The sequence below is a fragment of the Pelophylax lessonae genome (genome assembly GCF_965119305.1).
Source record: "Pelophylax lessonae genome assembly, chromosome: 1".
Taxonomy (NCBI): domain Eukaryota; kingdom Metazoa; phylum Chordata; class Amphibia; order Anura; family Ranidae; genus Pelophylax; species Pelophylax lessonae.
Genome location: NC_138768.1, coordinates 892917143 through 892989231, shown reverse-complemented (window position 1 = coordinate 892989231; position 72089 = coordinate 892917143). Strand labels below are relative to the sequence as shown.

Here is a 72089-nt window from a genome sequence, read left to right as displayed (position 1 = left end):
GTGTTCACATGTCCTCCTAGGGTGATTGACAACTCCATTTACTAACCCTTATCTTTTTGTTCGTTTGACATTGCAGTGGGACCAGACTAGGATTACCACTAAGGCCATGATCGACACAGGATCTTGCGGAAATTATATCGATATACGTTTTGCTACTTTAAATAAAGTACCTATTATTTCAAAACCTAAGCCTGTCTCTGTGAGTCTTATTAACGGTATTCCATTATCTTCTGGCCCAATCACTAATCAGACACAAGCACTCCTAGTCACCACTAACGAGTCTCATACAGAGACCACTACCTTCGACCTATTGTCTTCGCCCCACTTTCCCATTGTTTTGGGACTTCCCTGGTTACACACACATCAACCAACCATAGATTGGAAGGAACGGACCCTGGCCTTCCTCTCTTACTATTGCGAGGGTACGTGTAACCTCCCGTCTTATGGAAAGATCCTGTCTGTGGTGTCAGATGAGATTGCACCACTATGCTATCAGGTTCTGTCCGAAGTTTTTCTTGAGAAAAATGCTCAAATGCTGCCTCCCCATAGGGATTATGATTGCACTATTGATCTACTCCCAAATAGTAAATTACCTTTTGGTCATGTTTATCCTCTTTCGCAGGATGAACTTTCCCATCTCAAGGAATACTTGGATGAGAATTTGACAAAAGGTTTTATTAGACCTTCCACTTCTTCCACAGCTGCAGGACTTTTTTTTGTCCGCAATAAAGACTCAAGTCTCAGGCCTATTATCGACTATAGGCAATTGAACGCCATTACAGTAAAAGATCGTTATCCTTTGCCGCTTATCCCTGAACTCATTGAACAAGTGCGTGGAGCTACCTACTTTTCAAAATTGGACCTGAAAGGGGCATACAATCTAATCCGAATCCGTGATGGAGATGAGTGGAAGACAGCATTCAGAACCAGATACGGATTGTTCGAATATCTTGTAATGCCGTTTGGGCTATGTAACGCTCCCGCAGCCTTCCAACGATTCATAAACGATATCTTTAGAGACTTATGCCCTGTACACACTATCAGATTATCTGAAGACTTTTGTCTTCAGATTTACCTTTTCTATGTAGTGCAAGGGCCTGCCAGATTGCATACAAATTGAAAGTGTTTAGGTTTGACCTCATATTATATGGTTTTGGTAAGTCTGCAGACAAAAGTCTTCAGATAATCTGATAGTGTGTACAGGGCATTACTTGATGTCTGTGTTGTGGTATATCTGGACGATATACTTATTTATTCACGATCCTTGTCTGAACATATAAAACATGTAAGACTTGTGTTATCCAGATTACTCACACACAATCTATACGTGAAACTAAAAAAATGCTTATTTCATAAAGAAGAAGTATTATTCCTAGGATACATCATATCCAAAACAGGAATCAAGATGGATATGAGTAAGATATCCTGTATTCAGGATTGGCCTACACCAACCACCCGCAAAGCACTACAGCGATTCCTTGGATTTTCAAACTTCTATAGGAAGTTCATCAAGAACTTCTCTGCCATTGTGAGACCCCTCACACAGCTCACAAGTATTAAGAAACCATTTAAATGGTCAGATGCTTTTCGCTTGTTAAAAACAAGCTTTACCTCTGCTCCCATACTACACCATCCAGACCCATCCCTCCAATACATTCTGGAAGTAGATGCGTCAAATATGGCAGTAGGAGCAATACTCTCCCCAACGACCAACGAATACTTCACCACTCCATCCAGTCGCCTTCTTCTCTAAATCTCTAAGCAGCCCAGAGGTGAATTACCCAGTGGGTGAAAAGGAACTGCTTGCTATAAAACTGGCTCTGGAGAATTGGCGACATCTACTTGAAGGCACCCGATTACCAATACTCAAATATACAGATCACAAAAATCTTCAATATCTTCAGACTAACAAAACCCTCTCCCACCGGCAGGTACGATGGTCACTATTCTTCCTAAGGTTTAACTTCCTAGTGACCTACACACCTGCAGACAAGAATAAAAAAGCGGATGCGCTATCACGATTAACTGAAGATAATTGCTCCGAAATCCCTTCCGTTCCTATAATACCCTACAAGCGTATTATTGGGGTTGTCCGTTCCTTGAAGGAAGAGATTCTGCACAGTATAGGTTTGGATTCACCTCCACCACAACTAACTGCTGATGCAGAAGGCTTCCTCTACTACAACGACAAACTCTACATACCCCCTACTATGCGCACCAAGATCTTGGAATTGTCACATGATGTGCCTATGGCAGGACATATGGGTATGACAAAGACCCTTAATTTGCTTACCAGGCAGTTTTGGTGGCCTGATATGAAGACATCTATACAAAAATTTGTCTCTTCATGCAACGTCTGTGCCAGGTCCAAAATTTACACTACAAAACCATCCGGTCTACTATGCAGTCTTCCAATACCCCAGACTCCATGGGAAGTTGTGTCCTTGGACTTTATAGTAGAACTACCACCTTCCAAAGGATTTAATACCATTTTAGTGTCAGTGGACCATCTGACAAAGATGGCACATTTCGTTGCTATTCGCTTCCCTTCGTCCAAACAAACAGCGGAACTACTGATGAAACATGTCTTTAAGTTACATGGTATTCCAAAAACTCTTGTCTGACCGTGGATCACAATTCATCTCCACGTTTTGGCAAGAACTATGCCACATACTACGAATTGAGCGAAAGCTCACTTCTCCCTACCATCCTCAGACCAACGGACAGACTGAAAGAGTCAACCAGTGCATCGAGCAATATTTACGTTGCTATACATCATACCTACAGGATGATTGGGTGGATCTCCTCCCTCTGGCAGAATTTGCCTACAACAACGCAACCCACAGTACGACCAAACAGAGTCCGTTCTACTTGAACTATGGGTTTCATCCCTCTATTCTTCCACCACGCATCCTTCCATCAAGTAACCCAGTAGCCTCAGACTATCTTACCCAAATAAAAGACTCTCTGGGTTTACTTAATACTACCATCTCACACGCTCATAGTCAACAAAAAAAGTACTATGACCTTCGTAGAAGACCTTCTCCTCAGTATGCTATTGGGGACCTCGTTTGGCTATCAACAAAAAACGTAAGATTAAAGATCCCTAGCAAAAAGCTTGGGCCTCTATTCTTGGGACCCTTCCCAATCAGGAAACTTATTGGAAAAGCTGCAGTACAGCTCACATTACCAACAGACCTCAAGATACATCCCATCTTCCATGTGTCGCTACTGAAGCCCCATGTTCCTGACCAAGGAATAAGGCCTACCATCCCACCTCCACCTCCTGTACAAGTTGAAGGCGGAGAAGAATATGAGATAAAGGAGATTCTGGATTCTCGTATCCACAGAAGAAGACTCCAATATCTAGTACAATGGAAGAACTATGGGCCCCAAGACGACACCTGGCTGGATACCTCTGATATACATGCCCCTAGGCTGATTCGCAATTTTCACGCGAAATACCCGGAAAAAACAGTTCTAGAGGCCTTCCGGAGCAGGTATTAAGGGGGGGGGGGTACTGTAATGTTCTGGTACCTCTGGTACCCTTATTCCACTTTCCATTCCATGTATGCGTCCCACCATTCTCTTCTGGTAGGTGCGCATACACCTTTAAGACCGATGCTGTCATCACTGAGCGCCGCAGAGCGGCTATTTCAACCGCTGGCGTTCTCACTCACATGTTCGTTCAACCTGCCTTGAAGCTCATATGCTTACAAGCGTACCTCGCTGTCGGAACCTTCGCTGCTGATCCCTGTATCCCGCTACCGGATCACTCACTCATACCGAACCTCTCTACTACTGCTTGCTATTAGTGATAAGTACCCCGCAGGGGAATCCTCCATAACCTTCCTACTAAGCTTACACTATCTAGCTCTGCATATTAAGGACTGTAACTATCATCTGCACTGTTGTTTTAGATTGCTAGCTCTTGAGCCTACTAACATCTATCCTTGCACTGGGTTAGTCTCTCCTGTATGTCATCTGCTGTCCTACCACCTACTACCATACATGATTGCTAACCTATCTGCATCCTACCTGTTACCATCTATACTCTCATGAACATTTCTCTCAAGTGCTGTTCACCTATTTGTCACTGTTCATACCTGTCTCTTCAGCTCATCACCACTATACTGCTATATACATCTATCACTCCAGGAACATCTTATTGAGTGTGTATATTTGTATGCTGAATCAGACAGACCACAGTGATGAGTCTTGGGAGTTGGAATTGGTATTTCAACGTATCTCTACATGACTACTGAGTGGAGCTGCAAATCCATCTTGTTTCAGAAAACGCAGGAGCGTTACAGTGCTACAGCTTGCTTAAAGAAGCCATGTCCATGGGACACCTCGCCAAGATCCTTTGGGCCAACGGGCCAGGATCACTAAATGTTGTTAAAGACACCTTGCAAAGAGCTTTGGGCCAGTGGGCCAGAACTGTTGAAGTACAGAAGAGGACACTTTGCAAAGATACTTTGCTCAAATGACACTTGGTGAGGATCCTCTCGGGCCAGTGGGCCAAATTGAAAGGAAATTGTGTAAGTTGCTACCTTGTAAAAAGGAGGTAGAGGCTCATTGTCTCTTCAGAGAGGGGGATGCCAGAGTGAAGGATCCCTTGAAGAGCTTTGCGGAAACCCACAAGTTAGGCAAGTTTGCTCAGGCTCCAGCAAAATAACTTGCCGCCAGGAGAAGATTGTGATGGTACGCACCATCACTGGGAATGAAAGGCAGGCACTATATGTGGGGCCCTTGGAGTAATGTTACTTTGGATTCAAGTCTATGTCTCCCCAAGACAGTAAGATTTATAGCAGATGCTAATATCATCAGCTCAACCACCTGTCTTCCACACATGGTTGAATATGCTGATTTACTCACCTGGTATCTACTGGGGGTTCTGTGTTTACACTTATGATAATGTGTATTGTACTTCAAAGTCGGAGACGGACAGTCTGTCACTGGTGGTCTCTTCCTATTGTCTGTGTACTGAGGTGTGATGTGGATTGTGTTAAGCCTGTCTGTCCCATTGTTATTTGGTAATGAACTTACATATTGTTTCTGTCCAGATGGCTAGATAATTAGTTCAGGTTATTTCTATTTCTGTACACAATTTTATCTGCATATGATAATGTAATCAGGCACCTGACCTGGTGGGGTAATCTGATCAGGAGGGGGATGTCCTCATGTCTGTATATAAACTGACTGTTCAATAAAGGAGAAGGTTCCAAAACTTGTACAAGCTAAGTTGTCGGCAAGCTTTGTATGGGGGCAGCTAGGATATCTGATATCTATGTTCAAGAATGGAAGAAGCCGTATACTAACGGAAGTCCACAAACACAGTGTGGGTCGCGGTTCCGTTACAAAGATGTGTTCCCTCGGTGTTACAGAAGGAGAGGACACTGTGAACACCAGTCGGGTGGACTCCACATTTCTTCGTTCTGAACCTGTGGGTCTGACTGCAATAGGAAGAGAGTCGGTGCCCTGGTGTCTGAGATGCACTGTGCCTATTATTTCGTCAAAAAAAGATTTTCAGTAGAAATCAATTGTGAGGTGTTAGATAGTCAGCTTGGCAGGATCTGTTTGTTGTCTATTACAGGTACACAACAGAACGTTGAGTCAAGCGTGCCTTTAGGGGGCCTGGAGTGATGAAGATCTCTACGGGAATGTCACAGTTAGAGATAATGCTGGTGAGAAGGTGGCCTCTGAAGAGAGGGCAGTCTCACCGTGAGTAGGTAGACAATGTGCATTTGTCTGTGACTACCCCTTGGTTACCTTTGCAGGCTTGCATGGGACTTCCGGGTCTGGATAGGCCCTCCACTGTTCTCTGTGTATATATACTGTACAATGTTGATATTGTATTTAGTTAGATAGGGTAATGTCATAACCTGTCAAGCAGATTTTTGTTTGGCGGGGGGTGCATTGGTCTAAATGTATCTTGTATACATAAATGTGTGAATATTTGTACAGCAGAGTCATATATTTTTCCACGTCATTTATTGTATTCACTGGCCACATATGGGGTATTCCCCATGGACCTGTACATTTGTTACTTCCCTTTTCCCCCTTTTTCAAGTTTGTGGGATACTCTGTGAAATTTATGTACAAGAATTTCTGTAGGAGCGGCTGCCCAGAGCCAGTGAGGACATGGCTCATTTTGGCGGGGGGTGAGTGTAGCACCCTCCTAGGCAGGTGCTAGTGAGAGAAGTATAGTTTTGAGCTCTGTCTGCTTACCAGAAGAGCTGCAGGTAAATCTATATTGTCCTCTGCCTATCAGAGAGCAGGATCTGTTAGTGAGGTCTTCTCACTGTACTCAGGTGCAACTCGTTCTGTCTAAAGAGTGTTTCACGCTGGTCCAATAGGGAGGCATATTGGACAGTTGGAGGAAACCTGACAAATGGGTGCATAGGCTTTTGATAGAGTCCTGATGATTGGCAGAGGGCAGGTCGCCTTGGTGCATGCTGGGATACTGTATAAAAACCAGGAGCACATGTCCCGGAGGGAGGGGGTCGTCCTGAGGGCTGGAAGAGCAGCAGAGAGGAGCTGAACCCAGAAGTCCAGGGAAGCTGACTGAGAGGGTAGACCGGTGACCGGTCCTTTCCCCTCTGCTGCAGGGAGATCACAGACAATACTGGTGACCGGTCCTTTCCCCTCTGCTGCAGGGAGATCACAGACAATACTGGTGACTGGTCCTTTCCCCTCTGCTGCAGGGAGATCACAGACAATACAGGAGACCGGTCCTTTCCCCTCTGCTGCAGGGAGATCACAGACAATACTGGTGACTGGTCCTTTCCCCTCTGCTGCAGGGAGATCACAGACAATACTGGTGACCGGTCCTTTCCTCTCTGCTGCAGGGAGATCACAGACAATACTGGTGACCGGTCCTTTCCTCTCTGCTGCAGGGAGATCACAGACAATACTGGAGACTGTTCCTTTCCCCTCTGCTGCAGGGAGATCACAGACAATACTGGTGACCGGTCCTTTCCTCTCTGCTGCAGGGAGATCACAGACAATACTGGTGACCGGTCCTTTCCTCTCTGCTGCAGGGAGATCACAGACAATACTGGTGACCGGTCCTTTCCCCTCTGCTGCAGGGAGATCACAGATAATACTGGTGACCGGTCCTTTCCCCTCTGCTGCAGGGAGATCACAGACAATACTGGTGACCAGTCCTTTGTCCTCTGCTGCAGGGAGATCACAGACAATACTGGTGGCCGGTCCTTTCCTCTCTGCTGCAGGGAGATCACAGACAATACTGGTGACCGGTCCTTTCCCCTCTGCTGCAGGGAGATCACAGACAATACTGCTGACTGATCCTTTCCCCTCTGCTGCAGGGAGATCACAGACAATACTGGTGACCGGTCCTTTCCTCTCTGCTACAGGGAGATCACAGACAATACTGGTGACTGATCCTTTCCCCTCTGCTGCAGGGAGATCACAGACAATACTGGTGACCGGTCCTTTCCCTCTGCTGCAGGGAGATCACAGACAATACTGGTGACTGGTCCTTTCCCCTCTGCTGCAGTCAGATCACAGACAATACTGGTGACCGGTCCTTTCCCCTCTGCTGCAGGGAGATCACAGACAATACTGGTGACCGGTCCTTTCCTCTCTGCTGCAGGGAGATCACAGACAATACTGGTGACCGGTCCTTTCCCCTCTGCTGCAGGGAGATCACAGACAATACTGGTGACCGGTCCTTTCCTCTCTGCTGCAGGGAGATCACAGACAATACTGGTGACCGGTCCTTTCCTCTCTGCTGCAGGGAGATCACAGACAATACTGGAGACTGTTCCTTTCCCCTCTGCTGCAGGGAGATCACAGACAATACTGGTGACCGGTCCTTTCCTCTCTGCTGCAGGGAGATCACAGACAATACTGGTGACCGGTCCTTTCCTCTCTGCTGCAGGGAGATCACAGACAATACTGGTGACCGGTCCTTTCCCCTCTGCTGCAGGGAGATCACAGATAATACTGGTGACCGGTCCTTTCCCCTCTGCTGCAGGGAGATCACAGACAATACTGGTGACCAGTCCTTTGTCCTCTGCTGCAGGGAGATCACAGACAATACTGGTGGCCGGTCCTTTCCTCTCTGCTGCAGGGAGATCACAGACAATACTGGTGACCGGTCCTTTCCCCTCTGCTGCAGGGAGATCACAGACAATACTGCTGACTGGTCCTTTCCCCTCTGCTGCAGGGAGATCACAGACAATACTGGTGACCGGTCCTTTCCTCTCTGCTGCAGGGAGATCACAGACAATACTGGTGACTGATCCTTTCCCCTCTGCTGCAGGGAGATCACAGACAATACTGGTGACCGGTCCTTTCCTCTCTGCTACAGGGAGATCACAGACAATACTGGTGACCGGTCCTTTCCCTCTGCTGCAGGGAGATCACAGACAATACTGGTGACTGGTCCTTTCCCCTCTGCTGCAGTCAGATCACAGACAATACTGGTGACCGGTCCTTTCCCCTCTGCTGCAGGGAGATCACAGACAATACTGGTGACCGGTCCTTTCCCTCTGCTGCAGGGAGATAACAGACAATACTGGTGACCAGTCCTTTCCCCTCTGCTGCAGGGAGACCACAGACAATACTGGTGACCGGTCCTTTCCCCTCTGCTGCAGGGAGATCACAGACAATAATGGTGACCGGTCCTTTCCCCTCTGCTGCAGGGAGATCACAGACAATACTGGTGACTGGTCCTTTCCCCTCTGCTGCAGGGAGATCACAGACAATACTGGTGACCGGTCCTTTCCCCTCTGCTGCAGGGAGATCACAGATAATACTGGTGACTGGACCTTTCCTCTCTGCTGCAGGGAGATCACAGACAATACTGGTGACCGGTCCTTTCCCCTCTGCTGCAGGGAGATCACAGACAATACTGGTGACCGGTCCTTTCCCCTCTGCTGCAGGGAGATCACAGACAATACTGGTGACTGGACCTTTCCTCTCTGCTGCAGGGAGATCACAGACAATACTGGTGACTGATCCTTTCCCCTCTGCTGCAGGGAGATCACAGATAATACTGGTGACTGGACCTTTCCTCTCTGCTGCAGGGAGATCACAGACAATACTGGTGACTGATCCTTTCCCCTCTGCTGCAGGGAGATCACAGACAATACTGGTGACCGGTCCTTTCCTCTCTGCTGCAGGGAGATCACAGACAATACTGGTGACTGATCCTTTCCCCTCTGCTGCAGGGAGATCACAGACAATACTGGTGACTGGTCCTTTCCCCTCTGCTGCAGGGAGATCACAGACAATACTGGTGACTGATCCTTTCCCCTCTGCTGCAGGGAGATCACAGACAATACTGGTGACTGGTCCTGTCCCCTCTGCTGCAGGGAGATCACAGACAATACTGGTGACTGATCCTTTCCCCTCTGCTGCAGGGAGATCACAGACAATACTGGTGACCGGTCCTTTCCTCTCTGCTGCAGGGAGATCACAGACAATACAGGTGACTGGTCCTTTCCTCTCTGCTGCAGGGAGATCACAGACAATACTGGTGACCGGTCCTTTCCTCTCTGCTGCAGGGAGATCACAGACAATACTGGTGACTGATCCTTTCCCCTCTGCTGCAGGGAGATCACAGACAATACTGGTGACTGGTCCTTTCCCCTCTGCTGCAGGGAGATCACAGACAATACTGGTGACTGGTCCTTTCCCCTCTGCTGCAGGGAGATCACAGACAATACTGGTGACTGGTCCTTTGTCCTCTGCTGCAGGGAGATCACAGACAATACTGGTGACTGATCCTTTCCCCTCTGCTGCAGGGAGATCACAGACAATACAGGTGACTGGTCCTTTCCCCTCTGCTGCAGGGAGATCACAGACAATACTGGTGACCGGTCCTTTCCCCTCTGCTGCAGGGAGATCACAGACAATACTGGTGACCGGTCCTTTCCCCTCTGCTGCAGGGAGATCACAGACAATACTGGTGACCGGTCCTTTCCCCTCTGCTGCAGGGAGATCACAGACAATACTGGTGACTGATCCTTTCCCCTCTGCTGCAGGGAGATCACAGACAATACTGGAGACCGCTCCTATGTATATATATATATCTCTGACCACAGCGCTGTACAGAGAACTCTGAGCCAATCAGATCACTCCACTGCACAGATTTCAGGCTCCACCCTGCCCATCCCTCTGTGGGAGGAGACATAACACTATATAAGTCACCTGGGTTTCAGCCCTGCCCCCTGGGTGGAGTCAGCTGTGCAGGCAGCAGGTGGAGGAGATCAGCTGGGGAACTCACACTCCGGTAATGGGATGGGGGAGGGGAAGTTGGGGGAGATTTCTATGGATCCGCCATTTTTGTTTGGTCTATGTGATGACATCATTGTGAAGTATGTTGGTGGGGGGTTTATTATGGGGGGGTCAGATGGTCCTCTTTTGTGTTGGGATTCCTCATCTATGGACAATCCCTGATTTCTGGTTTGGAGTAAATTGAACGATTCTCCAATGTAGGTCCATGGATGGGTATGGAGGGGGGGGGGATCTTTCCTCTTCCCTTGGATGGGTATGGAGGGGGGATCTCTCCTCTTCCCATGGATGGGTATGGAGGGGGGGATCTCTCCTCTTCCCATGGATGGGTATGGGGGGGGGGATCTCTCCTCTTCCCATGGATGGGTATGGAGGGGGGATCTCTCCTCTTCCCATGGATGGGTATGGAGGGGGGATCTTTCCTCTTCCCATGGATGGGTATGGAGGGGGGATCTCTCCTCTTCCCATGGATGGGTATGGAGGGGGGATCTCTCCTCTTCCCATGGATGGGTATGGAGGGGGGGATCTCTCCTCTTCCCATGGATGGGTATGGAGGGGGGAATCTCTCCTCTTCCCATGGATGGGTATGGAGGGGGGGATCTCTCCTCTTCCCATGGATGGGTATGGAGGGGGGGATCTCTCCTCTTCCCATGGATGGGTATGGAGGGGGGATCTCTCCTCTTCCCATGGATGGGTATGGAGGGGGGGATCTCTCCTCTTCCCATGGATGGGTATGGAGGGGGGGGATCTCTCCTCTTCCCATGGATGGGTATGGAGGGGGGGGATCTCTCCTCTTCCCATGGATGGGTATGGAGGGGGGATTCCCCCCTCTTCCCATGGATTGGTATGGAGGGGGGATTCCCCCCCTCTTCCCATGGATTGGTATGGAGGGGGGATTCCCCCCCCTCTTCCCATGGATTGGTATGGAGGGGGGATTCCCCCCCCTCTTCCCATGGATTGGTATGGAGGGGGGATTCCCCCCCCTCTTCCCATGGATTGGTATGGAGGGGGGATTCCCCCCCCTCTTCCCATGGATTGGTATGGAGGGGGGATTCCCCCCCCTCTTCCCATGGATTGGTATGGAGGGGGGATTCCCCCCCCTCTTCCCATGGATTGGTATGGAGGGGGGATTCCCCCCCCTCTTCCCATGGATGGGTATGGAGGGGGGATTCCCCCCCTCTTCCCATGGATGGGTATGGAGGGGGTATCCCCCCCCCCTCTTCCCATGGATGGGTATGGAGGGGGTATCCCCCCCCCCTCTTCCCATGGATGGGTATGGAGGGGGTATCCCCCCCCCCTCTTCCCATGGATGGGTATGGAGGGGGTATCCCCCCCCTCTTCCCATGGATGGGTATGGAGGGGGTATCCCCCCCCCCTCTTCCCATGGATGGGTATGGAGGGGGTATCCCCCCCCCCTCTTCCCATGGATGGGTATGGAGGGGGTATCCCCCCCCCCTCTTCCCATGGATGGGTATGGAGGGGGTATCCCCCCCCCCTCTTCCCATGGATGGGTATGGAGGGGGTATCCCCCCCCCCTCTTCCCATGGATGGGTATGGAGGGGGGATCTCTCCTCTTCCCATGGATGGGTATGGAGGGGGGGATCTCTCCTCTTCCCATGGATGGGTATGGAGGGGGGAATCTCTCCTCTTCCCATGGATGGGTATGGAGGGGGGAATCTCTCCTCTTCCCATGGATGGGTATGGAGGGGGGGATCTCTCCTCTTCCCATGGATGGGTATGGAGGGGGGGATCTCTCCTCTTCCCATGGATGGGTATGGAGGGGGGGATCTCTCCTCTTCCCATGGATGGGTATGGAGGGGGGGGATCTCTCCTCTTCCCATGGATGGGTATGGAGGGGGGGGATCTCTCCTCTTCCCATGGATGGGTATGGAGGGGGGGGGATCTCTCCTCTTCCCATGGATGGGTATGGAGGGGGGATTCCCCCCTCTTCCCATGGATTGGTATGGAGGGGGGATTCCCCCCCTCTTCCCATGGATTGGTATGGAGGGGGGATTCCCCCCCCTCTTCCCATGGATTGGTATGGAGGGGGGATTCCCCCCCCTCTTCCCATGGATTGGTATGGAGGGGGGATTCCCCCCCCTCTTCCCATGGATTGGTATGGAGGGGGGATTCCCCCCCCCTCTTCCCATGGATTGGTATGGAGGGGGGATTCCCCCCCCTCTTCCCATGGATTGGTATGGAGGGGGGATTCCCCCCCCTCTTCCCATGGATTGGTATGGAGGGGGGATTCCCCCCCTCTTCCCATGGATGGGTATGGAGGGGGTATCCCCCCCCTCTTCCCATGGATGGGTATGGAGGGGGTATCCCCCCCCCTCTTCCCATGGATGGGTATGGAGGGGGTATCCCCCCCCTCTTCCCATGGATGGGTATGGAGGGGGTATCCCCCCCCTCTTCCCATGGATGGGTATGGAGGGGGTATCCCCCCCCCCTCTTCCCATGGATGGGTATGGAGGGGGTATCCCCCCCCCTCTTCCCATGGATGGGTATGGAGGGGGTATCCCCCCCCCTCTTCCCATGGATGGGTATGGAGGGGGTATCCCCCCCCTCTTCCCATGGATGGGTATGGAGGGGGTATCCCCCCCCCCTCTTCCCATGGATGGGTATGGAGGGGGTATCCCCCCCCCTCTTCCCATGGATGGGTATGGAGGGGGTATCCCCCCCCCTCTTCCCATGGATGGGTATGGAGGGGGGATCTCTCCTCTTCCCATGGATGGGTATGGAGGGGGGGATCCCCCCCTCTTCCCATGGATGGGTATGGAGGGGGGGATCTCCCCTCTTCCCATGGATGGGTATGGAGGCGGGGATCTCTCCTCTTCCCATGGATGGGTATGGAGGGGGGGATTCCCTCCTCTTCCCATGGATGGGTATGGAGGGGGGGATTCCCTCCTCTTCCCATGGATGGGTATGGAGGGGGGGATTCCCTCCTCTTCCCATGGATGGGTATGGAGGGGGGATCCCCTCCTCTTCCCATGGATGGGTATGGAGGGGGGATCCCCCCTTCTTCCCATGGATGGGTATGGAGGGGGGGATCTCTCCTCTTCCCATGGATGGGTATGGAGGGGGGGATCTCTCCTCTTCCCATGGATGGGTATGGGGGGGTATCTCTCCTGGCCACACATGGTGGTAGAAGTGGCAGTTACTGATTTCTATTCCCTGGTGATTTATTGGCTGCAATCTTTACTGGGGATGATTGGGGGCTGCCATTTCTGCTGACCCCATCTGAAAATGCCATTTGCCTGGCTGTCATGTTGAACCAAAGGTTTGACTACTTTGAGTCCATGAACTGAGCAGCAGCTGTAATATTTCTGATCTGTGGGGGGGGGGGGGTGATTACTTAGGGGTTTAGGTGGTGCTGAAGGATGAACATGATGGCCAGGAAGCTGGTATGTTCAGATGGAGATGAGTGGTGGCTCCCACAACCTCATTATTATTGGTCTTTGAGGGTTGTGTGGGTTCACTAGCCAATAGTGAGGATGGGGAGAGGGGGGGGGCATCATATGTACATCCACCTGATCTGCTTCTGAAAATGCTTCTTGCCTGGCTGTCATTCTGATCCAGTGGTTTCAGTGACAGATTTGGGTGAAGTATTCGGTATTGGTCGGAGGATTTCCAGGGGTCGGTCATGGGGGTCCTCGTAGTTCAGGTTGCCAGGTGTTATGGTGAAAGCTGCTGGCAGGGCAATTATTGGAGTGACCGGTCCACTGTAATGTCTTGGTGACACCAGAGATGAATCTTCTGTAGGAGCCGTCTTCTCTATCTGGAATTGGGGTGGGGGGAATTATTGTGTCCCTGTCTGACACCACTGGGGGAGGGGTTGGACTCCTTTATCTGATATTGAGGGTCTGGTGCACTGGATTAGGTGCCCCCCCTCTGATATAGTGGAGGTTGCGTGCCCCCCCTCTGATATAGTGGAGGTTGCGTGCCCCCCCTCTGATATAGTGGAGGTTGCGTGCCCCCCCTCTGATATAGTGGGGGTTGGGTGCCCCCCCTCTGATATAATGGGGGGTTGGGTGTCCCTAATATTGGGTGCCATCATTTGCTTTAGAGAGTTTGGGTGTCTTAGTCTGATATGTGGGGGTAGGTGTCCTTGTTATTGGGCAGTCCTCATTTTGATATGGGGTGGTTGGGTAGTTCTTATTTTAATATGGGGGGGGGGGGGGTTGGGTGTTCTCGTTTTATTTGGGGGGGGGGTTGTGTGTCCTCATCTGATATGGGTGGTTGGTTGTCCTCATCTGATATGGGTGGTGGGTGGTTGGGTGTCCTCATCTGATATGAGGGGGGGTGGTTGGGTGTCCTCATCTGATATGAGGGGGGGGTGGTTGGGTGTCCTCATCTGATATGAGGGGGGGGTGGTTGGGTGTCCTCATCTGATATGAGGGGGGGGGTGGTTGGGTGTCCTCATCTGATATGAGGGGGGGGGTGGTTGGGTGTCCTCATCTGATATGAGGGGGGGGTGGTTGGGTGTCCTCATCTGATATGAGGGGGGGGTGGTTGGGTGTCCTCATCTGATATGAGGGGGGGGTGGTTGGGTGTCCTCATCTGATATGAGGGGGGGGGGTGGTTGGGTGTCCTCATCTGATATGAGGGGGGGGGGTGGTTGGGTGTCCTCATCTGATATGAGGGGGGGTGGTTGGGTGTCCTCATCTGATATGGGGGGGGGGGTGGTTGGGTGTCCTCATCTGATATGGGGGGGGGTGGTTGGGTGTCCTCATCTGATATATGGGGTGGGTGGTTGGGTGTCCTCATCTGATATGGTGGGTGGTTGGTTGGGTGTCCTCATCTGATATGGTGGGTGGTTGGTTGGGTGTCCTCATCTGATATGGTGGGTGGTTGGTTGGGTGTCCTGATCTGATATGAGGGGGGGTGGTTGGGTGTCCTGATCTGATATGGGGGGTGGGTGGTTGGGTGTCCTCATCTGATATGTGGGGTGGGTGGTTGGGTGTCCTCATCTGATATGTGGGGTGGGTGGTTGGTGTCCTCATCTGATACGGAGGGGGGGTGCAGTTGGGTGTTCTCATCTCATATGGGGGGTGGGTGGTTGGGTGTCCTCATCTGATACGGAGGGGGGGTGCAGTTTGATGTCCTCATCTGATATGGTGGGTGGTTGGGTGTCCTCATCTGATATGAGGGGGGGGGGGGTGGTTGGGTGTCCTCATCTGATATGAGGGGGGTGGTGGTTGGGTGTCCTCATCTGATATGGGGGGTGGGCAGTTGGGTGTCCTCATCTGATATAAGGGGGTGGGCAGTTGGGTGTCCTCATCTGATATGGGTGGTGGGCGGTTGGGTGTCCTCATCTGATATGGGGGGTGGGTGGTTGGGTGTCCTCATCTGATATGGGGGGTGGGCAGTTGGGTGTCCTCATCTGATATGGGGGGTGGGCAGTTGGGTGTCCTCATCTGATATGGGTGGTGGGCGGTTGGGTGTCCTCATCTGATATGAGGGGTGGGTGGTTGGGTGTCCTCATCTGATATGGGTGGTGGGCGGTTGGGTGTCCTCATCTGATATGGGGGGTGGGCGGTTGGGTGTCCTCATCTGATATGGGGGGTGGGCAGTTGGGTGTCCTCATCTGATATAAGGGGGTGGGCAGTTGGGTGTCCTCATCTGATATGGGTGGTGGGCGGTTGGGTGTCCTCATCTGATATGGGGGGTGGGTGGTTGGGTGTCCTCATCTGATATGGGGGGTGGGCAGTTGGGTGTCCTCATCTGATATGGGGGGTGGGCAGTTGGGTGTCCTCATCTGATATGGGTGGTGGGCGGTTGGGTGTCCTCATCTGATATGAGGGGGGGTGGTTGGGTGTCCTGATCTGATATGGGGGGTGGTTGGGTGTCCTCATCTGATATGGGGGGTGGGCGGTTGGGTGTCCTCATCTGATATGGGTGGTTGGGTGTCCTCATCTGATATGGGCGGTTGGGTGTCCTCATCTGATATGGGTGGTGGGCGGTTGGGTGTCCTCATCTGATATGAGGGGGGGTGGTTGGGTGTCCTGATCTGATATGGGGGGTGGGTGGTTGGGTGTCCTGATCTGATATGGGGGGTGGGTGGTTGGGTGTCCTCATCTGATATGGGGGGTGGGTGGTTGGGTGTCCTCATCTGATATGGGGGGTGGGCGGTTGGGTGTCCTCATCTGATATGGGGGGTGGGCGGTTGGGTGTCCTCATCTGATATGGGTGGTGGGCGGTTGGGTGTCCTCATCTGATATGAGGGGGGGTGGTTGGGTGTCCTCATCTGATATGGGGGGGGGGGGTGGTTGGGTGTCCTCTGATATGGGTGGTGGGCGGTTGGGTGTCCTCATCTGATATGAGGGGGGGTGGTTGCGTGTCCTCATCTGATATGGGGGGGGGGTGGTTGGGTGTCCTCTGATATGGGTGGTTGGCGGTTGGGTGTCCTCATTGTTATGGGGGGTGGGTGGTTGGGGTGTCATCTGTTATGGGGGGTGGGTGGTTGGGGTGTCATCTGTTATGGGGGTGGGTGGTTGGGGTGTCATCTGTTATGGGGGGTGGGTGGTTGGGGTGTCATCTGTTATGGGGGGTGGGCGGTTGGATGTCCTCATCTGATATGGGTGGTTGGTGGTTGGGTGTCCTCATTGTTATGGGGGGTGGGTGGTTGGGGTGTCATCTGTTATGGGGGTGGGTGGTTGGGGTGTCATCTGTTATGGGGGGTGGGCGGTTGGGTGTCCTCATCTGTTATGGGGGGTGGGCGGTTGGGTGTCATCTGTTATGGGGGGTGGGCGGTTGGGTGTCCTCTGTTATGGGGGGTGGGCGGTTGGGTGTCCTCATCTGTTATGGGGGGTGGGCGGTTGGGTGTCCTCATCGGTTATGGGGGGTGGGTGGTTGGGTGTCCTCATCGGTTATGGGGGGTGGGTGGTTGGGGTGTCATCTGTTATGGGGGTGGGCGGTTGGGTGTCCTCATCTGTTATGGGGGGTGGGTGGTTGGGGTGTCATCTGTTATGGGGGGTGGGTGGTTGGGGTGTCATCGGTTATGGGGGGTGGGCGGTTGGGTGTCCTCGGTTATGGGGGGTGGGCGGTTGGGTGTCCTCGGTTTGGGGGGGTGGGCGGTTGGGTGTCCTCATCTGTTATGGGGGGTGGGTGGTTGGGGTGTCATCTGATACGGGGGGGGTGGCGGTTGGGGTGTCATCTGATATTGGGAGGTTTGGTGTCCTAGCTCTGATATTAGAGGATGGAGGGGGTCAGTTTGGTATTGGGGTGTGATGGGGGGTGGTTTGGTGTGGAGGATCTTCTGATATCGGATGTCCTCATCTGATTTTTAGTGTTAAATGTTTATTCATGTTATTGCTGTATACGGCTGACAATGACGGATCTCCTGGCGGGATCAGTGACAGAACAGTGATAAAACCGATACAGGGGACTCAGAAAACCTTCTGCTCTTGTAATGACAATCAGGTCTTAATTTGCTCTCAGTTGCCTCCGTAGTTTAAAGTGTCTCTAACCAAAACTTTTTTTAGTTTTGAATGGAGTAGGGAAGGCCTAGAACCTCTGTTGGGTTTCATTTTGCCTGTGTCCCCACGGAGCAGATTCCTCTTCACTTCCTGTCACCGATACACAACAGGATGTTAAAGGAAATATTCCCTTCCTAGACAGTTGTCACCAGAACAGTTGTCTCTATTAGAAGATTTAATCAAAAGGATGAACAGTGGGTGAATCTCCCAATGGGGGGGACACAAACTGCAGTCAGAGGGTCTAACCCTTCACCACTCCATACAGAACGAGGAATGTTTGGGGTTTAGATGCACTTTACTGAAAATCTGCTTATTGATATAGGAGCCGAGAGTATGGGAGTGTGCTGTCTCTGCATGAGCTCAGGAAAGGCCAGCGAGGGTAAGTGTGGAGCGCCAATCTCTAATATTACATCATCCCTGTCCAAATCATAGAAGATATCCCTACTGGTGTCCCCCCCCCTCAGTATCCCTACTGGTTCCCCCCCCCCCCTCAGTATCCCTACTGGTGTCCCCCCCCCCCTCAGTATCCCTACTGGTGTCCCCCCCCCTCAGTATCCCTACTGGTGTCGTCCCCCCCCTCAGTATCCCTACTGGTGTCCCCCCCCCCCTCAGTATCCCTACTGGTGTCCCCCCCCCCTCAGTATCCCTACTGGTGTCCCCCCCCCCCTCAGTATCCCTACTGGTGTCCCCCCCCCTCCCTCAGTATCCCTACTGGTGTCCCCCCCCTCCCTCAGTATCCCTACTGGTGTCCCCCCCCTCCCTCAGTATCCCTACTGGTGTCCCCCCCCCTCCCTCAGTATCCCTACTGGTGTCCCCCCCCTCCCTCAGTATCCCTACTGGTGTCCCCCCCCTCCCTCAGTATCCCTACTGGTGTCCCCCCCCTCCCTCAGTATCCCTACTGGTGTCCCCCCCCTCAGTATCCCTACTGGTGTCCCCCCCCCCCTCAGTATCCCTACTGGTGTCCCCCCCCCCCTCAGTATCCCTACTGGTGTCCCCCCCCCCCCTCAGTATCCCTACTGGTGTCCCCCCCCCCCCCCCTCAGTATCCCTACTGGTGTCCCCCCCCCCCTCAGTATCCCTACTGGTGTCCCCCCCCTCCTCAGTATCCCTACTGGTGTCCCCCCCCTCCTCAGTATCCCTACTGGTGTCCCCCCCCCCTCCTCAGTATCCCTACTGGTGTCCCCCCCCCTCCTCAGTATCCCTACTGGTGTCCCCCCCCCTCAGTATCCCTACTGGTGTCCCCCCCCCCTCCTCAGTATCCCTACTGGTGTCCCCCCCTCCTCAGTATCCCTACTGGTGTCCCCCCCCTCCTCTATCCCTACTGGTGTCCCCCCCCCCCTCAGTATCCCTACTGGTGTCCCCCCCCCTCAGTATCCCTACTGGTGTCCCCCCCCCTCAGTATCCCTACTGGTGTCCCCCCCCTCCTCAGTATCCCTACTGGTGTCCCCCCCTCCTCAGTATCCCTACTGGTGTCCCCCCCCTCCTCAGTATCCCTACTGGTGTCCCCCCCCCTCCTCAGTATCCCTACTGGTGTCCCCCCCCCCTCCTCAGTATCCCTACTGGTGTCCCCCCCCCCTCCTCAGTATCCCTACTGGTGTCCCCCCCCCTCAGTATCCCTACTGGTGTCCCCCCCCCCCTCAGTATCCCTACTGGTGTCCCCCCCCTCCTCAGTATCCCTACTGGTGTCCCCCCCTCCTCAGTATCCCTACTGGTGTCCCCCCCCTCCTCAGTATCCCTACTGGTGTCCCCCCCCCTCCTCAGTATCCCTACTGGTGTCCCCCCCCCCTCCTCAGTATCCCTACTGGTGTCCCCCCCCCTCCTCAGTATCCCTACTGGTGTCCCCCCCCCTCCTCAGTATCCCTACTGGTGTCCCCCCCCCTCCTCAGTATCCCTACTGGTGTCCCCCCCCTCCTCAGTATCCCTACTGGTGTCCCCCCCCTCCTCAGTATCCCTACTGGTGTCCCCCCCCCCCCTCGGTATCCCTACTGGTGTCCCCCCCCCCTCGGTATCCCTACTGGTGTCCCCCCCCCCCTCGGTATCCCTACTGGTGTCCCCCCCCCTCGGTATCCCTACTGGTGTCCCCCCCCCCCTCGGTATCCCTACTGGTGTCCCCTCGGTATCCCTACTGGTGTCCCCCCCCCCCCCTCAGTATCCCTACTGGTGTCCCCCCCCCCCTCGGTATCCCTACTGGTGTCCCCCCCCCCCTCGGTATCCCTACTGGTGTCCCCCCCCCCCTCGGTATCCCTACTGGTGTCCCCCCCCCCTCGGTATCCCTACTGGTGTCCCCCCCCCCCCCTCGGTATCCCTACTGGTGTCCCCCCCCCCCCTCGGTATCCCTACTGGTGTCCCCCCCCCCCCTCGGTATCCCTACTGGTGTCCCCCCCCCCCCCTCGGTATCCCTACTGGTGTCCCCCCCCCCTCGGTATCCCTACTGGTGTCCCCCCCCCCCCCCTCGGTATCCCTACTGGTGTCCCCTCGGTATCCCTACTGGTGTCCCCTCGGTATCCCTACTGGTGTCCCCTCGGTATCCCTACTGGTGTCCCCTCGGTATCCCTACTGGTGTCCCCTCGGTATCCCTACTGGTGTCCCCTCGGTATCCCTACTGGTGTCCCCTCGGTATCCCTACTGGTGTCCCCCCCCATGTCCCCCAATGTTCCCTCAGTGTCCCCCCCTTATGTCCCCTCGGTGTGCGGAGTGTGAGCTCCATTCAGTCTGTAGGTGAACACCGCTAAGATAAAATGAGACTCCAACCTTCTGAATCATGGCCAATACTCGGGAGTTGTACATCAACGCTTAATGTCAACTGTAAACAGATTGTATCATGGATGGGATTCCTAACCATGCAATGCCTCTATTATGGGGGGGATTGTAGAGGTAGGAGATCCTTTTGATATAGGGAGCTTGTAAAGGTGGGGGATCCCTCTGATATTGAAGGCATTGTGGAGGTGGGAGACATGCATTGCGGAATTCACCTGGATGGGGGCATTGTATATGGGTTCCTCGAGATGGGATTCCCCAAGACTGGAGGCCTTGCAAAGGTGGGATTCCTATGAGAGGGTAAAGTGGGGGGGGGGGGGGGATGAAGTTCTGACATTTTAAATGGAAACCTTTGTAGAGGTTGGATCCCTATGGATCAGGGGGGATTCCTCTTTGGGTTTGTATAGGTGAGATTGCTCTGGATTGGAGACCCTGTAGAGATGTGATTCTTCTGGATGGGGGGGGGGGGCAGGCCTTGTGGAGGTGGGGTCCCTCTGGATGGGGGGGGAGGCCTTGTGGAGGTGGGAGTCCCTCTGGAGGGGGGGGGGCTTGTGGAGGTGGGGTCCCTCTGGATGGGGGGGGGCAGGCCTTGTGGATGTGGGGTCCCTCTTTATGGGGGGGAGGCCTTGTGGAGGTGGGAGTCCCTCTGGAAGGGGGGGGGAGGCCATGTGGAGGTGGGGGTCCCTCTAGATGGAGGGGGAGGCCTTGTGGAGATGGGGGTTCCTCTGGATGGGGGGGCCTTGTTGAGGTGGTGGTCCCTCTGGATGATGGGGGGGGGGGGCTGCCTTGTAGAAGTGGAATCCCTCTGGATCATGGGGGGGGGGGCTTGTAGAAGTGGGATCCCTCTGGATCATGGGGGGGGGGGCTTGTAGAAGTGGAATCCCTCTGGATGATGGGGGGGGTGCCTTGTAGAAGTGGAATCCCTCTGGATGATGGGGGGGATGGGGGGGGGTGCCTTGTAGAAGTGGAATCCCTCTGGATGATGGGGGGGGGGTGCCTTGTAGAAGTGGAATCCCTCTGGATGATGGGGGGGGGTGCCTTGTAGAAGTGGAATCCCTCTGGATGATGGGGGGGGGGGTGCCTTGTAGAAGTGGGATCCCTCTGGATCATGGGGGGGGCCTTGTAGAAGTGGGATCCCTCTGGATCATGGGGGGGGGGCCTTGTAGAAGTGGGATCCCTCTGGATGATGGGGGGGGGGGGGCCTTGTAGAAGTGGGATCCCTCTGGATGATGGGGGGGGGGGGTGCCTTGTAGAAGTGGAATCCCTCTGGATGATGGGGGGGGTGCCTTGTAGAAGTGGGATCCCTCTGGATCATGGGGGGGGGGGGCCTTGTAGAAGTGGGATCCCTCTGGATCATGGGGGGGGGGGGGCCTTGTAGAAGTGGAATCCCTCTGGATCATGGGGGGGGGGGGCCTTGTAGAAGTGGGATCCCTCTGGATCATGGGGGGGGGCCTTGTAGAAGTGGGATCCCTCTGGATCATGGGGGGGGGGGCTTGTAGAAGTGGGATCCCTCTGGATCATGGGGGGGGGGGGCCTTGTAGAAGTGGAATCCCTCTGGATCATGGGGGGGGGGGCCTTGTAGAAGTGGGATCCCTCTGGATCATGGGGGGGGGGGGCCTTGTAGAAGTGGAATCCCTCTGGATCATGGGGGGGGGGGGCCTTGTAGAAGTGGGATCCCTCTGGATCATGGGGGGGGGGGGCTTGTAGAAGTGGGATCCCTCTGGATCATGGGGGGGGGGGGCTTGTAGAAGTGGGATCCCTCTGGATCATGAGGGGGGGGGGCCTTGTAGAAGTGGGATCCCTCTGGATCATGGGGGGGGGGCCTTGTAGAAGTGGGATCCCTCTGGATGGGTCTGTACTGATCTCAATCTTCATTCTGAAGATTCTGCTTTGCAAGAATAGAACATTGACAAGCAGTGTGGGGCAGATCTGCTATGAGAGTGCAGTCCCCCTGGGGCATTATGGGAGAAGTTTTAGGTGTTCTTGTATATATTGAATCCCCATAGATAAAGGAAACTGTAAATCAACCATTGGCAACCCCAGATCTCCTGCTATGTCTGGCTCCTGGGGTATGGATAGGCCAGACTGCAGTGTTATATCTCCTGCTGCGCAGTGGTTGTTAGTCCATATGAAGGTAATATTGCAGTTGTAAGAAGGGTCTGGGGGCCGTTACCTACTGGCTTCTCTTACCTGTGGGCTCTGGTGATGAGAAGTTCTGTGGTAACAATGACAGGAGTGGCTTAAATGACATTTGATGGCCATTTATTAACATTTTCTACCTTCATTTTTCTAGAAGATGTAAAATACCAGATTGTGGAATCCTGCTGTTGCCTCATACCCGGCCTTTAGGGGCCTTTAGATGTCGTCTTAAAGGGGCCACCTTGAAAGGAGTCAAGGCCAGCGATTGTGTCTGCCCCGAACTTGGTGCTATGAGGTCTCGGAGCAACTGTGATGACATGGGACATTGCTAGCCTTAAGTTTTTAGGTTTTGGCCATGAGAGGATGATTTTGGCCTAGCATGGTCATAAAAACATGAATGACCACCATCAGCCCAAATCATGAATGGATCCCTCACACAAAGATTTGGGTTGTAATAATGGTGTGTATATAGCTTATATGTGGACAAAGATCTGTGTTCAGGACCATATAAACCATTGCTCTAATCCAAAAAGTAGCCCCTCCCATATTCAGCAATAGCACCAGATGTGCAACCCGAGGTCCGTCTGTGGACTTCTCTGTGCAACCCGAGGTCCGTCTGTGGACTTCTCTGTGCAACCCGAGGTCCGTCTGTGGACTTCTCTGTGCAACCCGAGGTCCGTCTGTGGACTTCTCTGTGCAACCCGAGGTCCGTCTGTGGACTTCTCTGTGCAACCCGAGGTCCGTCTGTGGACTTCTCTGTGCAACCCGAGGTCCGTTTGTGGACTTCTCTGTGCAACCCGAGGTCCGTTTGTGGACAAGTGTTCCCATCATGATTTACGTACAGCCAAAATTGTACGAGGGCTGGCGCCCCCCATGGGGAGATCTCCTTTCACTTCCTGTCCAGAGACGCAATAGAAAGTTGAGTGTAATTTTCCCCAAAGAAAAGGGAAGTCCCTTGTCACCAGGACAGATGTCCCCGTCAGAAGACTCCACTAGGTTCCTCTTCAATAACTAACATTTACCATTCCCCACCACTGTGACACCAGGACAAACAAGAAATCTCCCCAGTGGGGACACAGATGGCATTAGATCTGAAAGACGGATCTGATCTGCCCCTCTATTTTGTCTCTACAGTCACTTTTGGCTCTCTTCATATGCGCTGTGGCAGTGTTCTGTACCCTTTGAAACTCTGAACCCAAATCCAGACGCCGGTGACAAATCCGTCTGATGAAGAACTTGGCAGATGTCCCACCAGACTTTGCTCCATACAGTTGTACTCATTGTATTTTTTCTGCTCTGTACACATTACAAAGTTCTATTAATGGGGGAGAAAACCGGTTTCTAACCTTTCCAACAACCTAAAAAATTGTTTCTTTTTCAGCGGAAGGCAGAATGTCCTCAGCAGATCCCAATGAAGGGGACTCCACTGAGAGGTAAATGGAGGGTTTGCTGAATGGATGTGGTCTTTTTTGAGAGAGAATGGAGGGTTTGCTGGATTGATTTGGTCTCTTCTACTAGGAGAGGAATGGAGGGTCTGCTGGATGGGTGGAGTCTCTATTAGGAGAGGAATGGAGGGTCTGCTGGATGGGTGGAGTCTCTATTAGGAGAGGAATGGAGGGTCTGTTGGATGGGTGGAGTCTTTTACTGGGAGAGGAATGGAGGGTCTGTTGGATGGGTGGAGTCTCTATTAGGAGAGGAATGGAAGGTCTGTTGGTTGGGTGGAGTCTCTATTAGGAGAGGAATGGAGGGTCTGTTGGATGGGTGGAGTCTCTATTAGGAGAGGAATGGAGGGTCTGCTGGATGGGTGGAGTCTCTATTAGGAGAGGAATGGAGGGTCTGTTGGATGTGTGGAGTCTTTTACTGGGAGAGGAATGGAGGGTCTGCTCGATGGGTGGAGTCTCTTATTAGGAGAGGAATGGAAGGTCTGTTGGATGGGTGGAGTCTTTTACTGGGAGAGGAATGGAGGGTCTGTTGGATGGGTGGAGTCTCTATTAGGAGAGGAATGGAAGGTCTGTTGGTTGGGTGGAGTCTCTATTAGGAGAGGAATGGAGGGTCTGTTGGATGGGTGGAGTCTCTATTAGGAGAGGAATGGAGGGTCTGTTGGATGGGTGGAGTCTTTTACTGGGAGAGGAATGGAGGGTCTGTTGGATGGGTGGAGTCTCTATTAGGAGAGGAATGGAAGGTCTGTTGGATGGGTGGAGTCTCTATTAGGAGAGGAATGGAGGGTCTGTTGGATGGGTGGAGTCTTTTACTGGGAGAGGAATGGAGGGTCTGTTGGATGGGTGGAGTCTCTATTAGGAGAGGAATGGAGGGTCTGTTGGATGGGTGGAGTCTTTTACTGGGAGAGGAATGGAGGGTCTGTTGGATGGGTGGAGTCTCTATTAGGAGAGGAATGGAAGGTCTGTTGGATGGGTGGAGTCTCAATTAGGAGAGGAATGGAGGGTCTGCTGGATGGGTGGAGTCTTTTACTGGGAGAGGAATGGAGGGTCTGCTCGATGGGTGGAGTCTCTTATTAGGAGGGGAATGGAGGGTCTGTTGGATGGGTGGAGTCTCTATTAGGAGAGGAATGGAGGGTCTGTTGGATGGGTGGAGTCTCTATTAGGAGATGAATGGAGGGTCTGTTGGATGGGTGGAGTCTTTTACTGGGAGAGGAATGGAAGGTCTGTTGGATGGGTGGAGTCTCAATTAGGAGAGGAATGGAGGGTCTGTTGGATGGGTGGAGTCTCTATTAGGAGAGGAATGGAAGGTCTGTTGGATGGGTGGAGTCTCAATTAGGAGAGGAATGGAGGGTCTGCTGGATGGGTGGAGTCTTTTACTGGGAGAGGAATGGAGGGTCTGCTGGATGGGTGGAATCTCTATTAGGAGAGGAATGGAGGGTCTGCTGGATGTGTGGAGTCTCTATTAGGAGAGGAATGGAGGATCTGTTGAATGTGTGGAGTCTTTTACTGGGAGAGGAATTGAGGGTCTGCTCGATGGGTGGAGTCTCTATTTGGAGAGGAATGGAGGGTCTGCTGGATGGGTGGAGTCTTTTACTGGGAGAGGAATGGAGGGTCTGTGTAACGGAACCTCAGACCCACACTGTACTTGTGGTCTTCCGTCAGTATACGGCTTCCTCCCAGTCATGAACATAGATATCAAATCCCAGCCGCTGTCATACAAAACTAGCCTGAAAACTTAGCTTGTATGTGTCTGGAAACAACTGACTTATGGCTAATCCCATCAAGTCAAGGTTATTATTTACATGCTAATTAGCTCAGCGTACTTAAGTCAGCCTGGAAGCCCAGACTGTCGGTGTTCTAAAATTTCATCGGACCCGTGAAAATTCCGGACCCTCGTCACTTCCGGTGATGCTACGTCACCACCAGCTGGTGCGAGCCCCGGTGCCCATGCACACAAGACATTTTGCAGGTTCGATGAAATTTTAAGACTTTGCGAACAGCTGACTGAGAGGAGGAGGGGCTGAGGTGGGACGCACACACGCCACGGGAAAATTTTACAACACCGCCGCGTCATCGAGCAAGGAACCTGTTGCAGAGCTGACTTAGAGGGGACTGTCCGTTGGAAATTAATGGTGGAAATGTGGCAGTCGGGGACAGAAAATAATGTTAATGAGTACGGAAGTGGCTCTACGTGAGGGTGGACGTTTCCATAGAGAAGGTGGAATTCACTTCTATGTGAGGGCGGAAGTCTAGGGACCTCAGGCGGAGGTAGGTGTCAGTAAGGGCGGAAGTATCGGGAGAACAGGAAGAAGTGGCTCTGTGAGGGCGAAAGTCTAGGGACATCAGGCGGTGTTGTAAAATTATATATATAATATATATATTCACTTCCTTCCCGCCTCCTCTAAGTCAGTTCTGCAACATGTTCCTTGCTCGTTGATGCGACGGTGTTGTAAAATTTTCCCGCGGCGGTGTGTGCGTCCCACCTCAGCCCCTCCTCCTCCTCTGTCAGCTGTTCGCAAAGTCTTAAAATGTCATCGGACCTGGAAAATGTCTTGTGCGCATGTGCACTGGGGCTCGCACCAGTTGTCGCACCAGCTGGGTTATGACGTAGCGTCACCGGAAGTGACTAGGTCGAATTTTCATGGGTCCGACAAAATTTTAGAACACCGGCACCAAAGGTAAAACAAGATATAATATACATTATTATAGTGTAAATACTGAGAACCCACAGTAAACGATAGGTGAGCAAATCAGCATAATTTACAATGCGTGGAAGAAAAGGTGTTTGAGCTGATGACACGCATCTGTTACAAGTCTGACCAACTGAAGCAGTCCAAACCATCAATTTGGAAAAAAACAAGACAGATACATATACACAACGTTCGACCTGCGCCAGTGAAAGAGTCAAGTACATTCGATCTTATGAAAAAAGTTTTAACTGTGGCTGTAGTTTGTCTTTTTAGGAAGTATGCAGGATAGTTCAATCCCTGGGGTTAGTGGAGATGGATGGTGGAGGTGGCTGCAGGCTTCATACAGAGCTAGAGGGACTTTGCAACAGACAAAAAGGGGTAGGAGAAGAAAAGCAGCGCCACCTCAGTGTAGATTAAAAGGTTATTTATTACATAAAAACAACGTAGCAACTCACACAGAGGAAATCGTTGATCAGCAAATGGTAATAGTTCTTTTACAACACTGCAGGGATGTTCGGGAAGTACACTGTGGCGGCCGTGGTCCTGGCTGTGCCGGTGGAGTCCGACACTTCCTGTGGTTAAATGACTGCCCAGTCCTCTTCCAACCCGGTTTATGAATGCCAGTCAACATTTTTCCAAGCCTTTAGGAATTTTCCTGAACTTGTTGAATAAGACTTCAAGGGATGTTCTGGTGCGGTCACTTTATCTATTTAATGGGCGGAGCAGTATTCTGCCCAGTTAGAAGTAATCCAATGAGAGTTTAAATTAAATTTGGCGGCATATTTTGCTCTCTACCTTTGGAGATCCAGCACGTTCTAACCACGTAATGGCTGATCCTCAGTGGGTGGTGCTGCCGGTGTGCCCATTTTCCACTGTAGTTTGTCATGTGACTTCCATGTGACATTTTTGTGTCCATAATTGGATGTCTGAAGGAACTCGCCCATAGTAGCCAACCAGCTTCCACTTTCATAATTCCAACAATGGAGGATGAGACAATGAGTCGTAGTTGTTAGGAGCAGAAAAACAATTAATCTTAAACTTTCCTGAGGCCACTCATAAATTATTTGTATTAATTTGCAATTCTTTTTAATGCAGCTTTGTGGATGTCAGTGAAAGTGACTATGGACAAGAACAGAATCCACAGTCCTCCCAGAAAGCAAAGTCCCTGGAAGAGGCAGACCATGAGAAATGGCCTGTACCAGCAGAAGGTGATTGTGAAGAAGGGGAATCGTGGGAGACTGTGCCGGAGAATGGAGGCCCAAGAAATGAGAATGAAGTACAATCACCTGACCCTACAGAACATAATCAAAATGAAAAATGTGAAACATCCAGCCAGGAGGAAGACTTTCATTATCCTCAGACATCCCCCATCAGGCAACAAGGCCATGAGCAGAACCAAACGAATACGTATGAGGAAAATCATTCCGAACAGACAAATGATGGAGACCTTGAGGAAGAAACAAGAGAACACAAGGGACTTCAGGAGACCACAACTGAACCAAAGCCTACTAAACCAGAAGATGGGACACAGGAACCAAAGCCTACTAAACCAGAAGATGGGACACAGGAACCAAAGCCTACTAAACCAGAAGATGGGACATGGGAACCAAAGCCTACTAGACTAAAAGGGGAAGATGAGACACTGGAACCAAAGCCTACTAGACTAGAAGGGGAAGATAGGACTCGGGAACCAGAACCTACTAGACCAGAAGGGGAAGATAGGACTCGGGAACCAAAGCCTACTAGACTAGAAGGGAAAGATAGGACTCGGGAACCAAAGCCTACTAGACTAGAAGGGAAAGATAGGACTCGGGAACCAAAGCCTACTAGACTAGAAGGGAAAGATAGGACTCGGGAACCAAAGCCTACTAGACTAGAAGGGGAAGATAGGATACGGGAACAAGAACCTACTAGACCAGAAGGGGAAGATGGGACACGGGAACCAAAGCCTACTAGACTAGAAAGGGAAGATGAGACTTGGGAACCAGAACCTACTAAACCAGAAGGGGAAGATCGAACTAGGGAACCAGAGCTTACTAACGCAGAAGGGAAAGATGGAACACGGGAACCAGAGCCTACTAAACCAGAGAAAGATGAGACTGAGAAGACCACAGCTGAATCAGAAGCTTCTAACCCCAATGAGACCATAGCTGAACCACAAACTGATAACCCAGACGATGAGACCCAGGAGACACAGCCTGCTGAACAGGAAACCTCTGACCTAAAACATGAAGAACATCTAGATGGAGAGAATGCACAACTAGATGAAGACGATGAGAGGAGCCCAACTTGGCGGGATACAGATGACGAGAGAAGTGCGAGATGTCAGCAAAGTACAGGAGAACCTAAAGAATATAATAAAGAAGAAAACTCTGAAACTGAGTCCCATCATGGAGACCAAAATGAACCTGAAGAGTCCAGAAAGGACCATTGTGAGGAGGATACTACAGCACACCACATGGAGTGTAAGTCTTCTATATTTTTATTCCAAGTATTTATGTGGTAGCTTCTAGCAGAAATACTCCAAACCGAGCTTGCTGCTGATTGGCCTTTGCACTGCCATATGAAATTATCCTAATGTCCTCTTTTTGGGTAATCCTGTGTAGAGCAAGCTGATATTTCAAGGAATCTGACTGATTTCTCACACAACAATCTTTATTACTACACAAGAATGGTCTTTTACCATACAGCCACCAATCAGAAATCGAGCTGCACTAGAAAACATGAATGTGGGCCTAGAGCTGCCCCTCCCACCCGGTGTCCTTGGGGAGCAGAGGGCAACCCCATTCCACCCGGTGTCCCTGGGGAGCCGAGGGACACCAACATCGACACCCCCCCCCTTTCCGGGGTAGCCTACCATTGTATCACACACCCACCCCGTCCTTCACTTTCACTTCTATTTTTACTTTTGACAGTTCCTAATTTATAAAAGTGATCTCTAAAATGTGAATAAATGTTAATGCTGCCTTGAGAAGTTCCTTTTCCTGAATCTTCCTAGTCGTTAATGACCTATGATTAATTTAGGGTGGAGTAAACGGTCTGCCTACCAATTGGTGATTCATTGGATTAGAATTATTTGTCAGGAATTGAGGTTAGACTATAAATTGGCTCTGTATTGTGTGTTGCAGCGCTGAGGCAGCTGAAAACAAGATATAATAAACATCCAGCCCCCGCAGAGTCCCTCTGGACAGCACACAGGAACAGCCCCGTCACCCTGAGGATGGAGAGATCTGGAACTGCATCCATCCCTCCGCTCACTGTGCCGGAGTTATTCTTACAGGCAGTGATGGAGTTCGGCCAGCAGACGGCGCTGTGTGTGTGGAGGGGTGACGGCTGGGAGAAAATGACTTACCTGCAGTATGAGAAGCAGTGCTGGATGGTGGCCAGAGGGCTCCTCAGGGTAAGATGACTAGATCCCTGTAGAGTAATGGCTGTCTCTGGGGGGTGCATGGTGTGTGTAAATTGATAATGCAGGTTGTGTAATGTTCCTAGATGTTCAGGGCACAGAGGATTTCTTGGGAATGGAGCATCGGAAAGATTCCTTTGGGTGTAGAAATGTAGGAAAGTGGGTGCAGAGACCCTTGGGTGTTGCGAGAGGATGTGGAGGGTTCCTTGGGGGGGGGGGGGGGTGGAGAGGATGTGGAGGGTTCCTTGGGGGGGTGGAGAGAGGATGTGGAGGGTTCCTTGGGGGGGGGGGGGTGGAGAGAGGATGTGGAAGGTTCCTTCGGGGAGTGGCGAGAGGATGTGGAGGGTTCCTTGGCGGGTGGTGAGAGGATGTGGAGGGTTCCTTGGGGGGGGGGGGTGGCGAGAGGATGTGGAGGGTTCTTTTGGGGGGGGGTGGAGAGAGGATGTGGAGGGTTCCTTGGGGGGGGGGGGGTGGCGAGAGGATGTGGAGGGTTCCGCAGTGTCCTTTGGAGCGTGAGGGGGAGGCAGAGCTGCACAATACCCCTTGGGCCTAGGTGCTAGGGCCATGCAGGATCCCATGGGTGTGGGGGGTAGTCGCTCAGGGTTGGTTGGGTGTGGGGAGGTCATGAAGGGGGTTCAGGGTATAGATGGTAGTTTATCACTAGGTGGTGAGTGCAGATCTCTGTATTAAATATGGTACAGCATAAGATGTCATGCACTGTCTTCTGTTTTGTAGTTGGGTCTGGCTCAGTTCTGTGGGGTTCTGATCCTGGGACAAAGCTCTCCACAATGGTTCATCGCTCAAATCGGAGCCATCATGGCTGGGTAAGACATTGACAAGGCATGATACTTTGTGGGGGTGCACCTTCCATTCTGAGAACTGCAGGGGTGGGATTGAGAACTAGGGGGTGTGGCACAAAACAGAAAACACCCTGGTTGTGAACTCATTGGCTCCCTGGGGTACTGAGAACTATGGGGCAGCCAGGTGCAGAAGGCATGAGATGGAGATTACAGCCGCCAATCAGTGGATGGTGGTGGAACTGTAAATTCTCAGATCAGGTGTCACATTTGCTATGTAACGTTCTTCTTCTCTGCAGGGGTGTGGCAGTTGGCGTTGACCCATCATGCACTGGGTTGTTTTGCCTTGGCGCAGCTCTCGACTCCCAGGCTCAGGTAGTGATGGTGCAAGATGGTCAGCAGCTACAGAAGATCCTGGAGGTGAGTGCTCGCATTTGGTTGGATGATGAGTGAGCAGCAGATACCATTCCTGTCCTCTCCCCTCCTATAATCTTGGTTGATGCACAAGACTGACAGGACTGTGCAAAGCTTTTGAGTCCTGATCATCTCAGCTGTCACCCTTGTGTCCTAGTGGGAGTGCTGCTTTAAAGGATCACATGGAGGAGGTATAAAGACAGACTAAGGTGGCCTAACTGTGCGAAAGACTTATTGAACACAATTCAGGTCAGGATTGGAAGCATATGTATGGTGGGGTCAAATTTGAAGGAGTCTTTGAGTGAGGTCAGTGTTAGAGGCATCTGTATGGAGAGATCAGATGTCGGGGTTGGAGGCATCTGTATGGAGAGATCAGATGTCGGGGTTGGAGGCATCTGTATGGAGAGATCAGATGTCGGGGTTGGAGGCATCTGTATGGTGGGTCACAGGTCAGGGTTCGAGGTGATTGCACAATGGGATCAATGGCTTCCTGTATGGTACAGTCAGAGATCAGGCTTTGAGGCACGTGTACAGTGGGGTCAGAGGTGTCTGTATGGTGGGGCCAGAGGTCAGGTTTGGCAGCGCCTCTGGGTAAGGTCCGTTGGACGAGCCTGCATGGGTGAGGTCAGGATTAGAGGCATCTTTATGGAGAGGTTAGAGGTCAGGATTGGAGGCATCTGTATGGTGGGCAGACTTGTATAAAGTACTCGAAATTTCTACTTGAGTAAAAGTACAAGTGCTCGATCAAAAAATTACTTGAGTAGAAGTGGAAGTGCTCGCAGAAAAAGTTACTTAAGTAGAAGTACTAAAGTATTCAACATTTTTTTTACTTAAGTATTGCAAGTAATTTTTTCAAAAAATTTGCTACTTAAGTACTAAAAGTAAAAAGTACCAGTAGTTTTGAAAAAAAAATTCTACTCAAGTACTGAAAGTAGAAGTACAAGTACTGTGATATGTAGTTATTAAAGAAATAAGTCAAAAGTTTGAACATCATATTGTTTTTATTAATTCAAATGATTTATTCAAATGATTAACCTGTGTTTGTTAGTAGTTTCTTGATGCACTTTAAGCGCTGTAGCACCATTTATTTGTTTGTTTCATATTTTCTTTTTATTGGAAAGATTTGGTATAGCAGCTTTTATTATACACAGCCTTTATTTTCGTATGCGCTGATTTACAAATGACATTATACACATTTTTTTGAACTTTATGCAACCTGCCATCTACTGTTCTGGCAGTGGTAATTTTTTTAAAAGTAACGAGTAACTATGCAGCACAAAAAAAAAAATACTTGAGTAGAAGTATCGAAATCATCGAAAAAATGTAGTGAAGTAAAAGTAGAAGTAGGAGAAAAAAAATTCTACTCTAGGAAAGTACAGATACCGCATTTCGGTACTTAAGTACAGTACTTAAGTAGTTCTACTTCGTTACTATACATCTCTGATGGTGGGTCAGGTCAGGATTGGAGGTGCTTGTACAATGGGATCAATTAAGGTTCAGTTGCTTCCTGTAGGGTACAGTCAGAGATCAGGCTTTGAGGCATCTGTACAGTCGGGTTGGAGATGTCTGTGGTTAGAGGTCATGATTGGTGGCTTCTGTCCTGTGGGATCAGAGGTCGGGGCTGGAGGCATCTGTATGGTGGGGTAGGAGATCAGAGCTGAAGGTGTCTTTACTGTGGGATCAGAGGTCAGGATTAGGGACATTTGTACGGCTGGGTTAGAGGTCAGGATTGGGGACATTTGTACGGTAGAGTTAGGGGTCAGGATTGGGGACATTTGTACAGTTGGGTTAGAGGTCAGGATCGGTGCTAATCGCAGAGCAGCAATGACAGTGTTCTCTCCACCACCATATGGGGTTCCAGTAGGAGGATATGCAGGGGTGGCTGACCAATCATTCATTTTCCAGGTACAGGAGAGACTGTCCGGGCTGAAGGCGATTGTGCAGTGGGAAGGACAGGTGGAGGGATCTCATCCTCTGATATACACAGTGAGTCATCTCCGTCCTGTATATCCAGTCCCCCATCTTCTCATCTCCGTCCTGTATATCCAGTCCCCCCATCTTCTCATCTCCGTCCTGTATATCCAGTCCCCCCATCTTCTCATCTCCGTCCTGTATATCCAGTCCCCCCATCTTCTCATCTCCGTCCTGTATATCCAGTCCCCCATCTTCTCATCCCCGTCCTGTATATCCAGTCCCCCCATCTTCTCATCTCCGTCCTGTATATCCAGTCCCCCCATCTTCTCATCTCCGTCCTGTATATCCAGTCCCCCCATCTTCTCATCTCCGTCCTGTATATCCAGTCCCCCCATCTTCTCATCTCCGTCCTGTATATCCAGTCCCCCCATCTTCTCATCTCCGTCCTGTATATCCAGTCCCCCCATATTCTCATCTCCGTCCTGTATATCCAGTCCCCCCATATTCTCATCTCCGTCCTGTATATCCAGTCCCCCCATCTTCTCATCTCCGTCCTGTATATCCAGTCCCCCATCTTCTCATCTCTGTCCTGTATATCCAGTCCCCCCATCTTCTCATCTCCGTCCTGTATATCCAGTCCCCCCATCTTCTCATCTCCGTCCTGTATATCCAGTCCCCCCATCTTCTCATCTCCGTCCTGTATATCCAGTCCCCCCATCTTCTCATCTCCGTCCTGTATATCCAGTCCCCCATCTTCTCATCTCCGTCCTGTATATCCAGTCCCCCCATCTTCTCATCTCCGTCCTGTATATCCAGTCCCCCCATCTTCTCATCTCCGTCCTGTATATCCAGTCCCCCCATCTTCTCATCTCCGTCCTGTATATCCAGTCCCCCCATCTTCTCATCTCCGTCCTGTATATCCAGTCCCCCCATCTTATGTCTGGACACCGTGTCTTCTCTGTTCATGTCTGTCCTCTTTTCATTCTCTCCATCCTGGCCATGTGTATCCTTGGTCTTCTCTGTTCATGTCTGTCCTCTTTTCATTCTCTCCATCCTGGCCATTTGTATCCTTGGTCTTCTCATCTTCTCCATGTCAGTCTTCTGTCCTGTCATCCTCTCCATCCTGGCCGTATCGACTTCTCATCCTCTCCATGTCTGTCCTCGGTCTTCTCATCCTCTCCATGTCTGTCCTCTGTCTTCTCATCCCATTCTCTTGGTCCATCTATTTTCAGTGGGAGCAGCTGGTGGACCTGGGCTCAGAAATTGATGAATATCAGCTGTATCAGGTCATATGGCAGCAAAGATCCAACCAGTGCTGTGCCGTGGTTTATGAGAGTGCTGTGGAGCCGAAGGGAGTCCTGCTCAGCCATGACAATGTAAGACCCCCCGATTACCTAATTTTATGGGTGAGGTTAAAGTGGAACTCTGGACAGGATGAAGTCCATGGGGGGGATGAAGTCCATGGGGGGGATGAAGTCCATGGGGGGGATGAAGTCCATGGGGGGGATGAAGTCCATGGGGGGGATGAAGTCCATGGGGGGGATGAAGTCCATGGGGGGGATGAAGTCCATGGGGGGGATGAAGTCCATGGGGGACAGTGATCTTTGTTTTTCATTGTCCCCCTGTAACATTCTTACCTGTAGTTCCACTGTAAACCGTTCAGCAATGATGGTTACAATAAGTCCCAATCTCCGCTGTCAATCATCCAACAGGGGGCATTAGCTGCCAGGGATTGGACCTACCACAGTGGCTGTAATTCAGTGGACGGTGACCACACTTTCCGAAGTACTGGAGCGGGGGGGCCACCCTGTTGGAAAGCGGACACTGGCAGCATCCACGGGGAATTCTTCTAGATGTACACAACCTTTCCAAGGAGATTTCCAAAGTTTAGATTTTCTAACCCTAACCTTATTATCACAAATGATCTCTGATCCAAATTGGGGGGGGTGAGATTAAGTTAAAGAACACTGGCCCCAGAAACCATTGTATCTATCAAATGTAGCAGTATCATTGGCTCTTCATTGGTCCATTGTTTCTGTATCATTGGATCGCCATTAGTCCATTGTTTCTGTATCATTGGATCGCCATTAGTCCATTGTTTCTGTATCATTGGATCACCATTGGTCCATTGTTTCTGTATCATTGGATCGCCATTGGTCCATTGTTTCTGTATCATTGGATCGCCATTGGTCCATTGTTTCTGTATCATTGGATCGCCATTAGTCCATTGTTTCTGTATCATTGGATCGCCATTAGTCCATTGTTTCTGTATCATTGGATCGCCATTGGTCCATTGTTTCTGTATCATTGGATCGCCATTGGTCCATTGTTTCTGTATCATTGGATCGCCATTGGTCCATTGTTTCTGTATCATTGGATCGCCATTGGTCCATTGTTTCTGTATCATTGGATCGCCATTGGTCCATTTTTCCCTATCATTGGATCGCCATTCTCATTCCATTGTATCCATACTTATTCATTCCAATATCTATCAGATTTATTTCTCCTACATTAAACTCCATATAACATTGTATGAATGTAAAGTGGACCCATTATACCTCCGTGCTCTCCTGGCTCCTCCCCCTTACAGAATTTATAGTACTTCCTGGTGAGAACTACAAGGAGTCGAAAAAGTAGACCGCACTCAGGAAAGTAAGATGAAAACAATCAAAACTCCTTTATTCTTCTTCGAGGCAGCAGACAGACAGTACAATGCACATAACAGACGTGCCGGGTTAACGCGTTTCACGAATTAAATCACTTACTCATAACCATAACCGTATGGTTATGAGTAAGCGATTTAATTCGTGAAACGCGTTAACCCGGCACGTCTGTTATGTGCATTGTACTGTCTGTCTGCTGCATCGAAGAAGAATAAAGGAGTTTTGATTGTTTTCATCTTACTTTCCTGAGTGCGGTCTACTTTTTTGGATTCTTCATAGCTTGGACGGCGGATCTGACCAGCACCACCCATTGAACTGACACCTGAGCGGCTCTGCTCCTTGTTGCCAACTACAAGGAGTCCCCTATGATGTCCATAGAGGATGTTCTGCTGGACACGTGCTGGGACATTCCTCCCACACATACATGTCTTATCCGGTGTTTGGGAAGTGGCCGGGCATTCCTGCACATGTAGAGCCCCGTGACATGTCTACACAAAGATCCAGGTACCGCAATGCAGCGGCATGTCTGCTCATGTGTAAGAATCCTCCACACCGCCCTCTGCCAGTTCCCAAATAGTGACTTTGTGGCACATCTCTACATGGGCAGAATATATGAAGATGGCGGCACGGAAGACTAGCAGGAGGCCTTCCCCTGGTGATGTCCCCACTTTAAGAGGCCGGCTGATTAAATAATTTCTCTGCAGTTCTGATACTGTGTCACCATAAAAGGGGAGGTATTATACAAGTATACAATTGTATGGATAAAATTATACCATGAGCAAGAATACAATGAGGGTAACAATGAAACCATGGGAATACGAGGTACCATGGTGATACAATGATGGTACAATGATACCAGGATTATACCATGGGGGTACAATGATACCATGGGGGTACAATGATACCAGGATTATGCCATGGGGGTACATTGATGCCAGGATTATGCTAATGGAGTACAATTATACCATGGTTATGCCATGGGATACAATGATGCCAGGATTATGCCCTGGGGGTACAATGATGCCAGGATTATGCCCTGGGGGTACAATGATGCCAGGATTATGCCCTGGGGGTACAATGATGCCAGGATTATGCCCTGGGGGTACAATGATGCCAGGATTATGCCATGGGGGTACAATGATGCCAGGATTATGCCCTGGGGGTACAATGATGCCAGGATTATGCCCTGGGGGTACAATGATGCCAGGATTATGCCCTGGGGGTACAATGATGCCAGGATTATGCCCTGGGGGTACAATGATGCCAGGATTATGCCCTGGGGGTACAATGATGCCAGGATTATGCCCTGGGGGTACAATGATGCCAGGATTATGCCCTGGGGGTACAATGATGCCAGGATTATGCCCTGGGGGTACAATGATGCCAGGATTATGCCCTGGGGGTACAATGATGCCAGGATTATGCCCTGGGGGTACAATGATGCCAGGATTATGCCCTGGGGGTACAATGATGCCAGGATTATGCCCTGGGGGTACAATGATGCCAGGATTATGCCATGGGGGTACAATGATACCAGGATTATACCATGGGGGTACAATGATCTACCATCATTGTATTGCCATGGTATCATTGTACCAATACCATGGCAATACAATGATGCAATGATGATGGTTCAATGATACCATGGGGATACAATGATACCATACCATGGGGTTACAATGGTACCATGGGGATACAATGATACCATACCATGGGGATACAATGATACCATGGGGATACAGTGATACCATGGGGGGGATACAATGATAACCATACCATGGGGATACAATGATACCATACCATGGGGATACAGTGATACCATACCATGGGGATACAGTGATACAATGATACCACGGGGATACAATGATCCCATACCACGGGGATACAATGATCCCATACCACGGGGATACAATGATCCCATACCACGGGGATACAATGTTACTGATGCAATGTAGCGATATTCCTTTAGAAGTAAATTGCTGGGAAAGTTCCATCTTTCTCGGTGATCTTTATATCTGGGTTTCCACACACTTTAGGGAAACCTTTCGGCGTTTGGTGCCATCCTTCTTAAAAAGCCAATTTCCTGGCCTGTCTGATAGAAGGGCGCAGACTTTCTGATGGGAGAGAAATATCTGCTCGATGTACAGATGTGGGTTGTATTTGTATGGAGTCATGTCAGATATACATTTATATACATAGAATGTACATGGATGATTTTTTCAATCAGGATGCTGAACATGGTTGGAGCATTTTAGTTCCAGCCAGTAGCACTCAGCAGATGACGGCACAGGGCAGATTTGTGGGGTAATTCCACGATCCTCACCCTGGAATATCTTCTCTCCGCAGGTTACTTGGACGTGTCAGGGGATGGCGAAGTTGCTGGGTCTGGGTTCAGAGGAGCGCGTGGTCAGCTATTTGCCCCTCAGTCACATGACTGTCCAAATGTTTGACCTGTGGTTGCCCCTTTGTTGTGGGGGCCGGACTTACTTCACCGGGGCCAAAGACCCCAAGGTAACAATCAATGGAGGCTTTACTGAGAGATTGGATGCCGGATTATGGGACCTCCCCTATACCAACTGGAAATTAGGAGGGTCACAACGCAGGACTGGGGAAAGGGGGGACACAGCAGATTAAAAAGGGGGTATTCCCATATAGTGGCTGGGGGGACGGAGGGGTGCCCCACGCGTAGGCGGGGCTGGGGGACGGAGGGGTGCCCCACGCGTAGGCGGGGCTGGGGGACGGAGGGGTGCCCCACGCGTAGGCGGGGCTGGGGATGGATTTAAAAAAGGGGGTATTCCCATATAGTGGCTGGGGACAGAGTGGTGCCCCACACGCAGGAGGGGCTGGGGACGGATTTAAAAAAGGGGGTTTCCCATATAGTGGTTGGGGAAAAGAGGGTGCCCAGGGGGGCTGGGGATGGAGGGGTGCCCCACACGCAGGGGGCTTTGGGGAGGATTAAAAAAAGGGGGTTTCCCCCATATAGTGGCTGGGAAAAGAGGGTGCCCAAGGGAGCTGGGGATGGAGGGGTGCCCCACTATACAGCAGCTCGGCTAGATATCTGGGTCCTATGAAAAGGACAGGATCACTGTGTAAAGAAGGCCTCCACTCTCCAGGAATACTGATTGTTGTGATGCTTATAGAATGACCCCAACAATGTCAGATTCAAGTCTTAGACTATTATAGCAGAACTCTGCTCAGATTGTTGTGTTCACAGGGGTCTCTCCTATCAACACTGAAAGCTGTGCGCCCCACCTATTTTCTGGGGTCCCCCCAGTTCTGGGAGAAGGTGAGGAGGAAGTGGATGTTGGCAGCCAGGAAGCTGAATCCTCTGCAGAAGAAGATCCTCCTCTGGGCCCGAGGAAAGGGTCTCCAGGCTGGCAGAAGGTGAGCGATTCCAGGGTAAAGGAGATCTAAGACCCCGCCCCCTGCGCCTGGTCTGTAGGAGGCGAATAATGACTTGTGTAACTGGCTTGCATTTTTGGAATCCAGGCTGGAGGAGAGCCAGGAGGGGTTTCTTATAGAAATGGTAATGCCAAGGTCCCTGGCCACAGCATAGGGCAGCATACAATGAACGGACTCTTCTGATTGTAACATGAATGTATTGGGTACATATATTGTGATGTTGGCTCCTCCATCTAATGATTGTTCCTCATTGCAGGCTGGGCCCTCAGCCCTGGGGGTACTCCCTCGCTGAACATCTGGTCTTCCATCCTGCCCGCCAGGCGCTGGGATTGGACCGTTGTGTTAACTGTTGTATGGGAATCGAGCCGGTCACCCAGGAGGTGGTGGAGTATTACAGGAGTCTGGGGATGGAATTACTGGAAGTGTACGGCATGAATGAGACCAGTGGAGTCCACAGCCTGGCACTGCCGGGAAGGTGAGTCCCACCAGACAGAATAATGGACACCATCTAGAAGACAACGGGGGGCTGAGCTGAGGGATATGGAGACCACTTATTAGACGGTAGAGATTGCCGAACTGCAGACTATAGAGACCACCTAATAGGATAGTAGGTGCTGAGCTACAGGATATGGAAGCCACCTATAGAATGGTAATGGCGGAGCTACAGGATATGGAGACCACCTATAGAATGGTAATGACTGAGCTACAGGATATGGAGACCACCTATAGAATAGTAGAGGTGGTCAAACTGCAGAATATGGTGACATCTCTAGGACAAGTAGAGGGGTAGTCTAGTTGAGGACTATGGAGGCCACCTATAGGATGGTAGAGGAGGTAATATGGAGACCCCATCTATAGGATGGTGGAGATGGCCGAGCTGCAGAATATATAGGGCCACATGCAAGATGGTAAAGGTGGCTGAGCTGCAGGATATGGAGTGCACCTATAAAAAGGTAGAGGTGGCCCAGCTGCAGAATATAGATCTATAGGACAGGTGGGCAGCTGAGCTTCAGGATATAAAGACCATCCATAGGATGGTAGGAGGGGGCCAGCTGCAGAATATAGACCATCTAGAGCTGTGGTCCTCAACTCTGGTCCTCAGGGCCCACTAACAGGCCAGATTTTAAGTATTACCTTGGGGAGATGCAGACTAGAATACTGCAATCACTGAGCAGCAAATGAGATCACCTGTGATGTCATTTAATTATCTTGCAAACCTGGTCTTTTTTTTTTTTTCCCCCGAGGACCGGAGTTGAGGACCACTGATCTAGAGGACAGTAGAGGGGCTGAGCTTCAGGATATAGAGACCATCTATAGGATGGTAGGAGGGGGCCAGGCTGCAGAATATGGAGAGACCACCTGTAGCTCCTGACGTACAATACACATTTTCTCTAGCGCTCATTGACAGACGTAGTCCTCGGTGATACACCACCTTCGGGTTATGTTGCCTCCACAGGAGCAGGACTAGACAGGAAATTAAAAAGCTCTGGCCACACCCCAGGGGCAGTCCCAGAGGGTATATCCTCTCTCTCTGCCTCAGCAAATCAGTTATTTTCTGTCTAGTTAGGAGTAAGGACCTAGATACCTTGCTGGGATCTTAGGTCCTGGCAAGAATTTTTTCTTAAAGGATTTTTTTAGACAGCTTTTTTCTCCAGTGTTCCTGTGAGATCTTCAAGCAAGAAAGCTGAACTGGGCGACGGGCTGGATGTTGAGATCCGGTGGTCACCCCAGTTCAGCCTACGAGCGCGTGCAGGCCATAGCTCCGCGCTGGGTCGGCCGCGACAAAGTCCCATTAAAGGACTGACCCCGCGAGTTAAACGTCTCGCTGAAACGCCAAAGACCATGAGTCACGGCGTCCGTATCGGTCGACAGCCCTCCCGCCTCGGTGGAGAAGGGTACTGTCAGGAGTTGGTGCCCGCCTGGTTCCGGTATGGTGAGTAGTATGTTCCCCCTTTCCCCCTGACGGGTTTTGTGGTGAACGCGGGCCCCTCTCTGTATGGTAAGATAGAGTCCCTTTCTATCCTACAACATGACACAGATCCTCCTACTTTGAGTGTGATTTTATGTGTGCAAAAAGCCAGGAGGCTTGGTTTGGGAGCTAACAATCTATTGTATACATGTTTTAAAGATGTAATCTGTGGCATTCTGGGAATCTTATGGGTTAAGAATAAGCTACCTACCAGTCAGAAGCCACGGACATGTAGACTGCCTTCCTAATCAGATCTCCAGCTATTAGCAGGCCTTCCGAACGGCCATGCGGTCCGCCAGGGCCGGTAGCGCCAACCACGCCATATCCCCATGCAGAGAGAGTGTTGTGTGCCCTGCAGCACACCGCTATTCAGTACGGGCCGCCGCCATTTTTTTTGCTGGATCGCACGAGCCGCCATTTTGGCGTAGCCTCGTGTCTCCAGCATGGGGGCGGCCATGTTTGAGGTGATCCAAACACCTCGTGGAGCTTGGGGGAGGCGCCGGAAGGCGTACAGAGGGGCGGAGCCGCCTCCTTTTTTCCTGGGCAGCCAGCCAAAAGACTTCCTGTTTGTGAAGACAGCGCTGTAACCTGTTGCAGTTAAACTCTGAGCATCAAGTGGTGAGCCTGGGGGTCTATCTCTCTCTCTCTCGATCGATAGGGATCCCTAGCAGGTAACACTAAGGGGTTTTTTTTTGTGGCACTGAGGGTCAAAAAAAAAAAAAAAAAAAGTTTTTTCTTTACTTTTGAATTATATTATCCAGGAAGTAACTGGAGTTATTATGGACCCTGCCACACATATTCCCCCACCTGTTTCCCTCGAGGGGGCCTCGGGACCCGCCGGTGCACAGAGTATAGAGTCATTTACAGCAATTTTGGAGTCTATGGTGGCTCGGGTGGAGGCGGCCTGTCAGGGACGGGGGTCAAGGAAGCGACCCCCGCCTACCCCTATACCATCTGACACCTCTGACTCTGATTCAGAGATGGTCACTGCAGTTGCAGGTTCCTCTGCAAGGGCTGTTATCCCAGGTAAAGCCCCCTCAGACAGTGAGGAGGACGCTTCTTCTCTTGCTATAATTCAGGAAGAAGCATTGGTGGACGCACTAGTTGTGGCAGTGCAAGAAACCTTAAAACTTGAGGCTTTACCGGCAGAGGCAACTGAAACAGAAAGGCCTTTTGGGACTAATAAGCCCATCAAGACGGCGAAGGCTTTTCCTGTACCTAAATGTTTTGGTAATCAGATTAAAGGAGAATGGGAGCATTCTAAACGTACCTTTACTATTTCCAAGCGTATTGCTAGACGCTATCCGTTTGAGGAATCCATCATTAAGAAATGGACGGTACCACCAGTCGTGGATCCGCCTATTTCCAGGCTGAATAAAGCCACGGTTATTCCAGTGGAGGACACTTCGTCCTTTAAGGATCCGGTGGATCGAAAGATGGAAGCGGAGTCCCGCACCATCTTCTCTCTGATAGGGTCAGCATTTAGACCAGTAATCGTTATTGGTCTAGTTTCCCAGACACTTACGGAATGGGCGAAAATGGTACGCCAAGATCATAGGGGAAAAGATATTCCCCAGGAGACATCTGATTTGATGGAACAGATCATACAAGGGCTACGGTTTATCTGTGACGCAGCCTTGGACACTACTCCCTTATTAGGGCATGCATCTAAGACAGCGGTGATCCTCAGACGTGTGCTGTGGTTAAAATGCTGGTCAGCTGACCTAGGTTCCAAGAAGACCTTGACAAATCTCCCTTTTCAGGGGAATCGTCTATTTGGGGCCACCCTAGATGAAATCATTAAGGATGCCACTGGGGGCAAGAGCACTTTTTTGCCACAGGCTGCTAAAGCTAAGGGACCTCGCAACAAGCGAGGACCTTTCTTTACCGCCCATAAAGGGCGCCCGGCTGGTACTAGCGGGAAAGACAAGACTCCTCCAGGAGGGTTCAAGAAGGGGACCAACCCAGCCAAACCCGAAGCAAAGGAGTACACAGCCTGAAGGTGCGCCCCCACCCGGTTTCAGGGTGGGGGGACGTTTTCACCGGTATTCAGGACATTAGATCGAGCATCTACCACTACTACCGGTGCGATTCTTCCCTTCCAACATTTAAGTACTACAGGAAGTGGTAATTACCGTTCCCTGAATAGATCTTTTCCTTTACCTTTTCCTAAGATTAGTCCCTATACCTCACAGGAATCGGATCTGGTTGACCAGATAGGCCAAGCAGCCTCTAGTCGGGTGACTTCGGTCCCTGAGGTTCAACCAGAAAAGATCACCTTTCCTGATAACTATCAGGTATCTGATAAATGTGTGGGAACAGAAAACGACCAGACTTTCTCGGATGGTCGGGGCCAGATACCTCTAGGGACGCCTGGTTCAGATCCAATCAGCGCCAGTGGTCCTAGAAATTCTAGGCTGGCCTCCTCAAGCCGGCCTGGCCGACTTGGACATGTTAGTCGTACACGTTCCGTGGGAACTTCGTCTCAGGGAGTGTCTGTGGTCTCAAGGACCAATTTACCATCATGCTTTACAGTCGCTGGGTTTAATGGCCTGGCCATTGAGACCCAAGTACTGAAGGACAGAGGTTTGTCAGCTTCAGTCATTCCTACCCTTATTAAAGCAAGGAAAGCGACTTCCAGCAAAGTCTATTATCACACATGGAAAACTTATATTGCGTGGTGCGAATCTTTAGGATTTCCTCCACGTACCTATTCGGTGTCTCGAATATTGGCCTTTTTGCAACAAGGGGTTGAGCAGAAGCTAGCCTTGAGCACCATCAAGGGTCAAGTTTCAGCATTAGCAATCTTCTTTCAGAAGCCTTTAGCTACCAAATCCTTGGTGCGGAATTTCATCCAGGGGGTGCGGCACCTGGCTCCTCCAGTCCGCGCGCCCTTACCGCCTTGGGATCTTAATTTGGTTTTGTCGGTTCTACAGAAACCTCCCTTTGAAAACATCAGGGAGATTCCCTTGCTTACTTTATCCCAGAAGGTGGCCTTCTTGGTGGCTATCACTTCTGCTCGCAGGGTGTCAGAACTGGCTGCATTATCATGCCAGTCCCCATACCTAGTGATTCATAGGGATAAGGTAGTACTTCATCCCAAGCCATCTTTTCTTCCCAAGGTGGTTTCAGATTTTCATCTGAATGAAGATATTGTACTACCTTCCTTGTGTCCTCAGCCCAAGCATCATCGGGAACATGCGTTGCATTCCTTAGATGTGGTTCGGGCAATCAGGGTATACCTGAAAGCTACGGAATCATTCCGTAAGACGGATTCACTTTTTGTGATCACGGATGGCCCCAGAAAGGGTTTGCCTGCATCTGCCGCGACCATTGCCAAATGGATTAGACAAACGGTGGTACAGGCTTATTCTATTAAGGGTCAGAGTCCTCCGTTCCCTGTTAGGGCGCACTCCACTCGAGCGCTCAGTACTTCCTGGGCCTTTCGCCATCAGGCGTCAGTGGTCCAGGTATGTAAGGCGGCCACTTGGTCGTCGGTACATACCTTTACAAAATTCTATAAAATTGATGTGACTGCATCGGCGGATGCCTCATTTGGCCGCAAGGTTTTGCAGGCCGCAATTAGAGGAGACCGGTGGTCTACCTCGAGGGTTTTTTCTGTTTGAAAAAAAAAAAAAAAAAAAAAAATTTTTCTCTTTTTTTGTTGAGTCTCATCATTAAGGATGAGCATTGTAAACTTCTAGTTGGCACCGGTTGGGCCTTCTAGATTGGGATTTGATTTCCATTTTCCCACCCCTCAGTTGTGATACTGCTCTGGGACGTCCCGAAGGTGGTGTATCACCGAGGACTACGTCTGTCAATGAGCGCTAGAGAAAAATGGATTTTTGTAAAATCTTACCGTAAAATCCTTTACTCTTAGCTCATTGACAGACGTAGTCCCCGCCCCTCTGTTTTTTGAGTTGGGTTAAAATCTCTAAAGACTGCTTTTTCACATAACTGATTTGCTGAGGCAGAGAGAGAGAGGATATACCCTCTGGGACTGCCCCTAGGGTGTGGCCAGAGCTTTTTAATTTCCTGTCTAGTCCTGCTCCTGTGGAGGCAACATAACCCGAAGGTGGTGTATCACCGAGGACTACGTCTGTCAATGAGCTAAGAGAAAAGGATTTTACGGTAAGATCTTACAAAAATCCATTTATTATAAGTGTAAACACATCACCCACAGTAGCCAATAGGTGAGTTAATAGGCTGGGAAAAGGAGGGTGGAGAATGGTAGAAGTGGCCCAGTTGGAGAATATGGGAACATCTATAGGACGATAGTGGTGACTGAACTGCTTAATAGAGATCCCCTGTAGGACTGGTAGAGGTGACTGAACTGCAGGATATGGAGGCCATCTAGAAGACAGAGGGTCAGGCAAGTTGCAGACTATGGAGGCCTATTGGACAGTAGAGGTGGCTAAACTTCAGAATACGAAGACCTGCCTGTAGAACGGTAGAAGTGGCCCAGCTGGGGAATGAGAGCACCTATAGGACGGTAGAAGTGGCCCAGCAGGGGAATGAGACCACCTATAGGACGGTAGAAGTGGCCCAGCTGAGGAATGAGACCACCTATAGGACGGTAGAAGTGGCCCAGCAGGGGAATGAGACCACCTATAGGACGGTAGAAGTGGCCCAGCAGGGGAATGAGACCACCTATAGGACGGTAGAAGTGGCCCAGCTGAGGAATGAGACCACCTATAGGACGGTAGAAGTGGCCCAGCAGGGGAATGAGACCACCTATAGGACGGTAGAAGTGGCCCAGCAGGGGAATGAGACCACCTATAGGACGGTAGAAGTGGCCCAGCTGAGGAATGAGACCACCTATAGGACGGTAGAAGTGGCCCAGCAGGGGAATGAGACCACCTATAGGACGGTAGAAGTGGCCCAGCAGGGGAATGAGACCACCTATAGGACGGTAGAAGTGGCCCAGCTGAGGAATGAGACCACCTATAGGACGGTAGAAGTGGCCCAGCAGGGGAATGAGACCACCTATAGGACGGTAGAAGTGGCCCAGCAGGGGAATGAGACCACCTATAGGACAGTGGAGTTGACCAAGCTAGATTGAGGAAAATGACGAAACGCTACTAGAGCATAAGAGGAGCATCATTTCTACAGCCTGTCCTGGACCTTCTGTCCTTCCTTTCCTCCAGGACCTTGTTTAGATTTTCCACCTCTCTCCTCAGGGTCAATTTAATGTTCTGATCATGACTCTTCTGTCATTCTTCTCCCTGGAAGGACAATGATGTCCCTCTCCTGGACCTTCGGTCATTCTTCTCCCTGGAAGGACAATGATGTCCCTCTTCTGGACCTTCTGTCATTCTTCTCCCTGGAAGGACAATGATGTCCCTCTGCTGGACCTTCTGTCATTCTTCTCCCTGGAAGGACAATGATGTCCCTCTCCTGGACCTTCTGTCATTCTTCTCCCCGGAAGGACAATGATGTCCCTCTCCTGGACCTTCTGTCATTCTTCTCCCTGGAAGGACAATGATGTCCCTCTCCTGGACCTTCTGTCATTCTTCTCCCTGGAAGGACAACGATGTCCCTCTCCTGGACCTTCTGTCCTTCTTGTCCCTGGAAGGACAATGATGTCCCTCTCCTGGACCTTCTGTCATTCTTCTCCCTGGAAGGACAATGATGTCCCTCTCCTGGACCTTCGGTCATTCTTCTCCCTGGAAGGACAATGATGTCCCTCTTCTGGACCTTCTGTCATTCTTCTCCCTAGAAGGACAATGATGTCCCTCTGCTGGACCTTCTGTCATTCTTCTCCCCGGAAGGACAATGATGTCCCTCTCCTGGACCTTCTGTCATTCTTCTCCCTGGAAGGACAATGATGTCCCTCTCCTGGACCTTCTGTCATTCTTGTCCCTGGAAGGACAATGATGTCCCTCTCCTGGACCTTCTGTGGTGGGACGACATAATGGACTTTATTCTCTCTGTAGGACCTCTAAGGAGCTCCTGGGGTGCAGAAGCCACATGTTGCCAACAGGAGGTTGGAGAGTCTGGGGACGTCACATCTTCATGGGCTACACAGGGAAGGAGGAGAAGACCAGAGAGATGATGGATGAAGATGGTTGGTTCATCACGGAGGACCTGGAGAGGAGAGACCTGGAGGAAGGTGAGGAGGTTGTGTACCACACTGTGGTCTATGTCAGCGCTATATACTATAAATATATGGGTGTGTGACTGGGGGGGGGGGGGGGACATTAGAGTAGGAGACTGATCTGGCTTAGTGTTTTATGTTCTGCACTCTGGTATGAGGTGGTGATCTAACGGGGGGGGGGTATTTGTCTCCTCCTCAGGTAGTGCAGGACAGGGGAAGATGCGAAGGAGGGAAGATGTGGACCTCTATATGGAGCTGTGATCCCTATGGTTGGGGTGTGGGGGGTGACATTAGAGTAGGAGACTGATCTGGCTTAGTGATTTATGTTCTGCACTCTGGTATGAGGTGGTGATCTAACGGGGGGTATTTGTCTCCTCCTCAGGTAGTGCAGGACACGGGAAGATACGAAGGAGGGAAGACGTGGACCTCTATATGGAGCTGTGATCCCTATGGTTGGGGGGTGGAGCTTCACATCTCCCGCTTCATGTTCTGTTCTCATTGGTCTGTTTTTGGTTTGTCTTTTTACTGATATTTTGTATTTGTTCCTCTTGTCCCCGTGACACCATTGTGATGTATCTGGGGGTGTGTTGGTGATACTCGGGGATTGGAGCTCCCTGGCAGGAGATTCTTTTCCCCCCTCCCCCCCATGTACATTCTCCCCTCCCCCTCTTAGTGATTATATCATATAAAGTTCTTCTGATCCCTCCATTACCAGTCCTGCAGATACTTGTCCATCGGTCAGACTTTGTTCCTCCACTAGATGGCAGCATTGTAGCAGTGATTGTTCAGCGGAGGTGAAGAGTGCGCTATGTCAGGCGATCACTCTGATTGGTCATGTGACATTCTGTGTAATTGATCTCCCCAGATATTGAACTGTGGGGGATGGAACGTCCCTCCTAATAAATATTTAATTATAAAGATTGGTATGAGAATTATTTTTCAGTGATGAGTATCCATCCATCCATCCATCCATCTGATGTATCTTTCCACCCAAAAGTTTTATTTTCTCATTTTGGGTGGAGTGGTGACCCCTCTCAGGTGGTCGGTGTCCTCCTCAGGACAGGAACTGACCCCTGTCATTCACACACATCTCCGGGGGGGGGGGGGGGGCGCGGTGCTCATTCACACGTCACCGGGGGGGGGGTGTCTTATTCACACACGTCTCCAGGGGGGCTCATTCACACACGTCTCCGGGGGAAGGGGTGTGTCTCATTCACACACGTCTCTGGGGGGTCTCATTCACACACGTCTCTGGGGGGTCTCATTCACACACGTCTCTGGGGGGGTCTCATTCACACACGTCTCTGGGGGGGGGGTCTCATTTACACACGTCTCTGGGGGGGGGGGGCTCATTTACACACGTCTCTGGGGGGGGGGGCTCATTCACACATCTCTGGGGAGGGGGGGCTCATTCACACACGTCTCTGGGGAGGGGGGGCTCATTCACACACGTCTCTGGGGAGGGGGGGCTCATTCACACACGTCTCTGGGGGGGCTCATTCACACACGTCTCTGGGGGGGCTCATTCACACACGTCTCTGGGGGGGGGCTCATTCACACACGTCTCTGGGGGGGTCTCATTCACACACGTCTCTGGGGGTGTGTCTCATTCACACACGTCTCTGGGGGGGTCTCATTCACACACGTCTCTGGGGGGGTCTCATTTACACACGTCTCTGGGGGGGGGGGCTCATTTACACACGTCTCTGGGGGGGGGGCTCATTCACACATCTCTGGGGAGGGGGGGGCTCATTCACACACGTCTCTGGGGGGGCTCATTCACACACGTCTCTGGGGGGGCTCATTCACACACGTCTCTGGGGGGGCTCATTCACACACGTCTCTGGGGGGGCTCATTCACACACGTCTCTGGGGGGGCTCATTCACACACGTCTCTGGGGGGGCTCATTCACACACGTCTCTGGGGGGGCTCATTCACACACGTCTCTGGGGGGGCTCATTCACACACGTCTCTGGGGGGGCTCATTCACACACGTCTCTGGGGGGGCTCATTCACACACGTCTCTGGGGGGGCTCATTCACACACGTCTCTGGGGGGGGGGTCTCATTCACACATCTCTGGGGGGGGGGGGGCTCATTCACACACGTCTCTGGGGGGGTCTCATTCACACACGTCTCTGGGGGGGTCTCATTCACACACGTCTCTGGGGGGGTCTCATTCACACACGTCTCTGGGGGGGTCTCATTCACACACGTCTCTGGGGGGGGTCTCATTCACACACGTCTCTGGGGGGGGGGGGTCTCATTCACATGCGTGTGTGGTTGTGAAGCAGATGTATGTCCTGGGTGTAATTCTCCCGCATGGCGTTGTCTCGGCCCAATGTTTTCCTTGCAGCGCTCTATGGGGGATGTCACTGCAGAGAATGACCCCCCCCCCCAATCTGTACTGGTCACAGGTGATGGAACACGGCGCCCCCTGGAGGTGATGCTGATAATTCAGTCGCTGTGTAGGTGATCGGTCCTCTTACACACAGTTGTCCATCCGTGTACGGAACATTCAGTCTCTGAATCCAGAACCCCCCCCCCCCCGGTGGGAGGATTATATGGGGGGGGGGGTTCTGGAATGGTTGGTGAACACGGTCAATGTGGATCTGATGTAGATCTCCTACTTCTCACATTGGAGGAGTTCTCATCATTTCTGATGAGAAATGGGGGGGTGCTGGGAGTCTAGACCTGTTCCTCATGATGATGATGATGATGGGGGGGGGGGGGGGGGGGGGTCAAGTCCTCTTTGGTGAGCGGACAGTGTTTCCGGTGGGGGGGGGGGGGGGGGGCTGTCTAAGGTCTAGATGTAGAATAGAATACCTGTTTCTCACGTGGGGGGGGGGGGGTGTCTGGCTGTCGCTGGTGAGCAGATCATTGGTGTTCCCAGGAGGGGGGGGGTCAGAGGTCTCAATATATACTACCTGTTTCTCATGGTGGGGGGGTTCAGGGTCTAGGTGTAGAATACCGGTTTCTCACGGTGGGGGGGGGGGGGGGTGTTTGGCGGTCTCAGGGGAACAGACCACCGGTATTCCGATGAGGAATTTTTCAGCAAACTGTGAAATATTTTCAGATAAAAGTTGTCTGAGAGGAGTCATTGTCCTCCAATCACACCAACCTATCCCGTATCACCGCACAGAGGAGGGCTCCTACCCCAGGAGCTTACACTCTAATGAGGAAGATGTTCCACATACAGATGGGATATATAAACACTGACAGAGGGTGGCATTCAATACCCCCCTCCCCCCCCCCACCGATGACCTCACCACTGAGCAGAAGCCATCTGTCATAACATTGGATTCTTTAACCCTTCGGCAGTAAAGGTTGTAGCCGGAGTTCTGCTTTAATTGCCCTTAAAGGGGCCCTCTGACTGGGAATCTGGACTTACTGAGATGTAACCCCCCCCCCCCCCCCCCATCTGTGTCCTTAGACTTCCACGTGCCAAGGGCAAGTCTTCTCTGATTGGTCATAGAACAAACGGCTCCAGCATTTGTGAGTAACCTCCAGACAGGTCCTCTTCATGGACTGATACAGAGATGTGGGGAACCCCTCATAATGAGCCCAGCAGGGGTACAGACCCGGGAACTCAGCACAGGGATGGTGGGAACCCTTCATAATGGGCACAGCGGGTGTACAGACCTGGGAACTCAGCACAGGGATGGGGGAGCCCCTCATAATGGGCACAGCAGGTGTACAGACCCGGGAACTCAGCACAGGGATGGTGGGAACCCCTCATAATGGGCACAGCGGGGGTACAGACCTGGGAACTCAGCACAGGGATGGTGGGAACCCCTCATAATGGGCACAGCGGGGGTACAGACCTGGGAACTCAGCACAGGGATGGTGGGAACCCCTCATAATGGGCACAGCGGGTGTACAGACCCGGGAACTTAGCACGGGGATGGTGGGAACCCCTCATAATGGGCACAGCGGGTGTACAGACCCGGGAACTCAGCACAGGGATGGTGGGAACCCCTCATAATGGGCACAGCGGGTGTACAGACCCGGGAACTCAGCACAGGGATGGGGGGAACCCCTCATAATGGGCACAGCGGGTGTACAGACCCGGGAACTCAGCACAGGGATGGTGGGAACCCCTCATAATGGGCACAGCGGAGGTACAGACCCGGGACTCAGCACAGGGATGGTGGGAAACTGCCATTCCACTCCCTGACAACGAGGTGTGAGGTTGCTGGTTCCTTAGCTCGTGTGCTTCCAGAAGCCAGGGGCTAGAGTTGCTTCTCTGCCCCAGGAAGGATGCTGGATCCTGGGGCGGACTCTGGCGGGGGCCCCCTGCATAGGCCTGAGACTATGGAAGACATGGAGCTCGGCCCAAGGAGGGGTGAATCCCTGTCTACCTTTAGACGGAGGACTGTTGAAAAGCTGAGGCGGATTGGGAAAGAGGAGGAGAAATTGGCAACTTTGAAAGTAGAATTTAAAAAGAAAAAGTTGTATTGTGCCAAACTGTACAGTAAGAAGAGACCGGCTCTGAGGCCTGAATTGAAGCTTTGAGGAAGCAGAAAGAGTTGGTGAGCTCTCTGAAGGAAAGCAGTGGAGCATTTAAGGAGAAATGCAGGAATGAGGAACGTTTCAGCCGTATGAGGAGAGGAACTCAGCACAGGGATGGGGGGAACCCCTCATAATGGGCACAGCGGGGGTGCAGACCCGGTAACTCAGCACAGGGATGGGGGGAACCCCTCATAATTGGCACAGTGGGGTACAGACCCGGGAACTCAGCACAGGAATGGTGGGAACCCCTCATAATGGGCACAGCGGGTGTACAGACCCGGGAACTCAGCACAGGGATGGGGGGAACCCCTCATAATGGGCACAGCGGGGGTACAGACCCGGTAACTCAGCACAGGGATGGGGGGAACCCCTCATAATGGGCACAGTGGGGTACAGACCCGGGAACTCAGCACAGGAATGGTGGGAACCCCTCGTAATGGGCACAGTGGGGTACAGACCCGGGAACTCAGCATAGGAATGGTAGGGACCCCTCATAATGGGCACAGTGGGTGTACAGACCCGGGAACTCAGCACAGGGATGGTGGGGACCCCTGGTAATGGATGGAGTAGAGCTCACTGGCCTCGGTTCTCGGTGCAGCAGCGCAGCGTTCTATACTCCATTGCAGAGTTTTGCTGGCGGTCCTCCAGCAGGGATCCAGGAACCAGTAAAGGATTAATGTCACGGTGTTTATAGTCGGGTTGAATGATGTCGGAGGTGGAAGGAGAGGAATGCTATTAGTGGCGTTCTTCATCTAAGTGGCTCTTCAGTTGTTGAGGAGTGTCGGAGTTCAGTGCTGGAGAAGCTTCTAGAAGGAGAGGACTTTGTTCCTCTGTACAGATTGGGTAGGAAATCAATTTTCATCTCCACTTCAACATGCAATCGCAGATCACAAAACCGACCGATCTCCACCCAGCATGAAGGACAATGCCAGGTGTAAGGTGGAGGAAATTACTGACCTAAATCTCTGTGATCTGGTGATCTCACTGCCATGAGTCACACAGAGGGGAGGAGGGGATGGCGAAGCCACAGCAGGTCCAGCAACAGAGAATCACCTAACCAATATTCGGCCAAGATCGTCCATCATTCTATAAGATTCCACCATTCACCAAGATCCCCTCCATCTACCAAGATCATCATCTGCCAAGATCCCCTCCATCTACCGAGATCATCATCTGCCAAGATCCCCTCCATCTACCGAGATCATCATCTGCCAAGATCCACCGAGATCATCATCTGCCAAGATCCCCTCCATCTACCGAGATCATCATCTGCCAAGATCCCCTCCATCTACCGAGATCATCATCTGCCAAGGTCCCCTCCATCTACCGAGATCATCATCTGCCAAGATCCCCTCCATCTACCGAGATCATCCTCTGCCAAGATCCACCGAGATCATCCTCTGCCAAGATCCCCTCCGTCTACCGAGATCATCATCTGCCAAGATCCCCTCCATCTACCGAGATCATCATCTGCCAAGGTCCCCTCCTACTGAGATCATCATCTGCCAAGGTCCCCTCCGTCTACCGAGATCATCCTCTGCCAAGATCCCCTCCATCTACCGAGATCATCATCTGCCAAGGTCCCCTCCATCTACCGAGATCATCATCTGCCAAGGTCCCCTCCATCTACTGAGATCATCATCTGCCAAGATCCCCTCCATCTACCGAGATCATCATCTGCCAAGGTCCCCTCCATCTACCGAGATCATCATCTGCCAAGGTCCCCTCCATCTACCGAGATCATCATCTGCCAAGATCCCCTCCATCTACCGAGATCATCATCTGCCAAGATCCCCTCCATCTACCGAGATCATCATCTGCCAAGATCCCCTCCATCTACCGAGATCATCATCTGCCAAGATCCCCTCCATCTACCGAGATCATCATCTGCCAAGATCCCCCTCCATCTACCGAGATCATCCTCTGCCAAGATCCCCTCCGTCTACCGAGATCATCCTCTGCCAAGATCCCCTCCGTCTACCGAGATCATCATCTGCCAAGATCACCTCCGTCTACCGAGATCATCCTCTGCCAAGGTCCCCTCCGTCTACCGAGATCATCCTCTGCCAAGGTCCCCTCCGTCTACCGAGATCATCATCTGCCAAGATCACCTCCGTCTACCGAGATCATCATCTGCCAAGGTCCCCTCCATCTACCGAGATCATCATCTGCCAAGGTCCCCTCCATCTACCGAGATCATCATCTGCCAAGATCACCTCCGTCTACTGAGATCATCCTCTGCCAAGATCCCCTCCGTCTACCGAGATCATCATCTGCCAAGATCACCTCCGTCTACCGAGATCATCCTCTGCCAAGATCACCTCCGTCTACCGAGATCATCCTCTGCCAAGGTCCCCTTCATCTACCGAGATCATCCTCTGCCAAGATCCCCTCCATCTACCGAGATCATCATCTGCCAAGATCACCTCCGTCTACCGAGACCATCCTCTGCCAAGATCCCCTCCATCTACCGAGATCATCCTCTGCCAAGATCCCCTCCATCTACCGAGATCATCCTCTGCCAAGATCCCCTCTAACCACCGAGATCATCATCCACCATCTGCTGAGATTCCCCCTATGCACCGAGACCCCATCCTCATCCACAGAGATTCCACCATCCACAGAGATCATAATCCGATTCGATCAGTTAGGATTTGTTCAATTTTACATTTCAAAAAGCGAAACTTGGTGGTGAAATCTGGAGAAGTCGGAGAGGAGGCTGACTTTAAAATGCCAAATCTCAGAAGGCCTTCCCATAAAATCATTATTGCACCGAGTGGAGAGGCGACTCCGGCCTGGCACCGAGTGGAGAGGCGACTCCTGCCTGGCACCGAGTGGAGAGGCGACTCCGGCCTGGCACCGAGTGGAGAGGCAACTCCGGCCTGGCACCAATTGTAGGGACCACTCCGACCTTGCACAGATTGGAGACACAAGTTCCTTTATAGGTCAGGCTTGGTGCTCCTCTGATGTCTCACCTTATTCTGACATCACCCCCCGGCTCCTGAGTGCACACAGCAGTACAGAGCTCAGTAGAGGACAATGCAGGAAGATGGTATTTAATAAAAGTCCCACCTCTGATCAGACACCACAAGGGGGCCGCAGTGACCTTCATTAACCAGAAGGGTCTCCTCTGTGCCCCCCTCTGATGAAGTGTCAGTAGTTGGGTGTAATCTCCGGTGACATTCTCCCTCCCGGTACAGATCTGATCACTAGAGAGTCTACATAGGACGGATCTGCTGTGTCTAGGGGCCCGCTGAATGGGGACCATGGAGGGCCCATCCTGTGTTGTGTGGAGCTCAGCAGGCAGCGGGGGGCGCTCTCCCTCCACTCGTCCAGCTCTCCAGCTCATGGAAGGATTTGCTCAGTCCTAATAATAACCTGGCTGAGCCGAGGCCTGGCAGAGCCGGAGGAGCACAAAGAGAGCACACATAGAGGGCTAAAAATACCACCCCCACCTGGAGCCAGCGACTTAACCCGCTGCGTGCCACCTGCACCCCCCACCTGGAGCCAGCGACTTAACCCGCTCCGTGCCACCTGCACCCCCCACCTGGAGCCAGCGACTTAACCCACTGCGTGCCACCTGCACCCCCCACCTGGAGCCAGCGACTTAACCCACTGCGTGCCACCTGCACCCCCCACCTGGAGCCAGCGACTTAACCCGCTCCGTGCCACCTGCACCCCCCACCTGGAGCCAGCGACTTAACCCGCTCCGTGCCACCTGCACCCCCCACCTGGAGCCAGCGACTTAACCCGCTGCGTGCCACCTGCACCCCCCACCTGGAGCCAGCGACTTAACCCGCTGCGTGCCACTTGCACCCCCCACCTAGAGCCAGCGACTTAACCCCATCCGTGCCACCTGCACCCCCCACCTGGAGCCAGCGACTTAACCCGCTGCGTGCCACCTGCACCCCCCACCTGGAGCCAGCGACTTAACCCGCTGCGTGCCACCTGCACCCCCCACCTGGAGCCAGCGACTTAACCCGCTGCGTGCCACCTGCACCCCCCACCTGGAGCCAGCGACTTAACCCGCTCCGTGCCACCTGCACCCCCCACCTGGAGCCAGCGACTTAACCCGCTCCATGGCACCTGCACCCCCCCCCCACCTGGAGCCAGCGACTTAACCCGCTCCGTGCCACCTGCACCCCCCACCTGGACCCAGCGACTTAACCCCTTCCGTGCCACCTGCACCCCATCTGGAGCCAGGGACTTAACCCCCTCCGTGCCACCTGCACCCCATCTGGAGCCAGGGACTTAACCCCATCCGTGCCACCCGCACCCCACCCACTGATGGCAAGACTTAACCCTTTCAGGGGAGATCCCAACACAGCGCAGGCATCACCAAACCCCCCACCGACACACAATTACCCCCCTGTGTCCTCCGCAGGACCACCACCCATTAACCCCTTCATGGCCATAGGGATGCCTACACAGGACAGCATTAACCCTTCACAGCCCAGACATCGGCAACTAAACCCATTAACCCCTTCATGACCATTGGGATACCTACACAGGACAGCATTAACCCTTCACAGCCCAGACACAGGCAACTAAACCCATTAACCCCTTCATGGCCATAGGGATACCTACACAGTACAGCATTAACCCTTCACAGCCCAGACACAGGCAACTAAACCCATTAACCCCTTCATGGCCAGAGGGATACCTGCACAGGACAGCATTAACCCTTCACAGCCCAGACACCGGCAACTAAACCCCATAACCCCTTAATGGGCAGAGAGTGCCTATCCCACCCCACTCCAACTGGGACTGGGCAGAACTCACAGCGCAAAGCAAAAACCATCCCAAATACAAAGAGTTAATCCTATATGACCCAGATATAAGGCGATAACCCTATACATACCCCATATATAGAGAATTAACCCTTCATATTCCATATATGGAGAGTTAACCCTTTACAAACCATATATATATATATATATATATATATACTTGCCATACATACCCCACATATGAAGTTAACCCTACATACCCCACATATGAAGAGTTAACCCTACAAACCCTGAATATGAGATAAATGTTAACCCCTTCATTACTAATGATGTTCCCTCCCCACAGATTCTGGAAATTGCCACCCTTGTTAGTGAAGGGTGAATTCCCACGCTATGACAGTAGATGTCCCTCCATGGATGGCGGTCGGGCTCACGTCTGTCATGGCGCCGGGGTTAATCATGAGGTTGGCACATAGAGATGGAAAAGTTCTGTCCAGGATAAGAAGTCCTCCTGACATCAGAGATGATCCTGGCATCCCCTATAGGTGCTGATCCTCTGCAGAGCATTGCCTCCATAGGCCCTTTATGGTCAGATATAGGAGGACGGAGGTTTAACCTTTTCCAGTCTGGGGATCACAGGGGGGAGGGGGGCATTAGGGGGTGATAGGCGCAGGGTCTTCATTCATTCGGATTTAATTCAGGTTTCTGCACAGCTACAAGACCAGAAACACAGCCTGAGGATTGTAGTCTTCCAGGGAGAGAAGAGAATTCCATTCACAATCTTACCAGATAACCAATAATGGACCCCCCCCCCCCGGAACCGGTTCCCTCCATGTAACTACATGTCCTCCGATAGAGATTGGAGAGTCTTATCTAAACCAGGACACCTAACCCAGGGAAGGGAAGAGGGACCTGTTTGGAATGAGGACTCTGAACCACTGGAGATCAGAATCCTGTACTGACCCCCCTGAACCCAGGATTGTGTTTTCAGCACCCAAAACTGCAATCATCAGTGAGGGTGTCAATCCTGAATACAGAAGTTCCATCTCCGTGTTCTGTCCGCCCCCGGCCCCGTACCCCACTCACCTGACTCCTAAGGTCCCTTCCACATGGGGCAGACCCCACCAGGAGTCTGTCTGCTCAGTGGGGAACTTGTTTACTGATCCTCGCTGAGCAGGCTGATGGGTGGTCTCTGCCCGTTACACTTACACAGCCCGCTCTCCTTCATGGGCTGTCAGATGTAATTAGACTGTGTTGCTGCCCCAGCATACCTGACCCTAACTCAGGCTGTGTGCTGCCCCGGCATACCTGACCCTAACTCAGACTGTGTGCTGCCCCGGCATACCTGACCCTAACTCGGGCTGTGTGCTGCCCCGGCATACCTGACCCTAACTCGGGCTGTGTGCTGCCCCGGCATACCTGACCCTAACTCGGGCTGTGTGCTGCCCCGGCATACCTGACCCTAACTCGGCCTGTGTGCTGCCCCAACCTACCAGACCTTACCTCCTTCTCTTCATTAAAGGCCCCCGTGCCATCACAGTCCCTACGGGGCCCTGTTCCCACTTCCAGGGACTCCTGAGGGTCGTGATTGTAAGGGAGTGCTGTTCCACTGCAACTGGGTTCCCTCTCCACTGCAAGACCCCAGGTGGGTTGTGACACTCAGGCTGTGTGCTGCCCCAACCTACCTGACCCTAACTCAGGCTGTGTGCTGCCCCGGCATACCTGACCCTAACTCAGGCTGTGTGCTGCGCCAACCTACCTGACCCTAACTCAGGCTGTGTGCTGCCCCAACCTACCTGACCTTAACTCAGGCTGTGTGCTGCCCCGGCATACCTGACCCTAACTCAGACTGTGTGCTGCCCCAACCTACCTGACCCTAACTCAGACTGTGTGCTGCCCCAATCTACCTGACCCTAACTCAGGCTGTGTGCTGCCCCGGGATACCTGACCCTAACTCAGGCTGTGTGCTGCCCCGGCATACCTGACCCTAACTCGGGCTGTGTGCTGCCCCAACCTACCAGACCCTAACTCGGGCTGTGTGCTGCCCCGGCATACCTGACCCTAACTCAGGCTGTGTGCTGCCCCAATCTACCTGACCCTAACTCAGGCTGTGTGCTGCCCCGGCATACCTGACCCTAACTCGGGCTGTGTGCTGCCCCAACCTACCAGACCCTAACTCGGGTTGTGTGCTGCCCCGGCATACCTGACCCTAACTCGGGCTGTGTGCTGCCCCAACCTACCAGACCCTAACTCGGGCTGTGTGCTGCCCCGGGATACCTGACCCTAACTCGGGCTGTGTGCTGCCCCGGGATACCTGACCCTAACTCAGGCTGTGTGCTGCCCCGGGATACCTGACCCTAACTCAGGCTGTGTGCTGCCCCAACCTACCTGACCCTAACTCAGGCTGTGTGCTGCCCCGGCATACCTGACCCTAACTCAGGCTGTGTGCTGCCCCAACCTACCTGACCCTAACTCAGACTGTGTGCTGCCCCAATCTACCTGACCCTAACTCAGGCTGTGTGCTGCCCCGGCATACCTGACCCTAACTCAGGCTGTGTGCTGCCCCGGGATACCTGACCCTAACTCAGGCTGTGTGCTGCCCCAACCTACCTGACCTTAACTCAGGCTGCGTGCTGCCCCGGCATACCTGACCCTAACTCAGACTGTGTGCTGCCCCAACCTACCTGACCCTAACTCAGACTGTGTGCTGCCCCAATCTACCTGACCCTAACTCAGGCTGTGTGCTGCCCCGGCATACCTGACCCTAACTCAGGCTGTGTGCTGCCCCAATCTACCTGACCCTAACTCAGGCTGTGTGCTGCCCCAATCTACCTGACCCTAACTCAGGCTGTGTGCTGCCCCAACCTACCTGACCCTAACTCAGACTGTGTGCTGCCCCGGGATACCTGACCCTAACTCAGGCTGTGTGCTGCCCCAACCTACCTGACCCTAACTCAGGCTGTGTGCTGCCCCAACCTACCTGACCCTAACTCAGGCTGTGTGCTGCCCCGGCATACCTGACCCTAACTCAGGCTGTGTGCTGCCCCGGCATACCTGACCCTAACTCAGGCTGTGTGCTGCCCCGGCATACCTGACCCTAACTCAGGCTGTGTGCTGCCCCAATCTACCTGACCCTAACTCAGGCTGTGTGCTGCCCCGGCATACCTGACCCTAACTCAGGCTGTGTGCTGCCCCAATCTACCTGACCCTAACTCAGGCTGTGTGCTGCCCCGGCATACCTGACCCTAACTCAGGCTGTGCGCTGCCCCAGGATACCTCCCCAGTATGGGGGAGGGGGTATGTAGTACAGTATTGGATGGTGAGGGGTATGTAGGACAGTATGGGGGAGGGGTATGTAGTACAGTATGGAGGAGGGGGTGTAGTACAGTGTGAGGGAGGGGGATGTAGTACAGTATGGGGGAGGGGGCGTAGTACAGTGTGGGGGAGGGGGAAGTAGTACAGTATGAAATATAGGGGAGGGGAATATAGTATAGTATGGGGGAGGGGGTGTAGTACAGTATGGGGGAGGTGGATGTAGTACAGTATGGGGGAGGGGGGATGTAGTACAGTATGGGGGAGGGGGTGTAGTACAGTATGAAGGATTGGGGAGGGGAATGTAGTACAGTATGGGGAGGGGGAATGTAGTACAGTATGGGGAAGGGGGTGTAGTACAGGATGGTGGAGGGGGAATGTAGTATAGTATGGGGGAGGGGGAATGTAGTATAGTATGGGGGAGGGGGATGTATGGGGAGGGGGGTGTAGTACAGTATGGGGGAGGGGAATGTAGTACACTGTTTGGGGAAGGGGGGTGTAGTACAGTGTGGGAATGTAGTACAGTATGGGGGAGGGGGGTGTGCTGCCCCAACCTACCTGACCCTAACTCAGGCTGTGCGCTGCCCTGGCATACCTCCCCAGTATGGGGGAGGGGGTATGTAGTACAGTATTGGATGGTGAGGGGTATGTAGGACAGTATGGGGGAGGGGTATGTAGTACAGTATTGGATGGGAGAGGGGTATGCAGTACAGTATGGAAGAGGGTATGGGGATGTAGTACAGTATGGGGGAGGGGGATGTAGTACAGTATGGGGGGTGTAGTACAGTATGGGGGAGGGGGATGTAGTACAGTATGGGGGAGGGGTGTAGTACAGTATGAAATATAGGGGAGGGGAATATAGTATAGTATGGGGGAGGGGTGTAGTACAGTATGGGGGAGGTGGATGTAGTACAGTATGGGGGAGGGGGATGTAGTACAGTATGGGGGAGGGGGTGTAGTACAGTATGAAGGATTGGGGAGGGGAATGTAGTACAGTATGGGGGAGGGGGAATGTAGTACAGTATGGGGGAGGGGGTGTAGTACAGTATGGGGGAGGGGGGATGTAGTACAGTATGGGGGAGGGGGGTGTAGTACAGTATGAAGGATTGGGGAGGGGAATGTAGTACAGTATGGGGGAGGGGGAATGTAGTACAGTATGGGGGAGGGGGTGTAGTACAGGATGGGGGAGGGGGGATGTAGTTTAGGATGGGGGAGGGGGGATGTAGTTTAGTATGGGGGAGGGGGAATGTAGTATAGTATGGGGGAGGGGGGTGTAGTACAGTATGGCGGAGGCGAATGTAGTACAGTGTGGGGGAGGGGGGTGTGCTGCCCAACCTACCTGACCCTAACTCAGGCTGTGTGCTGCCCCAGGATACCTCCACAGTATGGGGGAGGGGGTATGTAGTACAGTATTGGATGGGAGAGGGGTATGCAGTACAGTATGGAGGAGGGGGTATGGGGATGTAGTACAGTATGGGGGAGGGGGATGTAGTACAGTATGGGGGAGGGGGATGTAGTACAGTATGGGGGAGGGGGATGTAGTACAGTATTGGATGGGAGAGGGGTATGCAGTACGGTATGGGGATGTAGTACAGTATGGGGGAGGGGGATGTAGTACAGTATGGGGGGGTGTAGTACAGTGTGAGGGAGCGGGGTGTAGTACAGTATGGGGGAGGGGGGATGTATGGGGGAGGGGGCTGTAGTACAGTATGGGGGAGGGGAATGTAGTACAGTGTGGGGGAGGGGGGTGTTCTGCCCCGGCATACCTGACCCTAATTCAGACTGTGTGCTGCCCCGGCATACCTGACCCTAACTCAGGCTGTGTGCTGCCCCAACCTACCTGACCCTAACTCAGGCTGTGTGCTGCCCCAACCTACCTGACCCTAACTCAGGCTGTGTGCTGCCCCGGGATACCTCCACAGTATGGGGGAGGGGGTATGTAGTACAGTATTGGATGGTGAGGGGTATGTAGGACAGTATGGGGGAGGGGTATGTAGTACAGTATTGGATGGGAGAGGGGTATGCAGTACAGTATGGAGGAGGGGGTATGGGGATGTAGTACAGTATGGGGGAGGGGGATGTAGTACAGTATGGGGGGGTGTAGTACAGTGTGAGGGAGCGGGGTGTAGTACAGTATGGGGGAGGGGGGATGTAGTACAGTATTGGATGGTGAGGGGTATGTAGGACAGTATGGGGGAGGGTATGTAGTACAGTATTGGATGGGAGAGGGGTATGCAGTACAGTATGGAGGAGGGGGTATGGGGATGTAGTACAGTATGGGGGAGGGGGATGTAGTACAGTATGGGGGGGTGTAGTACAGTGTGAGGGAGCGGGGTGTAGTACAGTATGGGGGAGGGGGGATGTATGGGGGAGGGGGGTGTAGTACAGTATGGGGGAGGGGAATGTAGTACAGTGTGGGGGAGGGGGGTGTGCTGCCCCGGCATACCTGACCCTAATTCAGACTGTGTGCTGCCCCGGCATACCTGACCCTAACTCAGGCTGTGTGCTGCCCCAACCTACCTGACCCTAACTCAGGCTGTGTGCTGCCCCGGGATACCTGACCCTAACTCAGGCTGTGTGCTGCCCCGGGATACCTGACCCTAACTCAGGCTGTGTGCTGCCCCGGCATACCTGACCCTAACTCAGGCTGTGTGCTGCCCCGGCATACCTGACCCTAACTCAGGCTGTGTGCTGCCCCAACCTACCTGACCCTAATTCAGACTGTGTGCTGCCCCGGGATACCTGACCCTAACTCAGGCTGTGTGCTGCCTCAACCTACCTGACCCTAACTCAGGCTGTGTGCTGCCCCAACCTACCTGACCCTAACTCAGGCTGTGTGCTGCCCCAACCTACCTGACCCTAACTCAGGCTGTGTGCTGCCCCAACCTACCTGACCCTAACTCAGGCTGTGTGCTGCCCCAACCTACCTGACCCTAACTCAGGCTGTGTGCTGCCCCAACCTACCTGACCCTAACTCAGGCTGTGTGCTGCCCCAACCTACCTGACCCTAACTCAGGCTGTGTGCTGCCCCAACCTACCTGACCCTAACTCAGGCTGTGTGCTGCCCCAACCTACCTGACCCTAACTCAGGCTGTGTGCTGCCCCAACCTACCTGACCCTAACTCAGGCTGTGTGCTGCCCCAACCTACCTGACCCGAACTCTGGCTGTGTGCTGCCCCGGCATACCTGACCCTAACTCAGGCTGTGTGCTGCCCCAACCTACCTGACCCTAACTCAGACTGTGTGCTGCCTCAATCTACCTGACCCTAACTCAGGCTGTGTGCTGCCCCGGCATACCAAACCCTAACTCAGGCTGTGTGCTGCCCCAATCTACCTGAAGCTAACTCAGACTGTGTGCTGCCCCGGCATACCTGACCCTAACTCAGGCTGTGTGCTGCCCCGGCATACCTGACCCTAACTCAGGCTGTGTGCTGCCCCGGCATACCTGACCCTAACTCAGGCTGTGTGCTGCCCCGGCATACCTGACCCTAACTCAGGCTGTGTGCTGCCCTGTCATACCTGACCCTAACTCAGGCTGTGTGCTGCCCCAACCTACCAGACCCTAACTCAGGCTGTGTGCTGCCCCGGGATACCTGACCCTAACTCAGGCTGTGTGCTGCCCCGGGATACCTGACCCTAACTCAGGCTGTGTGCTGCCCCTGGATACCAGACCCTAACTCAGGCTGTGTGCTGCCCCGGGATACCTGACCCTAACTCAGGCTGTGTGCTGCCCCAACCTACCTGACCCTAACTCAGACTGTGTGCTGCCCTGTCATACCTGACCCTAACTCAGGCTGTGTGCTGCCCCAATCTACCTGACCCTAACTTAGGCTGTGTGCTACCCCGGGATACCTGACCCTAACTCAGGCTGTGTGCTGCCTCAACCTACCTGACCCTAACTCAGGCTGTGTGCTGCCCCAATCTACCTGACCCTAACTCAGGCTGTGTGCTGCCCCAATCTACCTGACCCTAACTCAGGCTGTGTGCTGCCCCGGGATACCTGACCCTAACTCAGGCTGTGTGCTGCCCTGGCATACCTGACCCTAACTCAGGCTGTGTGCTGCCCCAATCTACCTGACCCTAACTCAGACTGTGTGCTGCCCCAATCTACCTGACCCTAACTCAGGCTGTGTGCTGCCCCGGGATACCTGACCCTAACTCAGGCTGTGTGCTGCCCCTGCATACCTGACCCTAACTCAGGCTGTGTGCTGCCCCAACCTACCAGACCCTAACTCAGGCTGTGTGCTGCCCCGGCATACCTGATCCTAACTCAGGCTGTGTGCTGCCCCAATCTACCTGACCCTAACTCAGACTGTGTGCTGCCCCGGGATACCTGACCCTAACTCAGGCTGTGTGCTGCCCCCGGCCTACCTGACCCTAACTCAGGCTGTGTGCTGCCCCAACCTACCTGACCCGAACTCAGGCTGTGTGCTGCCCCGGCATACCTGACCCTAACTCAGGCTGTGTGCTGCCCCAACCTACCTGACCCTAACTCAGGCTGTGTGCCGCCCCAACCTACCTGACCCGAATTCAGGCTGTGTGCTGCCCCGGCATACCTGACCCTAACTCAGGCTGTGTGCTGCCCCAAACTACCTGACCCTAACTCAGGCTGTGTGCTGCCCCGGGATACCTCCACAGTATGGGGGAGGGGTATGTAGTACAGTATTGGATGGTGAGGGGTATGTAGGACAGTATGGGGGAGGGGTATGTAGTACAGTATTGGATGGGAGAGGGGTATGCAGTACAGTATGGAGGAGGGGGTATGGGGATGTAGTACAGTATGGGGGAGGGGGATGTAGTACAGTATGGGGGAGGGGTGTAGTACAGTATGAAGGATGGGGGAGGGGGGTGTAGTACAGTATGGGGGAGGGGGGTGTAGTACAGTATGGGGGAAGGGTTTAGTACAGTATGAAGGATGGGGAGGGGGGTGTAGTACAGTATGGGGGAGGGGGGTGTAGTACAGTATGGGGGAGGGGAATGTAGTATAGTATGGGGGAGGGGGGGTGTAGTACAGTATGGGGGAGGAGGGGGGATGTAGTACAGGATGGGGGAGGGGGGATAGTTTATTATGGGGGAGGGGGAATGTAGTATAGTATGGGGGTGGGGGAGGGGGAATGTAGTATAGTATGGGGGAGGGGGATGTATGGGGGAGGGGGTGTATGGGGGAGGGGGAATGTAGTACAGTATGGGGGAGGGGGGTGTAGTACAGTATGGGGGAGGGGATGTAGTACAGTGTGGGGGAGGGGAGTGTAGTACAGTGTGGGGGAGGGGGAGTGTAGTACAGTGTGGGGGAGGGGGATGTAGTACAGTGTGGGGGAGGGGGTGTAGTACAGTATGGGGGAGGGGGTGTAGTACAGTATGAAGAATTGAGGAGGGGAATGTAGTACAGTATGGGGGAGGAGGGGGGATGTAGTACAGGATGGGGGTGGGGGAGGGGGAATGTAGTATAGTATGGGGGAGGGGGATGTATGGGGGAGGGGGAATGTAGTACAGTATGGGGGAGGGGGGTGTAGTACAGTATGGGGGAGGGGATGTAGTACAGTGTGGGGGAGGGGAGTAAAGTACAGTGTGGGGGAGGGGGAGTGTAGTACAGTATGGGGGAGGGGGGTGTAGTACAGTATGGGGGAGGGCGTATGTAGTACAGTATGGGGGAGGGGGGTGTAGTATAGTATGGGGGAGGGGGTGTAGTATAGTATGGGGGAGGGGATGTAGTACAGTATGGGGGAGGGGGGTGTAGTACAGTGTGGGGGAGGGGTGTGTAGCACAGTATGGGGGAGGGGGTGTAGCACAGTATGGGGGAGGGGGTGTAGCACAGTATGGGGGAGGGGGTGTAGTACAGTGTGGGGGAAGGGGGTGTAGTACAGTGTGGGGGAGGGGGAATGTAGTACAGTATGGGGGAGGGGTGTGTAGTACAGTGTGGGGGAGGGGTGTGTAGTACAGTATGGGGGAGGGGGTGTAGCACAGTATGGGGGAGGGGTGTGTAGTACAGTATGGGGGAGGGGTGTGTAGTACAGTGTGGTGGAGGGGGGTGTAGTACAGTGTGGGGGAGGGGGTGTAGTACAGTATGGGGGAGGTGGATGTAGTACAGTATGGGGGAGGGGGGATGTAGTACAGTATGGGGGAGGGGGGTGTAGTACAGTATGAAGGATTGGGGAGGGGAATGTAGTATAGTATGGGGGAGGGGGAATGTAGTATAGTATGGGGGAGGGGGGATGTATGGGGGAGGGGGGTGTAGTACAGTATGGGGGAGGGGAATGTAGTACAGTGTGGGGGAGGGGGGTGTAGTACAGCGTGGGGGAGGGGGAATGTAGTACAGTGTGGGGGAGGGGGGTGTAGTACAGTATGGGGGAGGGGAATGTAGTACAGTGTGGGGGAGGGGGGTGTAGTACAGTATGGTGGAGGGGGGTGTGCTGCCCAACCTACCTGACCCTAACTCAGGCTGTGTGCTGCCCCGGGATACCTCCACAGTATGGGGGAGGGGGTATGTAGTACAGTATTGGATGGTGAGGGGTATGTAGGACAGTATGGGGGAGGGGTATGTAGTACAGTATTGGATGGGAGAGGGGTATGCAGTACAGTATGGAGGAGGGGGTATGGGGATGTAGTACAGTATGGGGGAGGGGGATGTAGTACAGTATGGGGGAGGGGGATGTAGTACAGTATGGGGGAGGGGGGATGTATGGGGGAGGGGGGTGTAGTACAGTATGGGGGAGGGGAATGTAGTACAGTGTGGGGGAGGGGGGTGTAGTACAGTGTGGGGGAGGGGGGTGTGCTGCCCCGGCATACCTGACCCTAATTCAGACTGTGTGCTGCCCCGGCATACCTGACCCTAACTCAGGCTGTGTGCTGCCCCAACCTACCTGACCCTAACTCAGGCTGTGTGCTGCCCCGGCATACCTGACCCTAACTCAGGCTGTGTGCTGCCCCCGGCATACCTGACCCTAACTCAGGCTGTGTGCTGCCCCCGGCATACCTGACCCTAACTCAGGCTGTGTGCTGCCCCAACCTACCTGACCCTAACTCAGGCTGTGTGCTGCCCCAACCTACCTGACCCTAACTCAGGCTGTGTGCTGCCCCGGGATACCTGACCCTAACTCAGGCTGTGTGTTGCCCCGGCATACCTGACCCTAACTCAGGCTGTGTGCTGCCCCAACCTACCTGACCCTAACTCAGACTGTGTGCTGCCCCGGGATACCTGACCCTAACTCAGGCTGTGTGCTGCCCCGGCATACCTGACCCTAACTCAGGCTGTGTGCTGCCCCAACCTACCTGACCCGAACTCAGGCTGTGTGCTGCCCCGGCATACCTGACCCTAACTCAGGCTGTGTGCTGCCCCAACCTACCTGACCCGAACTCAGGCTGTGTGCTGCCCCGGCATACCTGACCCTAACTCAGGCTGTGTGCTGCCCCAACCTACCTGACCCTAACTCAGACTGTGTGCTGCCCCGGCATACCTGACCCTAACTCAGACTGTGTGCTGCCCCGGCATACCTGACCCTAACTCAGACTGTGTGCTGCCCCGGGATACCTGACCCTAACTCAGGCTGTGTGCTGCCCCGGGATACCTGACCCTATTTCAGGCTGTGTGCTGCCCTGGCATACCTGACCCTAACTCAGGCTGTGTGCTGCCCCGGCATACCTGACCCTAACTCAGGCTGTGTGCTGCCCCAACCTACCTGACCCTAACTCAGGCTGTGTGCTGCCCCGGGATACCTGACCCTAACTCAGGCTGTGTGCTGCCTCAACCTACCTGACCCTAACTCAGGCTGTGTGCTGCCTCAACCTACCTGACCCTAACTCAGGCTGTGTGCTGCCCCAACCTACCTGACCCTAACTCAGACTGTGTGCTGCCCGGCATACCTGACCCTAACTCAGGCTGTGTGCTGCCCCAATCTACCTGAACCTAACTCAGACTGTGTGCTGCCCCAATCTACCTGACCCTAACTCAGGCTGTGTGCTGCCCCGGCATACCTGACCCTAACTCAGGCTGTGTGCTGCCCCGGGATACCTGACCCTAACTCAGACTGTGTGCTGCCCCGGGATACCTGACCCTAACTCAGGCTGTGTACTGCCCCAATCTACCTGAACCTAACTCAGACTGTGTGCTGCCCCAATCTACCTGACCCTAACTCAGGCTGTGTGCTGCCCCGGCATACCTGACCCTAACTCAGGCTGTGTGCTGCCCCAACCTACCTGACCCTAACTCAGGCTGTGTGCTGCCCCGGGATACCTGACCCTAACTCAGGCTGTGTGCTGCCCCAATCTACCTGAACCTAACTCAGACTGTGTGCTGCCCCAATCTACCTGACCCTAACTCAGGCTGTGTGCTGCCCCGGCATACCTGACCCTAACTCAGGCTGTGTGCTGCCCCGGGATACCTGACCCTAACTCAGACTGTGTGCTGCCCCGGGATACCTGACCCTAACTCAGGCTGTGTACTGCCCCAATCTACCTGAACCTAACTCAGACTGTGTGCTGCCCCAATCTACCTGACCCTAACTCAGGCTGTGTGCTGCCCTGGCATACCTGACCCTAACTCAGGCTGTGTGCTGCCCCAACCTACCTGACCCTAACTCAGGCTGTGTGCTGCCCCGGGATACCTGACCCTAACTCAGGCTGTGTGCTGCCCCGGGATACCTGACCCTAACTCAGACTGTGTGCTGCCCCGGGATACCTAACCCTAACTCAGGCTGTGTACTGCCCCAACCTACCTGACCCGAACTCAGGCTGTGTGCTGCCCCGGCATACCTGACCCTAACTCAGGCTGTGTGCTGCCCCAACCTACCTGACCCTAACTTAGAATGTGTGCTGCCCCAATCTACCTGACCCTAACTCAGGCTGTGTGCTGCCCCGGCATACCAGACCCTAACTCAGGCTGTGTGCTGCCCCGGCATACCAGACCCTAACTCAGGCTGTGTGCTGCCCCGGCATAGCTGACCCTAACTCAGGCTGTGTGCTGCCCCAATCTACCTGAACCTAACTCAGACTGTGTGCTGCCCCAATCTACCTGACCCTAACTCAGGCTGTGTGCTGCCCCGGCATACCTGACCCTAACTCAGGCTGTGTGCTGCCCCAATCTACCTAACCCTAACTCAGGCTGTGTGCTGCCCCGTCATACCTGACCCTAACTCAGGCTGTGTGCTGCCCCAACCTACCTGACCCTAACTCAGGCTGTGTGCTGCCCCAACCTACCTGACCCTAACTTAGACTGTGTGCTGCCCCAATCTACCTGACCCTAACTCAGGCTGTGTCCTGCCCCGGCATACCTGACCCTAACTCAGGCTGTGTGCTGCCCCGGCATACCTGACCCTAACTCAGGCTGTGTGCTGCCCCAATCTACCTGAACCTAACTCAGACTGTGTGCTGCCCCAATCTACCTGACCCTAACTCAGGCTGTGTGCTGCCCCGGCATACCTGACCCTAACTCAGGCTGTGTGCTGCCCCGTCATACCTGACCCTAACTCAGGCTGTGTGCTGCCCCAACCTACCAGACCCTAACTCAGGCTGTGTGCTGCCCCGGGATACCTGACCCTAACTCAGGCTGTGTGCTGCCCCCGGCATACCTGACCCTAACTCAGGCTGTGTGCTGCCCCAACCTACCTGACCCTAACTCAGGCTGTGTGCTGCCCCGGGATACCTGACCCTAACTCAGGCTGTGTGCTGCCCCGGCATACCTGACCCTAACTCAGGCTGTGTGCTGCCCCAACCTACCTGACCCTAACTCAGGCTGTGTGCTACCCCAACCTACCTGACCCTAACTCAGGCTGTGTGCTGCCCCGGGATACCTGACCCTAACTCAGGCTGTGTGCTGCCCCAACCTACCTGACCCTAACTCAGGCTGTGTGCTGCCCCGGCATACCTGACCCTAACTCAGGCTGTGTGCTGCCCCGGCATACCTGACCCTAACTCAGGCTGTGTGCTGCCCCAATCTACCTGACCCTAACTCAGGCTGTGTGCTGCCCCGGGATACCTGACCCTAACTCAGGCTGTGTGCTGCCCCGGCATACCTGACCCTAACTCAGGCTGTGTGCTGCCCCAATCTACCTGACCCTAACTCAGGCTGTGTGCTGCCGCGGGATACCTGACCCTAACTCAGGCTGTGTGCTGCCCCGGCATACCTGACCCTAACTCAGGCTGTGTGCTGCCCCAATCTACCTGACCCTAACTCAGGCTGTGTGCTGCCCCGGCATACCTGACCCTAACTCAGGCTGTGTGCTGCCCCAATCTACCTGACCCTAACTCAGACTGTGTGCTGCCTCAACCTACCTGACCCTAACTCAGGCTGTGTGCTGCCCCCGGCATACCTGACCCTAACTCAGGCTGTGTGCTGCCCCGGGATACCTGACCCTAACTCAGGCTGTGTGCTGCCCCCGGCATACCTGACCCTAACTCAGGCTGTGTGCTGCCCCGGGATACCTGACCCTAACTCAGGCTGTGTGCTGCCCCGGGATACCTGACCCTAACTCAGGCTGTGTGCTGCCCCAACCTACCTGACCCTAACTCAGACTGTGTGCTGCCCCGGGATACCTGACCCTAACTCAGGCTGTGTGCTGCCCCAACCTACCTGACCCGAACTCAGGCTGTGTGCTGCCCCGGCATACCTGACCCTAACTCAGGCTGTGTGCTGCCCCAACCTACCTGACCCTATCTCAGACTGTGTGCTGCCCCGGCATACCTGACCCTAACTCAGACTGTGTGCTGCCCCGGCATACCTGACCCTAACTCAGGCTGTGTGCTGCCCCAATATACCTGACCCTAACTCAGGCTGTGTGCTGCCCCGGGATACCTGACCCTAACTCAGGCTGTGTGCTGCCCTGGCATACCTGACCCTAACTCAGGCTGTGTGCTGCCCCAATCTACCTGACCCTAACTCAGGCTGTGTGCTGCCCCAATCTACCTGACCCTAACTCAGGCTGTGTGCTGCCCCGGGATACCTGACCCTAACTCAGGCTGTGTTTTGCCTCAACCTACCTGACCCTAACTCAGGCTGTATGCTGCCCCAATCTACCTGACCCTAACTCAGGCTGTGTGCTGCCCCAATCTACCTGACCCTAACTCAGACTGTGTGCTGCCCCAATCTACCTGACCCTAACTCAGGCTGTGTGCTGCCCCGGCATACCTGACCCTAACTCAGGCTGTGTGCTGCCCCGGCATACCTGACCCTAACTCAGGCTGTGTGCTGCCCCGGCATACCTGACCCTAACTCAGGCTGTGTGCTGCCCCAACCTACCAGACCCTAACTCAGGCTGTGTGCTGCCCCGGCATACCTGATCCTAACTCAGGCTGTGTGCTGCCCCAATCTACCTGACCCTAACTCAGACTGTGTGCTGCCCCGGGATACCTGACCCTAACTCAGGCTGTGTGCTGCCCCCGGCATACCTGACCCGAACTCAGGCTGTGTGCTGCCCCAACCTACCTGACCCGAACTCAGGCTGTGTGCTGCCCCGGCATACCTGACCCTAACTCAGGCTGTGTGCTGCCCCAACCTACCTGTCCCTATCTCAGACTGTGTGCTGCCCCGGCATACCTGTCCCTAACTCAGGCTGTGTGCTGCCCCAATATACCTGACCCTAACTCAGGCTGTGTGCTGCCCCGGGATACCTTACCCTAACTCAGGCTGTGTGCTGCCCCGGCATACCTGACCCTAACTCAGGCTGTGTGCTGCCCCAACCTACCAGACCCTAACTCAGGCTGTGTGCTGCCCCGGCATACCTGATCCTAACTCAGGCTGTGTGCTGCCCCAATCTACCTGACCCTAACTCAGACTGTGTGCTGCCCCGGGATACCTGACCCTAACTCAGGCTGTGTGCTGCCCCCGGCATACCTGACCCTAACTCAGGCTGTGTGCTGCCCCAACCTACCTGACCCTAACTCAGACTGTGTGCTGCCCCGGGATACCTGACCCTAACTCAGGCTGTGTGCTGCCCCAACCTACCTGACCCGAACTCCGGCTGTGTGCTGCCCCGGCATACCTGACCCTAACTCAGGCTGTGTGCTGCCCCAACCTACCTGACCCTAACTCAGGCTGTGTGCTGCCCCAACCTACCTGACCCTAACTCAGGCTGTGTGCTGCCCTGGCATACCTGACTCTAACTCAGGCTGTGT

The 72089-nt window shown here is 53.1% G+C and overlaps 1 protein-coding gene across 1 annotated transcript; it reads left to right on the top strand.

Moving 5' to 3' along the window:
- The first annotated feature begins 23962 nt into the window (after positions 1–23962).
- LOC309566602 (uncharacterized protein) lies at positions 23963–48048 on the top strand. The gene is made up of 13 exons (XM_082271808.1): positions 23963–24072; positions 27864–29237; positions 29904–30168; positions 30910–30998; positions 31271–31391; positions 33291–33371; positions 34532–34675; positions 38309–38473; positions 39177–39346; positions 39621–39839; positions 47270–47456; positions 47644–47701; positions 47886–48048. Exons 1-12 carry the CDS (start codon positions 24032–24034, stop codon positions 47689–47691), a joined length of 2904 nt encoding a protein of 967 aa, XP_082127934.1. The 5' UTR covers positions 23963–24031; the 3' UTR covers positions 47692–47701; positions 47886–48048.
- The last annotated feature ends 24041 nt before the right edge of the window (positions 48049–72089 follow it).

Coding starts and splice junctions, on each gene's coding strand:
- LOC309566602 (XM_082271808.1), top strand. CDS start 24,032: ATGTCCTCAGCAGATCCCAATGAAGGGGACTCCACTGAGAG. Junction 34,676..38,308: donor TCCTGCTCAGCCATGACAAT/GTAAGACCCCCC, acceptor TTCTCTCCGCAG/GTTACTTGGACGTGTCAGGG. Junction 38,474..39,176: donor CCGGGGCCAAAGACCCCAAG/GTAACAATCAAT, acceptor TTGTGTTCACAG/GGGTCTCTCCTATCAACACT.